Source organism: Myripristis murdjan, chromosome 8 (genome assembly GCF_902150065.1).
Source record: "Myripristis murdjan chromosome 8, fMyrMur1.1, whole genome shotgun sequence".
NCBI classification, from domain to species: Eukaryota; Metazoa; Chordata; class Actinopteri; order Holocentriformes; family Holocentridae; genus Myripristis; species Myripristis murdjan.
In genome coordinates, this window is record NC_043987.1 from 20,826,851 (window position 1) to 20,878,764 (window position 51,914).

A 51,914-nucleotide genomic window follows, 5' to 3' on the forward strand; every position below is an offset into this window, starting at 1 on the left:
AAAAGCACAGTGGTGTCTCCAAAGATTGTGTAGCAGGCTATCTTGACAGAAAATGGTGAACAAGTGGCTCAAAATTTAATAAAAAGTCTGGCTTTTGAGTCATCGATGCAGTTCCTCTTGATGTATTGAACAATAGTTCTGCTGACCCTCAGTTATTATCATTGATGATTAAGGACAGAAGATCAAGTGTTGATGTGAACTGCACATTTTAAGTATACTTACTGTGTTCATGTTCTTAATGTGAATTTTTTTTGTTGTTTTTATTATGTCTTCTGTTCTTGTTAGCAACACTAAAACAAGGCCCATTCATTTAGAGTATAGGCTGAACTTTCTATTAGTATAATGTATAGCCTGCTGTGGTTCACTTTAGGAACAGTAAATGGGGTGAGTGCACTTTCCCAGTTCATATAATAGAAAAATACAGTTTAATTTCACTGGGTAATGGAATATAGTAAACACACGGAAACAATCCAGATAGTTATGATTTATTTTTTCTTTGAAACCCAAGGAAGGAAACAAACCATGAGGACAACATGCATTCAATACTCTGCTCTGCTGTATGAACAAGAAAAATACACTCTATAGAGATTTTTCTATGGGCAATTGTTCTTTAAATAAAGCATTGCACTCATGGAGTCTTACCAGTTTTAGTTCGTTCTCATGTTTGGCAATTGTCCCACACCACAATGCAAACAGAAAGCAGAATATATTTTGAATTTAAAAAAATTGCCTAAAAAATCAGCTTTAGAGCTCTCCTTTCCTGAATTATTTTGTAAAGTAACTGAGCGTGCAAATTTAAAACTGAGCAGCTGAGTACATATTCAGTATACAGTCAGCACTTGTAAGAACAGTTGTTTTTCTGATGCTCTGTTTCAGTATTTCATAATTCTTGTCTCATCATCAGATGTTTCATTATTTTTAGAAGAAGTATTTCAAAAATAGCTCATCTTTGTAACTTGTAGCCCTTGGCGCTGATAAAGAGGAATGTCCTTTTAAAGATTCACACCCTGTCCCCTGAGGGAGTGTGTGCACAACACTGCTGTGACCCTATGTACAGCCTGAGATTAAAATTACTCTGGACAGTGAGACTTCATTAACCTCTTGGAGACAGTTGGTCTAGAGTTTGTTGCATGTGTTATAATGGAGTGGAAATTGCCAATGCAAGATCGTAACCCCTTTAAGTTTTAATGAAGATAAACACTGAGTAGAGAGGTGAAGCTAAGGCTGCTGTTGCTGTTTAAGATTCCTTGTAATTGATCGTTCTCTATACGAGTTTGGTTTCACTCTCTTTTCAATGGAGCGTCTGAGCGGGAAATGTGATGTGCCTTTCTCAAGACACGCATATTAATTGCAAGGTGTTTTGTATCCCATATTTTACACCCATCTCTTTCTCTCTCACACACACACATACACACACACACACACCATAAACTGTCACACTCTCCTGGCATTATGACAGTTCAGCTAAAACCAAAATACTGGCTGAAACCAGGTAATGAGTTAAGGAAACTGTCAGGAGAGAAGCTGTGGAGTAGGGATGGAGAGGTTCCAGAAAGGGTAAAAGATAAATGACCAAGGTAGGTAGGTGGCAGCTCCAAGATGTGAAATGGGGGCAAGAAATGTGCTGAAAAAGGAGAACAATTTTTATGCAATAGGCATACATAGTGTCTGGTCTGGGAACATGTTGTGCAAAGCTACTAGATGAAAGTAGCAAGAAATAAAATGACACAAGTTCCCTTCATTGCCACACTATTAGGCTGGTGGAATCCGTTAAAAATATGTTACAAAACTTCCAGTGAATGTATGCTGGTGGCTCAGTTAGCTGAGCCGCATACTATTAACTGCAACATCTTGGGTTCAAATCGGGCCTGGGACCATTATCACATGTCATTGCTTATTTTTCTCTCCAAATAAAGGCAAAAATGCCAAAAAAAAAATCATCTCACCCTCGATCCATCTTATAAACAAGACATACAGGGATGATCACATTGTTTGCTACTCAGCTTTCATGGATCATTTCCATTATTATTCATATTTCGAAGTGTTTGTATATGTGAGAGTGTATGCATGCAGTCATTTCTACCAAGCAGATGTGAGTGTGTGTGTGCATGCCCATGAGCGATGTCTAAAGGAAAACAGAGGGTAGAGATTCAGGAAAAATAAAGAGGCTCTGGCGAGGTTTCATTTACTCTTCTTCATTAGTGCCTATGCAATAGCAGCTGTCCTAATTAAGGTCCAAATCCTCGAGAGCCATTGGCAGACCAAATGTACTTGTAATAATCAGTCATTGCACTGCTCAGTGAGGCATGTGTCATAGCATTCATTAGTACACAATAGCACGTTAAAGGCCTGCACTGCAATCTGTGAATTACTTAAAATGCCTGCAAGTTACCAGGGCAGCGGAGGTAAAGATATGTTGGAATTAGTGATTTAATTGGAACCAATTCAGCTATGCTATGCAAAGGTGTGAATCGTGGGAACCATTTATCAAAAATACTTTTAACTTTGTTTCTAACTCTTCATAGATAACACTGAAGCTGAGGATACCTACTCTGCTACATCATGGCCTCATTTTGTACCTCCTCTGCACCTTCAACCCTCCACCACAACCCAGAGATCAACTCCTCCGAATACCCAAATCAGCTGTTGCTAAATAGTAGCACATTGCTACCTGACAAACCTTCAGGCTTGGGAATGTCCTGTTTCACCATGACCTTTGGCGCCATCTCCAACCTCACTGGTCTGGGCATCCTGGCCAAATCCCGTGTTAGATTTCGCCGCCAAGCCAAAGCGCCATTTCTGCTTTTGGCAGGCACATTGCTACTGGCTGACCTTGGAGGTCACGTGATCCCAGGTGCCTTTGCCATGTATATGCACATGGATCATAGTCAGAGGCACAAGAAAACAATGCAGGCCATACAGCCTGCCAAACAATTCTGCCAGATCTTTGGGGCAAGCATGGTGTTCTTTGGCTTGTGCCCTCTGTTGCTCGGCTGTGCCATGGCAGTGGAGCGCTGTATGGGCATCACCCAGCCTCTGCTCCACGCTGCCATAATCACAGTGACTCATGTCCGGCGAGTTGTGCTGCTTCTGTCCTCTCTCGCACTTGTTCTAGCAATGTTGCCTTTGTTCACCATTGGTTCTTACACCCTCCAGTTTCCTGGCACCTGGTGTTTCTTGCCCATCCATGGCCCACGGTCTGCTGCTGACACCAACCTGGCTTTGGCCTTTTCATGCCTGGGCCTCACAGCACTCACACTCTCCCTGCTGTGTAACATCCTTAGTGGCCTGGTATTGCTGCAGGCCAGGGTGAGCTCCAAGAGCGTTAAACAAAAGTCTGCAGCTCGTTGCAAAACTCATGCATCCTCTTCATCCTCGTCCTCCTCTTTTTGCTCACTGGAGGTGGAGATGATGGCACAGCTGGCAGTGATTACTGTGGTGTCCTGTGTGTGCTGGAGTCCCTTTCTTGTGAGTACTGCTCCATTTAAAAACTGTCCTATGCCTCACGCACACTCACTGTTGTAGCCTTTTAAAAAAAAATTTGTAGTCTCTAATAGTTTGTCAGTGGTGTAGATGGTGAAGGACTACACTCTTAAGTAACCCTGTGTCTCTCTTATGTACCCAGATCCACATCCTGGTGTCAGTGATGCAGATCCACCAGAGCTCCGGTGCATCAGAACATCAGCCAGAGAGGTTAATTCTACTGGGTCTGCGAATGGCCTCCTGGAATCAGATCCTGGATCCCTGGGTTTACATCTTACTAAGGAGGGCAGTGCTGTACAGAGTTTGTTGTGCCCTCCACGCTGAGAGATCCATTACCACAGGAAACAGCTCCTACACAGACTTACGCAGGCATCCCCTCAGTCTGCACTAATGATTTTTAGTATTTGTGTAAAAAAAAGAAAGAAAGAAAGAAAGAAAGAAAGAAAGAAAGAAAGAAAGAAAGAAAGAAAGAAAGAAAAAGAAATCCCTTTTGCTAGTGTGTTGTGAATAAAACCGAAGTCTATAATTCAGCCGTGCAGTGCAGTCCAAAAGCTGGCGAGACTAAAGGATGAATGGAGCTCACGTTTACCTAATTTCAAAATATTTGTTTTGTAGTGGCCCATGTAACGGTAGGCTACTATCGCCACCGGCACCTGAATATTCTAATGGTTGAGATAAGCTGTGCAGCAATTGAACGGGATGAACGTCGTCCAATCACATTTGAGGAAATAGTAACGAGCGTCCAGTTTATCCAATGGCTGAGCTCGGAAAAAGGCACCAACCCAGTGTGGGCGGTGCTCCGGCTGCTATGACACCATTCAATATGGAGTACAGAAAATAGCTTGATTCACTCTGCATTTTCCAGCTCTCATTCAGTTTTCCGACAATTCCGCTGGTCGTTGAGAAATTATCCGCGCTCTCCTTTGAAAACACGGCGACAGGACTCGCTCATGTAAGACTGACATTTTCTCAAACGTCGTTTGCGTGTAAAATGCTTTCTACTACATCAACCGCGTTGACAAGCGAACTGTAAAACTATTGTAACACTTGGAAACTGTTTCCCCCACTGGTGTAACACAAGCTACATTGTGGCCACCAAACGCTCTCGGTATCCGGAAGGGGATTTGAATACTACTGACCACACTCTCCTGTGAAATTAACCACAACTTTTGCAGACGGCGTTAGTAGGTGAAAGGTGACGCCGCTCCAGTTTGCTGTTGATTCATAGGTAAGTTGTTGTCTACAATGCATGCATTTAGATTATGCGCAGTAGCGATGCTGCTGACACATAATAAGACCTGCTGTGACATCTATCTATACACACTGCTCAAATGTGAGCTGGTGGACTCTGCTCCACTTTGACTGCATGTTTATGTTGTTAATGACAACTTTATCCAAGTTAAGGGGGCTCATATCATTATTTAAGCTGTTAAATACGCGAATTTGGCTGTGTAGTATATGTGCAGTATACTAGACAAACTAATGAGTGACTTAAACCCACGTTTGTCTCTGTTCATGGCTGTCCCAAAACTCATCTCTCACCACTTCCTCCATGACCAGAATGCGCAATGTGGCGAGTGCCTCAGTCTCTCTGGGTTCCCTGGGTCTGCTGCGTCTCTTCGGGGTGTCCTGGTCCTGGAGTCTGGCAGCAGGCCTCGGGGTCTATCTGGGCACAAGCAGTTGGAAATACTTCTACATTGCTGCACGCACTGCCAAGAGAGACCTCAAGTAAGGTTAATGTGTCCAAATAAAGCTCTGATGAGGCTTGTGGTTGTACCACTTACCAACTCTCTCCATCTCCCCCCCTTCTTTCCTTCTGCCCTAGTGGCCTTTATGTGCTGCTGAGAGTGAAGCTGGCCTTGTGGCGTCACATGCGATGTGGAAGCACCATTCCTTCCATCTTTGCCCAGACAGTAAAACTACACCCAAACAAACCAGCTCTGATCTATGAGGCAACAGGGGAAACGTGGACCTTCACCCAGCTAGACCAGCTGTGTAACTCGGTGGCCCAGTGGGCGAGAGGCCAGGGATGGGTCTCCGGCGATGTGGTGGCTATCTTCATGGAGAGCAGGCCACTACAGGTGGCCCTGTGGCTGGGCCTGGCCAAGGTGGGGGTGGAATCTGCACTGATTAACTTCAACCTTCGTCGTGATTCCCTCCTCCACTGTATTGGAGTATCAGGATCACGGGGCATTGTGTTCGGAGCTGAGCTGGCCGATGGTAAGACTGTGATAATCAAGTTGGGCAAGGCTGATTGGGGAGTTGATGTTTAGGTTATTCTATGTTTCTGGAGGCTTTCATTCCAATGCTGTGATACCTGATAATATTACACCTGTAATATTATACTTGATTGAATTATCATTGCAAGCAAAACAAGAAAATTAGTAACTTTATTAAGTTTTGCTTATACCAGCAGTCACATTTCTTGATGGAGGATGGATTTCATTTTGAAACAAGAAATAAAAGGAGATTTTGTTCTGATCAACAGCAGCATTCACTATTCAGGTGTTGCAAAATAACAAACAGAAAACACAAACAAACACAGCTTTTTTTCCGTAGTGCTTTTATAATGTGATATCTATTGCACCACTAGTTCTCATTTATCTAGCAGTCAAAATGACTAATTAAGCTTATTCTGCCCTCGCTCTTGCATTTGGTTGATTAACGCCATTATTCTTAATATTTCATTAACATTCTGTGTGCCGCATCACACACTCTGGCCATCCCTGGGGTTCTATGATGTCACAGTTAACCGTTCTGTCTGTGTGTAACATTGCACTGTGATATGTTAAGTTGCTCTGTGGCATCATGCTGTTGCTGTCTGTAGTTAATTACTATTTTCCTGCTGGTGACATTAAGTGACACTCTAGCTCTTCTGTGACTTCACTCATTCCAGTGCATTGTCTCCGTGGTGTCTGAGGTCACACGCTTCACATTGACCCTTATTACTGTATACCTATGGAATGTCTTCAGCAGGCAATATTGCTTCACAAAGACAATGACAAAATAATCAGTCTTGCCTTTTACAATAAGGATAATTTTATTGAAGTCTGAATTATTTATGTTTTTTAGATTTATTTCACACACATTCAATCACATGTTTGTATTAAATATTATTCAAACTGCAGCACTGGAACTAGATTGACTGATATGTCCCTTCTTGTCTCTCTCTCTCTTTTGTCCCTTTTGTTCACTGAATATCAGCCATGTTGGAGGTGAGTTCCAGCCTGGCTGAATCCATGGTACGGTTTTGCACAGGGGAGCTCAGTGCAGAACAGCTGGCCCGTCTGGGTGCCCAACCACTGGATCCCATTTTAGCCTCTGCCTCTAAACTCCCTCCTCCTCCTTGCCTTCTTCCCAAAGGCTTCAGTGGTGAGTGTCCCATTTGAACTGAACACGGCACTGAACAGTTATTCTCTTCAAGATGCTAAAGGGAAATATGCCCTTAACACGTTCACAATTATTCCTTTGTTCTGTGTTTGGCTGATAACTATTTTTGCTTTTCCTTATTGAGCTGACACTTTTTGTATTCCCAATGTGTGGAAAAGGAATGAGCATGCCTCACAGATAAACTAATATCTGTCATTCAGTAGTCCAGTTTCTGAACTGAAATCCACTTGCCATTTTTGTAAGTCACAAATTGATTACTTGGCTATGCGGAACTGATAAGATGTATGAGTCATTTTGTATTCAAGACAACTATTTTTCACCGCTCAAAAAAATGATGATAGATATGGCGGAGTGATTGAGGTGTATGCTGCCTGACTCACCAATGTCCAGTTATTGTTAGGTTCTTCTTGACCGGTGGCCAGTCTGCCTTAAGCAAATGAAGACATAGCTTGCTACACCACAAAAGCACAAACCTCACATTTAAAATTGCAAAATTAGAGAATTGCCTTGGCCAAGAGAGCAAAATTGTTTTTTTTCTTTGACACATCATTTGATGGACACAATAGATGGGTATGCATGACTCCAGCAATAAAGATGTCTTCAAAATCTGTTGATGAACATGTAGGAAAATCTAATTTAGGTAGCACAGGCCTTATTAGGGTAGCAAAACACTGTGAAGACATCAGTCCTAAAATCTTAAATTTCCAGATTGTGTTTTTTATGCTCTACTGTGTTCTCTTCCACAGACCGCTTGTTTTATATTTACACTTCTGGCACCACAGGACTGCCCAAAGCTGCCATTGTGGTACACAGTCGGTACGTTTTCTTGAGCTGTCGCTTTTTAAAAAGGCTCACTCTGAGAGCTGGAGTTGTCACAGTTGCTGTGCATTTAGTTTCAGGAAAGTGAGAAATTTTTTAAGCCCCTTGTGTCTCCCAAACAGTTACTACAGAATTGCTGCTTTTGGGTATTACGCCTTCCGCATGCGGCATGATGACATCATCTACGACTGCCTGCCCCTGTATCACTCAGCTGGTATGTTGAACTAGCTTTTGCTTCTTGATAACTCTTCATCTTTCCTGCTGAGTCGTTTTAGTCTTAAGTATGAGCTCTGTCCTCCTTGTCAGGTAACATCATGGGAGTTGGTCAGTGTCTGATCAATGGCCTCACCGTGGTAGTGAAGAAGAAATTTTCAGCTAGCCGTTTCTGGGAAGACTGCATCAAGTACAACTGCACTGTAAGGGCTCCAAAATCAGTAAAATATTTAGTTGATTTCAGTTGTCAGATTAATTATTATGAAACATAGACGGGTGACAAATGAAAGGGAAAAAAACAACACATAGTAGGTAATGAGCCACCACTTGCTGCCAGAAGAGCTTCAGGGCACTTTGACATTGATTCTGCAAGTCTCTGCGTCATTCTTATAAAAGATATTTCCTCATTTGGGCTGTTTTGATGATGGTGGTGGAGAGCGCTGTCTAACAAGTAGGTCCAAAATCTCCATAGGAGTTCAACTGGGTTGAGATCTGGTGACTGCCTCCTAATGTATGATTTACATCATTTACAAACCCATCAAACCATTCAGTGAGCCCTCATGCTCTGTGGATGGGGACATTATTGTCATCTTGGAAGAGACCGCTCCCCTAGGTTTCTCCACTCATTTGTTCTGTTTTTTCCTTTACTTTGTCACCTGTCTATACATTGTGAATTAGCAGCAGGCATAATAGCAGCACTGTTTTTCCCTATAGGTGGTGCAGTACATTGGGGAAATCTGCCGCTACTTACTCTCCCAGCCAGTGCGCCCATCCGAAAAGGGCCACCGGGTTCGTCTGGCACTCGGGAACGGGTTGCGCCCTAGCGTGTGGGAGGCCTTCACAGAGCGTTTTGGGGTGGCACAGATCGGCGAGTTCTATGGAGCCACTGAGTGTAACTGTAGTATTGCCAACATGGACGGCAAGGTCAGCAGTGTGGCACAGTGGCCAGTGTTGCATGTGTCTGCAATAATACAAAATTAATTGGATAAGAGTGTAGCTATTTCTGTCCTGACAGGTGGGAGCCTGTGGCTTCAACAGTCGCATTCTCCCCAATGTGTACCCTATCCGCCTGGTGAAGGTTGACGAGGAGACCATGGAGCTGGTTCGCAACAGCCAGGGTCTTTGTGTGCCTTGCCGCCCAGGTAATTATTAGGCAGATTAGTCACTGTGCTTGACATAGTCTCCAACCACTCGCCTTGTCTATGTCATTCTTGTGGTCTCCTGAAACTATGTCTGTTTGCTGCAGGGGAGCCAGGGCTTCTGGTGGGTCGGATCAACCAGCAGGATCCACTGCGGCGCTTTGACGGCTATGCAAGTCAGGATGCCACAAGGAAGAAGATAGCCCACAATGTCTTCAAGAAAAATGACTCTGCATACCTATCAGGTAAAATGTTTTGTCAAAATAAATATTGCATCCCATAATATCTCTCAACACAAGTTGTACTCCTTATCAGAACCATTCAAATATAAACACATTTTCTGTCGGTATTTGAAATATATCTAAAGCTAGTCTTTTAATACATCAATGTATCTTTCATATACTTTTCCTGTGACTTACTGTTGGAGTCAAGCTACATTTTTCAGCATTCATTAAGGGTAATGAAGCATGAAGAGGCATTTAACTCTGTCAGTGTTTTAACTCTCAGCCTACAGCCTGGGACCCAAGGCTGAAAATCTGTCTGTTTCTGTTGCCTCCTCAGGTGATGTGCTGGTGATGGATGAGCTGGGCTACATGTACTTTCGGGACCGTGGTGGTGACACATTCCGCTGGCGAGGGGAAAACGTTTCCACCACTGAGGTGGAGGGCACACTCAGTGGTCTTCTAGGTCAAACAGATGTGGCTGTTTATGGGGTGGCAGTTCCAGGTGACCAATTAGTTTGTATACTTAAAGAAATATTTTTCCAAACAGTGAAAATGTTGGTATTAGGTAGTTGCCCTCATAACATTTGAATCACAAGTAGCGTTTGAATATCCACATAACATGCAGCACGTTAGCTACTTTAGGTACATTTCAGCCCTCTGAAAAACAACTGTAGTGGCTGCCATTGGTCTGAACACGTAGTTCCAAAAAGGAAAAAATAAATGAACACAAAACTACTTCAAACATCTCCTGCAGCATAATCCAAGTGTTGTGAAACCAAATGGTGTAGCTGTAAGTCCAAATGTGCTAAATATTGTATAAATACAAAGCATGTAAGCCTAAATCTCTGTCTCATATCTCATAGGTGTGGAAGGAAAGGCAGGCATGGCTGCCATAGCAGACACTATGGGAAGTTTTGACTGCACTGCTTTCTTTCGTGAGGTTCAACGTGTCCTGCCTCCTTATGCACGACCTGTGTTTTTACGAATCTCCCCACATGTAGACACCACAGGTAAACTGGCATAGTCCTATAAAAAACATAAACCATCATCAGTGATTTCATGTCAAGAAAACAATTTATCCTATTCTCTCTCTCTCTCTCTCTGAATTTTCTTTTAGGTACATTTAAAATACAGAAGATCAGGCTGCAGAGGGAAGGATATGACCCACGTCTCACAACTGATCAGATCTACTTTTTAAATGCTAGAGCTGGGCGTTATGAGGCTGTGGATGAAGAGCTATACAACGCTATAGTGGAAGGAAGAATGTCTCTATGAGATGAAGGGTGCTGGCGGGGCAGTCAGGGTACCTCAGATAAGATGCTGATACAGATGCTGCAGAAAGAGGACACATTTTTCTGCTGGTGTGAACATCAGTCTTAGTTCTCTCTGCATCCCCTCCCTGGATTTTAACCCTTCAGGGATACTAGATGGAAGGGCTACTTATGTAGGCAGCCATAGCATTGTGGCAGGTAACATTTTAACACTGTATGAATAACACACCAGGACATAAGGCGTTGGAATTTGTTCCCTCATTCTCTAAATATTTCCCTCTTGTAGTTTAGACAAACGAACACCTCAAAAGCCTTTGGGCTTCAACATGTATAAAGTGAGCATCCTGAAGATCCTGCTTGAAATAGGAAAAATGTTACAATAAGAACTTTACTCTGCTGATTACACCAGCATGAAGACGTATCAAGAAAAACTTTGAGTCAGAGGGTATGCACCCTTTCTGAAATATGCTGCAACAATAATCATGTCTGTAGGTTTAAGCAATGCGTGTGAAGTCATGGACTTACTACTATGTTAGCATGAGGTTGTAAAGAGCTGAATGCAACCTGCAATACATGTGGCCACTAGATTCAACACTAACCAGAGTTTTTTAATACACTGTTACATACTGAAGGAAAGATGAAGCCCTTTTACTTACCATGTTTGAAGTAATGAATATTATGCAATGGCATGGGTTTGCAAGCACACGTTGTTGCGATATGTGCCTTATAAGAATTTTAACAACTCTGTTCCATAACATTTGTTTGACACTGACCCTGAAAAAAACCTCAGAACAATGTGAATATCACAGAAGTAAATCAGATTCATGTCACATAAAGCTCAGTCATACACGGTGATTGTTATTCTGTGTAACAAATGTCTCATCATTTCAGTATTATAGGTATAAATCATAGTGTACCTAGGCATTTCACATCTTCTGGCACACATGCTTGGTTGTAACTCATTAAATATTTTAAAACAAGTTTGTGTTTCATTAATGCAATTTGTAATACAACTGTAGAGTTTTGTGCGTTCTTTTTTTTTCTTGGCTACCTAGTACTGTAGCTTGCCTTCACTGATTTCTTCATCTCTCACAAAGACAGAAAGTACCTCTTCACAAACATAATTAAATAGCTGCATAGATATTAGTGTCCATCTATATTGTAGTTTTGTAAACACTGCTTGCCAGCATGTTTCCAGAGAGAATTAGCGCTCCACTGATAAGGATATCCTTGTGGGTAGGATTTTGAGTGGATGCTCTTTACAGGCAGTGCAGAAGTACGGAAAGGCTCTGGGTGTGATGACATCAGTGAAGGTGTAGAGGGGTGTTCTCTCCCCAGGTTCGAAGAAGGTCACCTTGCCTCTGTCCATGTCTAAGACCACTCGGATCACTTGTGGTTCCTTGGTCATGTTCAGTGGTGCCCATGGTGCGGTGCAGGCCTTATGCTCTCCGTTGCGAAACCTTATAGTCCAGAACCCCTCTGCTGGTGTCAGAATATGCTTGCCCTTCCTATTGATGGACTCACTGGCCACTCCCACCACCCAGTAGGTGTTATCCTTCACCTCCACATCCCAACTGTGGCGCCCAGAGCTGTAGCCCTCAGATCCTAGCATCTCAGCACTGATATCAAAGCGTTCTGGATTGTCTGGCACCTTGAAGATTTGGGTGCAGCTCTGTACAACAGTCAGGTCCTCTGACAGGAAGAAGCAGCTAGCTGCTGTGTTGGGATCCAGAGTCACGGGAGCTTGGGAAGCAAAAGAGGCACTAGTTAATGAGGTGGATGAGTAGAGCTGACTAATATGGCATGATCAAGATTGCTGCTAGAAGAACTCACTGTATTTAATTATACTCTTCATCTTCTCCCACACTTTATATCTAAGCGAGCCGAAGTGCTTGGCCACATCAATCAGAGCACCCGAAATCATTTGTGGGTCCCAGGGACATCGCCAGGTTCTGAAATGATAGTGGAATGGAATTAATTCTCTGGATTATATTAATTTCATTAAATTTCACTGAAGCTATGCTGTTATCCTGAATATAGGCCACTTGGGCATTAACCTTTACTATAGGGCACATACCTCTTGATTGTGTCTTTGTAGTTCTGAAAAACATTGAATAGAAAAGGTTTACATGGTTAACATGATGTGTAAATGTTTGAAGGCCTATTTCAATCCGTATGAAGCATTAGTCTATTACCTTTAGGAAAGGGATGTCTTGAGATCTCATCTCCTGCTCCACTAATCTAATTGTGTTGGTGAGAGATGTCATCTCATTGTCCATCTCCTCAATCTTCTCTTTAATCATCTGATTCTTCTGTTCCTCTTCAGCCTTTAAAGCTTTAAGTCTGGCAGCCTCTTCTTCTTCCAAGAAGTGGCGAAGGACGTCAAATTCCTCTTTGATCTGCCTCTCAGTATGTTCAACTTGGTTCTGAAAAGAGGATTGAAGGGTGATCACTCCCCTCTGTCCCTAGAGTGTTACAAGTGACATTTGGCGCTGATGTATCTGACAGTACCTTGACATGTGCTGCTGATTCCTCACACACCATTTTCACCTTCTTGTACAGCTGCAACTTCTCCTTCAAAGGCAGCAATGCACTCTTCAGTTCCTCCTAGAAGGTCAGTGACAAGGCATCAACATTTAAACACAGGGTCAACCTGGCAGGCAGCCAACCTGCCAGCACAGTGTGGGCTTTTCAGCTGCCACACACTTCCATGGCAGCCATCCCCTGCAAATGCAAAGCTGCACAATACAGTATTGAATTAAAGGGACAAATCTATAGAACTGGACTAATGACCTGGCACCATTAGCAAGGTTGAGTCCATGCAATTAAGAGTCTACAGGGGGCTGCAAGATTTGCATTACTAGATTAATTTCACATTTGCCTTGATGTACTAAAGCGTTTCTCATTTCTTAGGAGGAAGTCAAGCAGAGCGCATTGAACTTGTGGAATGAATACGGTGTAGTGCACTGGAGAAACCCCATGGGAGTCTAGTTTCAACCGTCTAAGGGACCCAAGTAGTGGCCAAAAATATAAATCTATTATTAGGATGTTAATGAACTGTGACCATCACCTTCACACATGGGCGTGTTTTAAAATATACGGGGCTTAGAGAACCACAAAGTTGTTTAATAAAAACTCATAAATAAGTCGTAAATTAAACAACGTCCTGTCCAGGTACAGTGATTAGGTATGGTGAATATATAAGCATGTATTTTGATCTTGTAAATGCTCCTATAGTGTATAAAGTTGTACTAAGTTGTACTGGTTGATGGGAACTAGCCATATGCAGTGCTATTTCCTATGGGCATTAAATGCCACAACCACGTTAAGGAAATATGATGGTTTGCATAATAAATTAACAAACAAGAAAACAACCTAATGAATGATGATTGTCAACTTCAGTTTAAGTTTAATTTTGTAGCTCCACCATAGACCGCAAGTATCCATAGTAAGGTAACTCCCTTTATGATTTGGAAAACCTAGGCCTAAAGTCACAACAGCAGACATAAAATGCAAACTACAACAAGACAGACAATTCTCTTAAGTTTTCAATAAATATTTCTCCAGCTGCTAGTAATAAGGGAAAGAGGAAGAAGCTTGAATCCCAGTGGAAACCAAAACTTTCCAGAGCAGCTGACGTAAGAGGTTGACTCTTGATGAATCATATCATCGGATGCATCCATAAAAATGAAAATGTTCTGCCAAAGTGAATAATCACTGTGAGGAGACTTCAACCATGCCTACCTTACAGTCATGAGCCCCTTCCCCAATGGGGTAGAGCTTGTGTCCTTTGTGTGAGGCTCCTTTCTCACATGCAGCACAGATAGGCTCCAGGTCTGTCAAGCAGAACAGTTTGAGTTTCTCTCCGTGCTCCTTACAAGCCTCTGGGTCATTCTTGCTTCTGTCGGCCTTGAAGGATTCACAGGCCTTCTCCACTGCAGTGTTCACTACTGTTTGCTCCATGGAGGAACGACGCCAGCAGAGAGGACAGCAATGTGAATCCCCACTGCCCTGTGTCTCCCAGCTGTCCTGAAGACAGGCTTTACAAAACCGGTGCCTGCAAGTAAGCACCACTGGCTGACTGAGAATATTTCCACAAATTGGACAAGAGAGGTCGTCTTCAAGATGAGCGCGCCTGCTGGCCATTCTTCATCAGAGGTCTTTGATGGCGAGGCGGGATCAGATATAGTCACAATGCCCCTCCCATGTGTGTGGAGGGCTACCTCATCTAAACATGAGTAATGCTTGGAAATAAGTGTCAATTGCTCAGCTCCCACAGGAATATCCCATGTTGCGCTGTGTTATGTTGAGCACGCACATTGCACTTTTCAAATAAACACTGCCCTCAGAATAAAACATGAGTCCCTGCTCAAGAGATTGTATCTGAGCAGACCGGAGCCGACAGCGGCTTGAATATCACACGGACGAGAGCAGAGAGGTGGGTGAGGGTGAAATATTTGCACTCAGGATGACCTTTTGTTAGTATTTATGATATGGATATATGAGAAGTGTGTTGAAGCAGCATATCACAGTGGAACTAAAGGATTAGTTAAAGATTTTCAGAAGAAACAAAATAATACTTAATGAAAGGATATAAATAGATATAATGATTTGTGTTGAGGTTGGTTTGATATGGAAACACTCCGGTGCTGACCACAGGTATATTTTTTTTCCACAGTTCAGTTTGGCTTTGGCTGAGAACTCTGTCCTGCCATTTTAAATATACGGACAAAAACTAGTATTCAAACTGCACAACTCTCACATTATTGTGAGAGAACTAAAGGACAAAAAATTTACCAGTGGTTCCTGACTAACACCGGACTTCCACTGAGATTTCTGAGATTTCTTTTTTCACTATAGGAACCTTTTTCATCCAAAGGCAGTCAATCTGCACTCTGTAGATTTTTTCAGAGCTATTAATAGCCACCTCATAGCAAGATGTGTGATCAGTAGTCTGGGCATACTGAAAGAAACTTAATTTGTAAACTTTAAAAGTGAATTAACAGTTAGGTGAACTTTGTGCTGTAATCCAATATTTTGTTGTGGGAGTAAGTGCAAAGATTAACACTGCACCAAAAATAGGTCAAGACGGGGGTGGGGGGGTGGGGGGGTCGAGAGATAGAGATAAAACCATAAGAGCTTACTGTCAAGGCCAGTACTGTTTCTACTATAGGCTGCAAATGCTATGGTCATAAGTCCTGAGTAAAGGAAGGAATGTTTTTCTGACCTTGCTTCTCACATGCCCTATGTTAATGTTCACAGTTTGTTTCCAATCTGGTAGGATAGTAAGGATCTTTAGGGCCTGCAGCCACGGCTATATTCAACAAGAGCTCCCAGGGACTCGTCCACAATGCAATTAAATATGCAATAATTCCTCATCATCTGTGAGAACCGGAGATCGACTAATGCATCTGTCTACAGCAGACTAGGCAATGATTACAAGCATTACTCACTGAGTGATCTGATGATAGGTCTTGCTCTATAGATAATAATGTGGAAGATTCTCTAGTCATTAAAGAACTTAAAGATATTTAATCCAAGAGTAGTGCAATATGAAGTTTTCAAGTGATAACTTCAGGTTTCATTGTATTTGCATCTCTGCATTCCCCATGCCTCTTTAAATATTGTGAAAGACAGATAAATGTCAATATAAAAAAAAATATAAATCAAGTAATAGCTTTAAACTGCCAACAGGGGCACCCAGTTGGTCCTGTCTGTTTTCCTGGCTCAGAAACAAGTGAGGAGACCAATAATAAACATTTGGCTATGACTACAATCTGTGCAGTTTAGTGGGTTAAAATTATGCTTTTGCATCACATCTCTGTTTGCTGTATTTTCTACTGCATCTGCTCCTCTGCTCTCCTTACACGCTCCCTTTCCAAATAAGTGATAGTCTCGTTGACATGCCCAAGCAGAGATTTGATTTGTATCCACGGAGTTGCTGGCACGACTCCACAGCTACCGGTGGTTGCAGCCAGCTGAAAAGAGTCAGCTCGGCACTCATGGACACTAACCCGTCCACACATACACACACTTTATGCTGTGTCAGTTTCACAGTTGCTGCGCATGAAGTCACTGGACAGATATAACACTCTCCAACTGATTAAACATATCTTGGTTTTTGCACTTTGTACACATGGAAATATCTGACATCAGTCTCATATGATATTCCACACTCCATCTAATCATGTTTTAATAATGCAGCTTGAACTTAATTAAAGTTGTTTACTTAGTTCTGATTGAACTCTTTGGTTTAAGCCGATTTAATAATAGTTTTCAATTTATAAAATGTTGTAACAGTATTTAATTTTAAAATGATTTCTGTTACTGTTAGTAGTTAGAAATCTGATGAACCAAAGTTTTTTTTTTTTTTTAACTGAAAATAGTATCGAAATGATTCAGTGAAAAAGAATAGGCCCAGACAAGCAGGTTTCTTTGCTCTGTGTTTTTGTGTACACATCTGTGTATGTGAGTGCACCCATTCATCTCGCTCACAAATACAGAGGCAAACACTGAGACAATGAGGAGATGGTGACAGACACAGTGCTATGTAGCCGCAAGGAGTCTCTGTGAAAGTGTTGTCACACAAGAGAGAGAGAGACAGAGAGAGAGGGAGGGAGGGAGGGAGAGAGAGAGAGAGAGAGAGACATAAACCTGCATAGGAACACTGCTCTGCACAAACAAAAACTTGCAGATGAAAATCAGATGATTAAACCATCAAGTCAAGCAAGCAGCACAATACAAGCAGATTATTATTGAGCTTACTTTACAATCCCTGAACGCCTCTTTGATGGGATACACTGTGTGAGTCATATGCAGGCCGGACCGACGGCACACAGAGCAGATTGGCTCCAAATCACTGACACAAAACAGAGAAAGTTTCTCTCCATGTTCTTCACAGGCTTCCTGTTGAAGTCTGTGGCTTTCCTCCCAGCAGAGGGGACACTCTTTGGTACCATGTTGTACCCAGAACTGCTCTAAGCAAGCGCCGCAGAAGCTACAACCACAAGAGATGCAGCCGAGCACCACTGCAGCCGGGAAGATTTCCCCACACAGAGCGCAGGGGGACTCCACCAGACGCTTACAATTGTTATCTTCCAAATTGTCCTCCATCTGTGAAAGCTAAAGCGAGACTGAGCAGTCTGTGCCAGGCAGTGAGACCTGTGCTCCTCATGTATGTACAGGATGTACCATTTGCTTTCAACCAGTTATAGGCATGCAACATGGGATGGGGGTGGCTCTGAGGCATAACCCAGAACAGCTCCTCTTGTTGCACCATAAATCACCTTAAAAAAAAAAAAATGCACTGACCCATGTTTTAAATTGAGCCTCAGAGCGTGCAAGTTAAAAACTGGAGAAGGCACAAAAAATCATAAAGTCACACCTGAAGAGATGAGTATTTGGTTGTACTTTAATAATTATGAACAAGCAGATCTACAGCACTCATTCACTGATATCTAAGTACACCAAGTGTTCTCTTTTAAACATTTTTTTTTTCTGTTGTAACAGGCATCTAGAAAACTCTTTGCAATGATCTCTCAGCCCCACCGAGCAAAAAGATTTATGTACAATTACTTAAATTCACAGCTACTATGTTTTCTTCATTATGCATGGTACATTTCATTTATGGCAATCCCACTTTAAGATGCCATGAACAGACAAGACTACATTAATTAACTATTTATTAAATATTCACAGGTCACATGTAGTCTTGATGACAAACCCTTACTGGCATTGTAGTATTTGTTGCTGTTCATTCCCTACAGTCAAGCAAGTCTGTACTTCGACCTCATGGTCTGTGCAGAAATCTAAAGGCAAAGTTAAGTGTGCACCATGTTAAAAAAAAAAAAAAAAAAAAAAAAAAAAAAAAAAAAAAGAGAGAGAAAGAGAAAGAAACACATGGCACTGACTTAACAGACTTTGGAGTTTGAATTAACCTTGATTAAGAACAAAACTTTGACTGGACAATTTAAAAGGTTATAGGGCTATGTCATGTGTAATATTACATTAGTGGTACTCTTGTATCCTCTTTTTCCTTTCCCCCTGTAATATTTTTCACCAAAATTCATATTAGAGTACTAGAGTACTCTAATATACTCAAAGTATGTTTTTAATCACAAAGTAGGTGTTTAATCACATGGTCCACTTTTATTGATTTTCACATAGGAATGACAAAATGCAGATACTATTCATTGAAAAATTACTTAACAAATTAAAAAAAAAACCAAAAAAAACAATGGAATCAACAGCTGGAATTGGATATGGTGAAGTCTGTGACTAACATGATTTTAAATAACCAACAATAAAGGAAATGGCATGAGGTGCAACAACATCAGTCTTCTATGCTTTCTGGAGTTGACATTCTCAGTTAAGCTTGTTAAATATGTCACATGTGAGATTTCTTTTCAAGCTGACATGAGATTAAGACAGCCCTGAACTATTCACACTGAGGTCTGTTCAATGGAGTACACCATTACAAAATAGTTGTGTGCTATACAACACCCAGTGGTGTGTCAGTTTAACTTGAAGCACTGTGAGGAGTTCATTTAGCTGGAAACCACCAGGTAGTGAGTGACAGCTGGCATTACAGAAACTTAGGATGTGGTAATATTGTCACCATGACCAGTCATGCTCTATCAACCTTTATGTACATCCTCCAATCCCTCACAGAAAGCAGTGTGTATATAGTTACAGTGTAATCAAGAATTTGTTTCCAGTTCCTTATTAATATTTGTATTTGTCCATTACATAACACTCTCCTTAACATCAGCCAAGAAATATACAAAAGATATCAATATTTTCATGATAATATATAACCAGTGCCTTTCTAATGGCCAGGTTTCACCATACTAATATAATACTTTTTGGCTTCAAAAGTATCTTGACAATCTTTTCCTCTAGTAAAACCTTCCTCTCAATTTATTTAATATGAATGCAGTGACCTCTGTCCTTAAGGGCCAGAGGTCACTATGGCACAATGAAATCACATCAGCTTCCTGTCCAGGTGGTCAGTGGCACGTCCGGAGCGTTGGTGTCGCACTTCAAGATGCTTGCTTTGGACACGGTCAAAGTGCTGGAGCAACTCGTTGTAATCCATTTGTGGGTGGGAGGCACGTTTGGAGGTGACTTGCTGTTTTGATTCCATGTACTTGGATTCATCGACAGTCCTCATGAGCTCTGGGTTTGGGACGCACCGCAGGCGGTGGGAGAGCAGCTGGAAGGCCTGGCTCTGCGGCAGCAGCATCAGCAGGCCGTACAGTGCTTTGATCAGATAGGGGTTGTTCTCCACATCTAGGAGCTGCAGACGCAGGTAGGTGAAAATGGGGCTTTCTATGAGCTGTACCAACTTGTCAACCTCCATCAGAAAATCTACTGTCACTTCCAGATCTCCAAACTTCTGGATGAGATCGTAGGCATGTCTGTAGTTCTGTGTGAGGAAACAGAGTGACACGGTAGCCACGGGGTTGTGGCACCAGGAACGATACAGGCAGCAAAACAAGGCACAGCTTTCCTGTGTGTGCAGGTCTTTGAGCTGGTTGCGCAGCTGGAAGAGCTCAGCAGAGGTGAGCAGGATGGTGTTAAGCGTCTGGACCATGGTGGAAGCAAACTTCAGATCCTCCTCCTTCAGCAAGATGTCAGCCATGGAGTGAAAGATGTTCTCTGCATGAAGCAGCAGACACAGCTGCCTGATGATGAAGGCGCCCCTGTTCTCCAGAAGCTTCCTCTCCAGGCTGAAGCGTTTCAGAAGGTTAATCATGAACTTGTAGAAGTAGGAGTTCATACTGGGAGTGGAGGGGGATGAGTCCACTGCCTTGGAGCCCGTGCTGGGCTGCTGCCCTGGTTTGGTCCCCTCTGGCACCTTGAGCTCCAGTTTGTTGTCGGTGTTGTCACAGGAGCCTGCTAGGTCTGTTTGACCAGCAGGGGATGACGCTATCTCAGCTAACACCTCCAGGTCCTTCAGTATCACCTCATCTGACTCGTCGGACAGAGTCTTCAGCAGCATGGGAAACAGGCTGTCAGTGTGGCGGAACATCTTGCGTGGCGTCTTAATATACAGGTGGTACAGCCATTTGAGCACGGCGATGCGGGTCATCATGCCAGTGGAGGAGTCGTGGAGGTGGCGGTCCAACACCTGAACAATGCCGTCCAGGTCCAACGTCACCTGGGGCCTGTCCGCGCTTGCAGGAGTAAGGAAGCTGATATTGCTGAAACCAACAGATTCCTGTGATGCATTCAGCATGTCGTTGCCATCTGACTCCGTTTTGGGCAAACTCTCATCCCTGGCCGGTGAACCTGTGCCACCTCCTTTCTCCTCTTCGTCCTCATCATCCTCAGGAGTGACCAACTTCATCAGACTGTGGTTGCAGGCACTGGCTGCTTCTTTGGTACTCTTCTTTCGGTCGTCGTAGGAGAGGCAGGGCAGCACCGCCGTGAGGATACCAGAGGAGTAAGGCAGCACCACTCTGCCCGCAAGCTGGATAAACTCCCTCATCCAGGTCATGGCTGTCAGCTGGATCAGGTCATTAGTGAGTTTTGTCTCGTCAGCAACCTGGCAGTGGATGACCAGGATGTTGGCCATCTCAGCAAACTTCACACTGGACGGCGTCTTTTTGATCTCCTTCAGAAACTCCCCCAGCACCACCTCACACGTCCTGCGGATCTCCTTGCTGTTGTCTCCCAGAATCTGGAAGAGTCCGTCCAGAATCTCAGGGAGGTAGTCCAACAAGTTGATGTCCGGCACCGACTCAAGAACCAGGATCCAGGAGATGATGAACTGCCGAGCGTACTGATTGTTGGAGTAGATTCTCTCTCTCAACAGGGGGACAAATGCCACCAGGTCAAACTTGTTGCTTTCTGTCACTATATCCTTCAGCAGCCTGTCCAGGAGTTCAGACCCACTTTTCACATTGGGGTCCGGATCAGCCGCAAGCTTGCTGAGACCATCAAAGAGGAGGTTGAAGTGGGGCAACACAGCTCCCCGGGCCACTTTCACTATGTTATACAGGGCCTCACATGCATAATAGCGCAAGCGGCTGTCAGAGTCATTGAAGCACGTGAGCACAGGCTCGATCAGCTCCTTCAGATACAGACCCGAGTCCTTACCAAGGGCAATGGAGCAAGCGGCCAGTCCAATGAGACCCCCCTTGCGGCTGTGCGGGTGCTGGGAGAGCGCAAACTCCGACGCAAGGATCTGGATAACATGCCTAATCTGAGTCGAGTTGTTCTGGGCCACAAACTCCCGCACTAGCTTTTCAATCTCCAAAGCGGCGACTTTCCTCTTCTCGTACAGTTTATCATTTAACGCTCGGACAATATTGGGTGTCAAAGGCGAGAAGTCCTTCTCCGTGTTCATATTCGCAGGTGTTTTGGTTCAAATGGAGCGCGACTCTTGAATTCTACGGCTAAAAAAGCGGAAGAAGGCCCTGTGATATTTACCATTTGTTAGAAAAAAAGACTTCGGCTTCATGTGATAACCAGAAGTGCTTTCATAATAAAATGCAGCTGACCGGTTACGTCCGCCGGAAGTCACGTAATGGTTGTTGCATTTATTTGGGTCCCCCTCTGCTCGTTGCACACACAGCAGCACCACTTAATCGACTACTTGTGCCCCTCGTGTTTATTCTAGTTAATTTTTTATGTTGTTTAGCCATTAACAATTCATGTCGTGGCCTGTCATTGGTAGTAAAGCGTTCATTTGTTTTGTTTACCTCGTCAAGGTGGGATGAAGTGAGCAGCAGCAGCAGCAGCGATGTTGGCAAACCCCTCTTTTCACACACAGCTCTCCTCCATCATGGAGATGTTGGCCAAGTCCGCGCTGAGCGAAGTGTGCAAACTGGTGGAGGAGGACTCGGCCGAGCTGCGGGCTGAGTTATCCCGGCTCATGGTGGCCAACGCGGCCCTGACAGAAAAACTGAGCAGTCTGCAGTGCGAGTTGAGTGTCAGAGTCGACGCCCCCACACTGTCTAAAAGTTGTCGCTCCGTGGGTGTGCAAACCGGAGGCTCAGGGGACGAGGCTGGCCACGGTAGTACTGTTAGCTTTATTCAACGCTGCCATTATCTCGGTAGCCATCAACGTGCCTGCTGCTTTTAATGGTATGATCATCCAGTCAGCTCATCTTCCCTGACTTTTCCTCAGTGATGGGGCCGCCGACCATTGAAGGGGTCTTTGGTAAGGACTGGTGTATGGATATGTGGAAAGACAGAAGCCCATGTAGTCTGGAGAGTGAGAGGCAGTCCGCACAGTGCTCTGATAAGGTGAGGGAGATCACTGCATAGGTATCAAATACTTGTTATCATGAAAGACCCGAAAACTTCAGAAGTGATAACAGCTGATACCCTGGTTGTAATGAGGGCAAAGTGCACAACACAAAAATAAACACGATAGCAATAGCAAGAGTATATCAGGTATGCATGCTCCAGTCTCCCAAAACAAAGTCCTCACATGTGCAAAAGGAGCACATTTAGTTTGTTGCTGACAGAACATAACTTTACAGTCACAAATATGTCTCTTTTTCTTTGACTTTCTTATTTTGAAATATTGACAAGCAGAGAACATACAACATACAACAAACACCCTCCCATCCCACCCACCTGAATACACACACACCTAAAGCAGCAGAGAAGAAAATTGAAAAATAAAAATATGTATGTATGCATGTACATATCCACACACATACATACACCTATATATACATGAATGCGGTCAGTTCTGCTGAAACATATACATCTATATGGAAAAGTACTGATATCCTTAAGGTCACAATGGAAGCCAATAATGCACAGAATAAAAAGCAGTGATAAATAGGGAAAGGGAGTGTATACATCCTCAGGTAACCTGACTAACAGCAGTATTAAATGGGCATCTTATTTGGGTTTTTCATCATCATGAATGAGAGTATATCCGTGTTATTTTAAATGGGGTATGATGTTTGAATACTTGAGAATCTCAAGTATTTGTGGGCATGTAAACACCATGGCTGTCATAACCCATGTGGCTTTATGTTTCCTCTCTCTCTCTCTTTCTAATTTGCAGTCATTGGGGACATTTTCTGATCAAATAACTGTAACTGAAATTAAAGAGGAGGATTGTGAAGAGGAAGTTGCAAACAGCTGCACACAGGAAACACTCAGACTGAATACAGAAGGTAAAAGATGGAAGTGTTACTGACATGAGGTAAAATGCACTGTACTCTTCTTAGTCTCAGGTGCTATTTCAGTGTTTTGGTTTCCTGTTTTTCCTCAACAGAGCACAAAGAATGCCTTGCTCTTGACACCGAGGGACTGTCCATTGAGTACTCTATTGACGACAGCAGCTGCAGTGTGTCTTGCTGCTCGGAGGAGGACCAGGTTGGGTCTGCAGGTACACTTGGAGAACCTTCCCTGCAGCTTATAACCATCAGGGACGCTGACGAATTGTTAAGCACACATGTCATTGCAGTTGACGAAGATGAAGATGAGGATGATGACGTACAATTCATTCAAGAAAGTCAAAAAGACACTGCCATGACCGCTGCAGGTGAACCCAGCCAAAACGAACAGCAAACATTACCGGCAGACTCTGAACACAACACTGTCCCAGCTAGAGATGAACATGGCAGCTTTAATGTATTTAATTTACAAAGTAACAGCAATACAAACAAAGACCAGTTCACTTGTGAAATATGTAGCAGGATGTTTCTTGACAAGGCCAGTGTAACACACCACATGAAAACACACAAACCAAACCTCAGCCAAATTTCAAAGCAGCATCTCCCTTACAAGAACAAAAGCAAAACTCACATGTGCGTGCCTCTCGCCCCTTCCCAGAGAAGCAATAACTTATGCAAGTTGTGCGGGAAGACCTTTGCAAATCCGTCAGCTCTGAGGGTACACAGTGTTGTCCACACGGGGGAGAAACCCCACAGGTGTATGTTATGTGGGAAAGGTTTTACCCAGAAGGGCAATCTGAAATGTCACCTCCGCATCCACACTGGCGAGAGGCCGTTCCACTGCATGAAATGTGGAAGGACCTTTACACAAAAGGTGAACCTCAATCACCATTTATTGTCTCACAGGAATAGGGAGGTCATCCAGAAGTAAGACACCTTAAAAATGGATGTCTGTGATCCACACATGGTGCAAGATCAATAACAATGCTTAACTGAACATGTCTATGTCTTCAAGTATTAGCATACAGGCAGTGACCATGTCATATTTCTATTGATTTTTTTTTTTTTTTTTTTAAGTGCTTACAGTTTTCCGTGCCACCAGTCTTGCCATTGTGTGGTGCAGAACAACCTTTTTTATGTCTGTTTTAGTATTTTCCAGTTAGAAAATTCAGAATGACAGTATTTCCACAATAAATGACAGATACTTTACCAAAAGTGTAAATTCCAGTTGGCATGGACTTGCAAAATTCTGCGGTAATTCACTACTTTATTTTATCAGTGCAGTATTTTCATATTAAAATGGGATCAAATGCATTACACCAAGTAAGTGCGAGGGCTTTGGGACAAAGATCTGGGTAAGAAGACAAAAATAGCAGGGATGATTCACTCAGTTGTGTCAGTGAGGTCTGTTCAGGTGATTGATGTTATCACAGATCGGATAAGTAGTGCAGATAATTGCTCTGTCTGGGTATGATGACAGTTCTCACAAAGGAGACGCATGGTCTCTTAAATAAAAAATTGTTACCATTTAAAAAAAAAAAAAAAAAAAAGGACTGCACACATTTCAAACAGACAGACATTTCTGTGGAAAAACAACTTATGATTTCTGAACTCAAGTTTTCTTTACAGTTCACACTAAAGGTACTTTAACACAGCTTGGTCACCATAGACAATACATTGTCTAGCTACAGTATTGACACAGGAATACAGATGTTACTTAGTCCAGAATGGATTCTGAAACACTTGACTCATTGAACATGTAATCATTTCATATCAGCATTTATGGATAACAGTCATGTTTTTCAAAGAGATAGACCAAATTTTGCAGTAGGCTAATAACCAAGAAATTGAGAATGACCAATAAATGATGTGTAATGGTAGTGTGGTGTGGCGAGTGAACCAATGCTAAAACTAGTTTTACTTCACATCAGATGTGAAGTGGTAGATTTAATTCAAAGTAGATTTATGCTACAAGTGTGCAAAAGAAGGCACCCTTATCCAACATAAACATATGCTGTGTAGACAAGCGTTGACTTGAAAATGAATGGTTTTTTTAATTCCGATTTTTTTTTTTTTTGCTTCCTCTACTACCTCCTCTCTATAATGACAATGACTGAAAACCTCCACAAAATTAGGCTGTTTTGGAGTTGCTGCAAACTTATATTGCACTTTCCTTCCTATCAGTTCAAAATTGACTTAAAAGGCCTCAAGAGCATAGTAAAATTTGGCAATGCCCTCCAATAAAGGTTCTTATGTAACCATCAAATCAAATTGACCAATCTGCACACTAGCAAGCAATGCTCAGACTGTATCCTTGTTTGTGCTGTTGCTGCATTTGTCACTGCAGCAGTGAAGCCAGAAATCAGCTCCAGATGGTGTTGGATGAATAACACATCATTGACAACAATTCTTACATTAGAAATTTGTACAGAACATATGTTTATCTCATAAATGGAAAACATGTCTGTCAATAAAACATGCTTTGATATGATATAGCTGGCCTTTATGTTCACTGTGAATAGTTGAAATCAACATTTCTCCTTCACTTTGAGTCTTTTATAGGCAAACCGGCACAATTTGAAGTACTCACTACAGAGAGCACTTCAGGGAAAAATTCCTCAGTCCTGGTTGTAGCTAGAAGTATCAACAACCAAGCAAAATTAAGTTTAACTGATCAATTAAAACACTGATGCTGATTAAAACCATACTTGTAGGCATAACTCTTCCCACAGTCCACACAGCTGTAGGGCTTTTCCCCTGTGTGTGTTCGCACATGTATGTTCAGAGAGCTTTTCTGAGAAAAGCTTTTGCCACACTCGGAACAACTGTATGGCTTCTCCCCCGAGTGTACGCGCTGGTGCAGTTTCAGATATGTTTTTTGAGCGAACCGCTTGCCGCACACAGTGCAGCTGAACGGTTTCTCTCCAGAGTGCCGCCTGATGTGGACTTTTAAACTGCTCAAATAGTTGAACACCTTCCCACAGAATAAGCACTCAAACCGTTTCGACGGCTTCACAGGTTTCAGCTGGACGGCTGGTTCTTTGGTTGTGTTCATGTGGACGTTGTTCATATAGTCTGGGTATTCGCCGGTAGTTGAGGCAGGATTTGCATTGTCAACCACAGTGCCTAGTGTTGCGTTTTCTATTAAGTTGTCCATAAGTGTTGGCTGTGTGCCTTGTTGTGTCTGAGTGCCATCTGTCATTGGAAAGTTATTTAAGTCTCCGGGGTGAAGCTGTAGCTCACTGACAGCTCGATGAAGTGCAGCGTCTTCCTGAAAAGTTCCAACACCTGTAAAATTAGAAGAAACACAGCCTAAATTTTAGAAACTGATGTGATCACGATATATTTATTCAAAGGCCAACTTCCTGTCTTTGTTACCTGGGAGCCTCATCTCTTGTCCAGTTGGCTGTTCGTCGTATGCCTCCTCTTTGACAAAGATGAGATCAGGCTCTCCATCCATCAGGTCTATTACCTAGAAAACAGAGAATATGATGGGCAACATGAGATTTGCACACAGGGAAACTCCAGTCTAACCCATCTTTACCTTCTAAATTATTAAAGCCAAAGTTCCTCCAGAGTTTTGATTTAAAGCATGGGAGTGCAGCAGGAATCTCGACTGTCAGCCATGAAATGAGGCAATTTTGTCTTGTGCCGTGACATAAATAACCCCAATGGAAGAAAAATAAAACTCGGTTTTTCACACACAAATGGTTTAGTCAATAGATAAGGAACGTGCTTTTGAACACTGCTGTGCCATTTTTGAGTTTAAATGGTCTTACAGGCAGGTGTGAGTCTCAAAGGCGGTGCAACACAATGCTTCCCTGGGAAGGTGCTGAGTCCAGGAGGAAGTCCCATGTTGCACGTGAGCAACACCTGGAAACACATTTTTTCTTTCTCAACTTCAGTGGTGCTTTATTGCAATGGCACTGTGTTCAATACATTTCCAAAGCACAAGGGAGTAATTCATTGATACAATTTAAACACTGACAAGAATAAAAGGAAAAGCAACCTAACAAAGTAAAACAATAGATGTAAAACTCACGATGATAGCAGCTGAAATATCGGTGATATTGTTCAAGTTTGATTAATTTCCCTTCACATAAAACAGCTGCACACTGTGTTTTCTCTACAAAGAAATGGGTTTTTTCTTTTAGAGGTGGACAGAACAACAAATTTAGGGTATATCTGTCAAAATATGTGGCCCTTATTTCTTTTTATTTATTTCTTTAAAAATGGGATGCTGTTTTGACTTTTGAACACAGCCTGGGCAGACATGTTGTGTTGGCTTGTCTATACAGCCAGGCTGTGTCCACTCAGTCTGTACATTGTTATGGTTTTTCTCAGTTTTCTGTCACTTGGAATTGTTAGATATTCTGCTTTTCTGTAATTTATGTTTAGGGTTGAATACAATTAAAATTTACTTTACAATTTTGGCATTTCTTTCCAATATGTGATGAAATTTTCTTTTTGTTTTGAGATAGTCTGGTTGGACCAGATTGGTTGATTGCTGTCCTCTGGGCAGAGCTTCAGGATCAGCTGACACGGAGGATAGTGGTCTGTGTGGTCCAATATGACTGTACAGCAGCCGAGTATGCCCCTTTTTAAGATAAATTCACATTTCTGGATATGATGAAAGTGAGGTTACTGTGTTAACCATGAGTGATGATGTTGTAGTTTGGAGGATGATCACACAATAACAGTATAGTCACATCCAACTTTCTAGAATAATAAATGTAGTTTCCATAATTTTGTTGGTTGCCTGTAATTTATTTCCCTTAAATGAAAAGACTACACTCAGTTAGCCATAACTACATTTCAGTGTGTGGAATGGTGCCACAATTACATAACGGGAGTGAAGCAATAGTCTGTTAGGCTGTTTATGTCATGTTATAAACTCACAACTCTCCATAATAATTCAGACATAAGTAACCTATTATCTCAGTTTCCAGAGATAATGTAGAAATTGGAGTTTTCTTAAAAACACAAACAAATGCACACTTGTTTCCTGTGGCACCACTATCTGATTTCACCAAAACAATTAACAGCCATGCTTCTGCACTATCACACCATGTTCATTGCAGCCATGGGCCTTTCTCTGCTGCAACTACAACATCATGCTTCAAGCACTGCTTTTGGGAGGCCTGTTGAAAAGGAGAGGACACATGCAGCCAATGGCGGATGCTAGGGGGTGGCATGGGGTGGCAGCTGCCACCCTAAAAAAGGCCGTGCTACCCCAGCTGATACCCCAGTATGGGGCAATCTAAAATGCTGCTGCTGTTAAGAAATGTACAATATCCAAACTTTGGTTTGAGTTCAAGTGAATGCAACATGGTGTGTGGAAACAGGTGGATAAATTAAAGAGGCATGAGGTGTAGTGCTGCACTTTGTCTCATAGCAGACATGCTCCTTATGACTGGGCTTTCTCTCTGTGTAGGCTTTGCATAAACAGATACATTATATCATTAGAATGGAACACAGAACACAGAACTGATACATTGTATATACAATGTATCAATACATGCAAAGCCTACAAAGAGGGAAAACCCAGCCAAGGAAACTCACTGCTGTGAGCCTGGGAAAAAAAAAAAAAAAAAAAAAAAAGAGTCCAGTACTGCATTTGCCAAACAGAGCAGAATTTATGGCAGTCAGTGGGGCTATGTGTTATAAAATGATCAGTGCATTTGATTCCAAATATTTACTGAGCTGGATTATTACACTTATTGTTACATGGCTCAATATTTATAATGAAGATATAATGACAAGCTGATATGAAATTGACGGTTGTGAAATTATGGCATTTTCAGAAAAATTTCACAAGCACTAAGGCTATGTGGTATTTCTCTTTCTTTCTGTCTGTCTGTCTGTCTGTCTGTCTATCTATCGATCTATTTCTACATAGATATAGATATATAGATATACACACACACACACACACACACACACACACACACACACACACACACACAGGCACTGCTGTAAACTTAATATATCAGTGTCACACACTTCAGACTAATGTATATATCTATATAAACATCTCTAGCTATAAACATCTATATCTATCTGTATCTATAAACATCTCGCTACCTATCTTTTTACCATATCTATATATAAACACATCAGAGACAGCTGCTGGTGAAGCAGAAGTCGCTGATGAAACAGAAGCAACTGATATGCACAACAAACCAGCTGCATGACTTAACCCATGGCAGTGCTGGCCAGTTCAGATGAGACCATGAAAATCCCTAACTGGCAAAAAAAAAAAAAAACAGCAGAAATACTGGTTTAATCTATCAGTTTCTAAATAGTTCTGTAATTGATTTTTGGTCAGTTTTTATTTTACATTAAGAGAGGCTGTTTGATAGTAATTATCAACAACAATGCATTAAGGGTAATTGACTGTACAATTACTGGAAATGTGTACACTGGATATTCTAGCATTTACATACATGCAAGGTTTGGGGGAAACACACACATTTAATTCAAGATGTTTCCAACTCTGTTCTCAGTTCTGTGAGAATCATCATATGAAATAGAGTATCACAGAACAGAGAATATTGCAAAATTGCATCTAAATTTCTTATTGCAGCTATTAACAGAGCAATTGCATTAGCAGAATGAAAATATAAAGATTCACACTGTTGTATTGCATCACATCACATCAGGACAGATTTGACTCGAACTGTACGAATCTGTCAGCTGCTTAAAATGTATTTTCATGCATTGTATCTTAAAATACGAGTATCGAGACACGTATTGAATCGGTCTTAGTGGATGAGATGCACACCTCTATTTAGAATAACTTAAAATAAGCTGCATAAAATAAGTCTTTTACTCTGTTACTTTGATGTTAATGGAAAACATTGTTTTTCTTTCCATATCAGTTGAGTAGAAAAAATGTAAACAATTGTTACATCTTTATTTGGTCATAAAATGTAGTTCTTGTTTATATTTCCACCATAAGGCATCTAATCAGTTAGGCAAAAAAGTCAAGGAAATATGATAGATCTTTCAACCAACATTTTGCAGTCACTACCAGAGCACGTAATTTTTTGTCAAAGTTATAACATTCAGAGTTATCAGTTAAAATTCTATGGTACTGATTAAGTGTATACGTATTTTAATTACTCCCTAAACTATAAAGTTGTGATGATTATTTATTACATATTAAAAACAATCCAAAAAATCATGGTAAATGACTTTAGATGGTAAATTTGTAAATGGTGAGATATATGTACAGGGTCATTTTTGGGAAAATAGAATATGAATTTAAAAAAAATTTCAACCACCAATTTGAAACAATTCTGTACAACCGCCCTCACTTGCTATTCTGATTACTACTGACCTGTGTAGATAGATAGATAGATAGATAGATAATGTTTTTTTTTCATTACATTTTATTGTTTTAATCAAAGTATAAAATATATTGATTCGGCAGGGCAAAGACACCCCACGAATAATAAATTAACTTGTAAATAAATATTAATGTGTAAATAAGCAGATATTTCTGTTATTACACTATACTGTTTGTTATAATAGCTTGTCATGTTTATTTTGTGTCCTAATATTATTTATTGCTTACTGACTTGCAGTGGTTTGGTAATATCATATAAATGTTAAGTTAGGCTAACAATGTGTGATTACTGTGTTTATTTAATTCCTGATAACAAATTATCAGGAATATTTATTATAGTTCTGCATTGGTTCTATCAAATTAGACGTCGTACGCAGTTTTATATTTATTCATTCCTCTAAAATCTCTGCATGGGTGTGCAGACACAGTATGAACCATCTTCATGGTCAAACCACTTGTGTCCTGAGAGCAGCTTCTCCAATCAGAAGAGAAACGCTCCACTCTGGCACAGTCATCACTCGAAGTGATTTTGTATGTGTATTTCCATTTATTCTGTCCTCTGCAGGGGTGAGCTTCTCTGAAAATAGTATAATGAACAGCATCATGTTTTTTCCTGCTTTCAATATCTCTGCATCCCTCATTTTTTTCTCAAATCTTCAGTTTGTTGTGTTCCCCCTAAAATAACAATAGTAAGGGTGGCTGGTGTCATTTGCTCTTTGTACTGGGCTTCGCTCGCTGTCATATTTCCTGCTGTACTGGTTAGTTTAAAAATGTCATCTCACTGGCATGTTATTTGTTGTTCTTTCCTGTCATTTCTGTGCCACTAGTTATCTCTCTCTCCTCTCTGCTCCTTATTTGTGTCACTGCAGCGCCCTTTATTAGTCCCTCTCTCTCATGCTGACCCATTAATGAATGCAGTGAAGAAGCCAGACCCTCGAACACTCCAAACCTGAGCAGAGTCTTGGTTTCCTTGGCAGTCTCTCAAAGCAGCAGCCTCCATTTTCCTGTGGGGGGGGAGTTTCTCATCTCGCCATAAGTTCATGCACCAGTCTTTCCCAAAGACGCCCTCGATGGCCGGGGCAGGCTGCTGCTGTTCTGGAACAAGAAACCAGTGATGAAATGATAAATAATCTGAGTGCTTCAGCTGGTGATTATCATATCATCAACACTGCTCAACATAAACAGAGCAACCGCTTAGGGTAACATCCAGTCAGAGCAGTATCAAAGCCGGGTATATTTTTTATAAAAGTAAAAACCAATAAAAAAGTTAAGAAGAAAAAGAAGAAGAAGAAGTGAAGCAGTGGTGTGGTTATAGATAGAACTGAATATACAATCTGGGGTGCCACACAAATAAGTATTTAGGCCACATGCCATTTTCCACTGCCAAAAACTGTTTGTTGTGCAGAAGCCATGGTGTTTGCTGGTGCTGTTGTCGGAGCATATAGTGCCCACTTCTCTACATCTTACCTAGGGCCCAATTATTAGATCAATTACTGTTTCACAGATGCATCATTTATGCTGTTTCTTCCCCTGATATAGCACTTCATGTGAACAGCTGACCATGCAGATCTGCACTCTTTTCTGTACATGTTTCAATTGTCAGCCTCTGACCTATAAGACCTCTCAACAAAGCTGCGCTATTCTCGACGCGATATCTATAGCTGCATTAGCCTCAATATTATTCTACTTGCTCCATCCTCTATTTATGTCATTTTCTCCACGGCTAACTTTCATTTTAGCTCAATTCATTTGCATCCGTTTGACAGTGTGATGTATGAGCTTAAAATGTATGCCAAACCTAGAAGATGGGTGTAATTAATGAGTTGCGGTGGGTCTCTAAGGAGAATGAACAGCTGTAGTGATGAGTGGACCCCCCTGTCTGGCAGCATAACAAACAAGGCATTGATTCTGCTATCGTAGCCCCTTGCCTCGACAAACCTGGTCCAAATTTGCCCAGACCCTGGCATCCAGTCTGCCGGCGGCTGACACTGTTGACATTGCCGGCATAGTGCTGTGCCTCCCTGGCGGCTCTCAGCTGGACCTCCAGTGAGTAACATTTCTTCTTCAGCGCCTCGTTCTCCGTCTTGTGTTGGGATATTTCGGTGTGGAGGACGGAGGAGCATTCGTCTGCGAGGTTGCTAATTTCCACCAAAGCCGCTTTTGTTAATTTTTCCAGAATAGCGGCTAGCTGCGTCCGAAAACTTCTGTTTGTGGTGTCGCACATCATGTTGACAGAGACAGCGAGGCTGAATATTTTGAAATTTTGGCAAGGTACGCGGCGCACCGACGTTACTTCAAGTCCAAGTGAGCGGATCGCGTTATTTTTTCCCACCCGCATTCAGGGAAGACCCGCCCCCACTGTGTCTCTGATTGGGTAGTGCTCGTTACCACTCGTTGCCTGCGTCAAATTTCTTGAGGTTGGGTTTCGGGTTGACCAATCACAGAGTAGGGGTGGGTCTTCCCGGAATACGGGTGGGAAAAAAATAAACGAGTGGACCTTTCGCTCTAGCTGCCGCAAGGAATTCTGGGGAGAACCCGACGTGCGACCTGTTAATGATTCCGTTTTTCTGATCTGATCTGATGGGGTCATATATTCCTCAGTGCTAATAAAACTCTAAAGTTGAGCTGATGAAAAATTACTTAAAAATGCATGTGAGATTTGCGCACATAATTAAGTTCTTTTGATAGATATGAACCATGTAATGTCACACCAATGTGCAAATCACTATTTTACACTTGCACCTTTCACTGAAAAATAAGCAGATTTGAAGCAGTCAGACATAACAATTTTTATGAGCATTTTGAATATTTCCTCCTGTTCCAGATGGTAAAAAGCTTTACTGAAATAACCTACAGAGTCTCCACCCCCGCGCCATCCAAGTCCTCAGGCTATATATATCTATATCTATCTATAGCTATAGCTATATATAGGATTAGGAGCACATGAAAATATAAAAACGCGACCTGACATTCATCATCTCATACTTCAGAGAAAAATATCAGAGTTTTATCTTTAAAGTCAGAGTTGTGTGGAGGAAAAAATCTGAATAGTCAATGCTATGTCTTTTCTCAGATTTCTGAGATTCATCTCAGTTTTCTATGTTCATGTGGCTCTCCTGTAATTATCCACAATATCAAAGCAAGTAATTTGCAGTTGACTGAGATGAAATAAGAGAAAATCATACTGACTTCTACTCATAATCATAATCATCATTTCTGCTCCAAAGTACCAAGTAGTCAATGGACAAGAGCTGACTTTAGTTTTCCTCTACTTGAATAAATTATAAGCTACTCACATTCTTTTCACTTTTATTCAAAATCTGGACCCAATGACAGCAGACCCCTGTAAGATATGACCATTCTCAACTAATTGTTGTTACATGCAGGGCTCTGAGCCGCTGAACACGGCTACATCTGTGAAGCTTTCAAACCTGATCGACATTTTGGTTCCAGTTCACGGATCACTGTAAACCTGTTTTGTTTGCACAACACACTGCAGGTAACTGATCAAAATGAGCTGAGTAAACCTCTGATGTTTGACTGAATAAATTAGAAAGCTAAATCATGAAAAAATGCTGAATTGCCCCCCATCATTCAAGTGTTGTATATTTATGACATTAGAGGATGGGTTATCAGTTTTTGACAGTGTGTAACAGGAATTGTGAGTATTGGAAGATGTTAATGCATGCAGCAGGATATTCACTTGATTGACAGCATAGCTCCAGAGCAGCAGATCCAGATGTTGCTTTTTTCATCCCAGTAGAGCACAGAAATAAAAGCATGTTACACACCTTTCTCTCTACTACTCAAATCTGAAACATAGATAGCTTTATTGTGCATAAAACAGTATTTCAGCGACTGAAGAAATTACATTTGGCCAACAACAATGTTTGACGTGGTTCCATGTCTGGCTGTCCCACTAAATATAGGTGCTCTAGATTCACTACCATACATGTGCACGCTAGGATCTATATGTACTGCCAGGTGTTTTTTTAGATTACAGTTCTTTGTGAATCCTTTTCCACATTCGACACAAACGAAAGGTTTCTCTCCGGTGTGTGTACGCTGATGCATATCGAGAGTGCATTTCTGAATAAAGCCCTTTCCACAAATAGGACAGCGGTATGGCTTCTCCCCAGTGTGTGTACGCTGGTGTGTGTACAGATGCCCTTTCTGTGCATATCGCTTTCCGCACAGCGTACACCTAAACGGCTTCTCTCCTGTGTGACTTCGCTGGTGTATTTCAAGCTGGCTGAAACATCTGAAGCTCTTGCCGCACTGCAAGCAGCCAAATCTCTTAGCAGCCGAGTTCCTCAAGCTGTGAATCTTCATATTTTTTGCCACACTTAAGCTTTGGGAGGCGACATTTCGACCCAAGCTCTTCCCCACTTCTAGGTTTGTGTGTGCAGGAGGAAGCTGTGCACCCGGGAACTCTGAGTGTGCAGGTGGATTCCACTGAGCTTCCTGCCTTCCTGGTCCAGCTATAGATGACTGAGTGTTGGAGGTCACAAAGCTCTCAGTAAACACGGGTTGTTTTTGGTCTAAGATGGATTTGGAACACTGAATCACATCTGAACTCCTCTTCTGGGCATCTGTGACTGCTTCACCTCCTGTGGACAGCATATAAAGCATTGTACACTCTAGAAATTATTTCTAAATAAAGTAGAAAGACAGCTGAAGGCAAAAACAACATAAAGTGTCTTGGTAAGTTATTGGGGCATCACAAGCCACCAGAGCAAAAAATACTGTACACACAGAGAGGGACATTATAGTAGGCTTGCAGTGCATAAACCCCTCATTACGAAGACAAATGCACATTTGAGCATTCAGCAGTGCTAAATCTATAGGCACTAGTCTACAGAGATATGAAAAAAAGTGATGTGGCCACATGAGTCATCCTACACTATCTTGTGGGCAAGTGGGCGAGTCCATGTGTGGTGAACACCAAGAGAACACAACAGGCCTGAATGCTGGACCCCATAGTGATGGGGTTGTGCTGTGGGGGGGCATTTTCCTGGCATGCTCTAGGTCAACTTGTCCCCTAAGAGGGAAGGCTCACTGGAAAATCAATACACAGTTATAATGACTGATCACCTTTATCTTATTATGGAAGTGGTCTCTTCCAGGATGACAATGCCCCCATCCACAGGGCACAAAGGGTCGCTGAATGATTTGATGAAGTTAAAAATAATGTAAATCATATGGCCTTCAGTCACCAGATCTCAAACTACTTTAAAACCTATGGGTGTTTTATAGACTTGTGGTTTCTATGGCGGCTGGTGGTCCAACATCTTACCAAGACACATCATGTTGGTTTTTCCTTTAATTTTTCACCATCTGTATGGATATATATGATGCGAAGAAGTAATCTGTTGAATAACACCCCTGTGCTCACTTGTTTTTTTGTTTAGGACACTTAATACAACCCAAACTTGAAGGCAACACTCACTCTTTTCACTTGTCCTGTCTCGCTCCGTCCCGTTGTCCCCATTGTCCGTTGTCTCCGGTGGCTCCTCCTTTACCACTATCAGTTCAGGCTGTTCCTTCACTGGGTTTGTGAGCTGCTGAGCGTGCAACATATAAATGTCAGCCATTACAGAGGAGCATGACAGAACAACATCACACATAATGAGCAGTGCAGAACTTACTTCGACCGCAGGATGCTCTTCACCTTGACACAAACTACTCATCTCAGTGGAGGCACTTATGCTTTCCCATGGACTTTCACTAGGATGCAATGAAGTCCATATTAGATGAAAATCAACCAGGTAGGGGAGATGACAGCAAAGGTCATGAAGGATGCAGTTTCCTATGGTGACAACTCAGACACAGCCACTCCCTACAGACTACACACAGGGGTCAGCAAGCCTACCGTTTTATTATAGGTCCAGTCCTGTTAGGGTCCAGTCTTCCACTACTATTTTCTGAGCCGTCCCTCAACCTGGCTGCTACTGAACGTCCCGCTGCGTCCTGCCTGCGCCCTTGTGCAATGTACAGCAAATTCTCCATCAGCTGCAGTTTCTCTGTGAGCGAAGCGATTTCGTTCCGTCCTCGAGTTATCTCTATTTTCAGCATCTTTGACTCGATCTCCACCAGTTTGCTTATTTCCAGTACAGCTGTTTTTGATAATGCATCCATGATGGAGACGAGCTGTGACTGAAAGGAGAAGACTGTCGACATCCTTCTCGATATAGACACGAGCCGACCTGAGCAGAAGAGTTGTTACAGTTCAGGAGAACTAATATGTACTGTCAAATATGTACTCTGCAATAAGCGATAGGCGCTAAGTATGCATGTCCACAAGATGAGCGTGTGTGTTTCTCCAAACAGCAAAGTTAAAAATGGCAACATTGTTTCCATCTACCGGGTGGGCGGATGCATCACAGGCATGATTTTTTTTATTTATTTAATTATTTATTTTATTTTATTTTATTTTATTTTATTTTTTATAGGCAATGAATTATATTTCTTTATTATTGACGTTACTCTCCGTCCGTGGTGTGTAAAACTCCCAAAGATCTACAAACCACTTGTGCATATTTTGGTGGCTTTTATCACCAGTCAAATAGCAAAGTTTTACTTCCTCTTACCACTTTGGAGAACTACGTTTACCGGAATGCAGCGCGGCTTAAACTGAGAATGTGATTGGCCAATGTAGTTTCGTTACAGGAAGTGAAAAACCGGATTAAATTTGCCGACAGAAAATATTGCTCATGCTTCTCTGCTGTTGAACTGGTCAGTTGGTAAAGAAATTTAGTTTCTCTCAGATTGATGCGTTAGTATTTCTTTGCCATATGCTGCCTAGTGTTGCTAATGTGAATGGTTGTTTAAGGTCTCAGTTACTAAGTCTGGCCTCTTCAATATATTTCGGTTTGTAGCTTATACATCTTTGTGTTTGCTCAGTTGATACTCGCTCACTTACAGTTCATTGCACCCTGCATGAAAGCAGGATCCCTGTAACTCCTGCCATTACCTCAAAGCCAAAATTAGCTGAAGTTAGTGGTAATTAGCAAATAGGTTCAGTAGTTAAAATGAAAGGATGTGCATTAACACTCAGCTGTTGTACTGTAGATAAATCAGACTGCTTGTATACTCTATTTGAACACAGGTTGCAGTTTTTTCAGTCACATCAGGATGACTTGCAAAACAGTTTTGTAATTCACTTCCTTGTATATTGCTCAAGTGTTTTTTTTTTTTTTTTTTTTTTCCTCCCCGGCCCATCCTCTCCTGTGCTCACACAGCAGTCCAATGGCTGGCAGAAGAATCGTGGTCTTCCCCTCATCAGCGGAGCTTGGCCCGGTGCTGGCTCACCTGGTGACGTCCCGGGCTGAGAAGGCCGTATCGTCCCGTGGCCGGTTCTCCCTGGGTCTTTCCGGAGGCAGCCTTGTGTCCATGCTGAGCAAGGAGCTGCTCGCCCTGCCGGACTTGGACTGCAGTAAATGGGTTGTGGGGTTCTGCGATGAGCGGCTGGTTCCCCCTGATGACCCTGAGAGCACCTATGGGCTGTACCAGGTATACATTCAAGAATATGTCTTTGCATCTATGAAATGAATGCCCCGTTTCCTTGTCATGCCACAGTTAAATGTAATTCTTCACTGCTTTTCCAGAATCAGTTGTTCTCCAAGATCAACATCCCTGTCACTCAGATTTTGACCATCAACTCATCTCTGCCTGTGAACGAGTGTGCTGAAGACTACACCCGCCAGCTGAAGGAGGTGCTGACATTTGTTAGAGCTGTCTTGCTGCACTATGACTAGCTCTGGCCCAGAGTCACTGGCTCATAGACTTCAGTACCGTTTCTGTGTATTGTGGTATCGATCTGCTGCTTTTGAACATGCAGGCCTTCCCGGACGATAGCATACCCGTGTTTGACTTGCTGCTGTTGGGAATGGGGCCTGATGGACACACCTGTTCTCTCTTCCCAGACCACCCTCTCTTGGAGGTGAGAACCTGTTCTCCAGATCTATGCAATTCCATCAGTATGTTGCTGCGTGTAAGGAAATGCAATTAAAGGAGGTGCTTCTTTATTGGAAAGTCAATTAACATATCATAATAATTTATTATAGCTTTTTAATGGCCTTGATGCTTAACTCTTTAATAAGTTCCAGTCTGCATGTCCCATTTAGCTTCTTCTGACCCCATGACTGCATGAATACACAGATAGACAGATGTACTTTATTGATCCCAAATTGGGAAAGCAGGTTGTCCAGACATTGCATAAGGAGAACAGTAAACTACACAAAAAAAATACAGTTTAAATGGTCATTCCAGTTACTTAAGTATTACTATAATGCCAACATTACACAGTTGTTAAAGGTGCAATCTCTACATATGATTATACAGGATTAACTGTGCAATCCTTACTGTCAGTGGAGCTTGTTGAACATGTATGCACATTAAAGGTGCAGTATGCAGAATTGCGAAGGGTTGACTTAAGTAACATTTTTTAGACTCAGTTTACAAAAAAAAAGAAATAAACATGTCATCATCAATAAGTCCAGATGATGATGTGAACCATGTACGCTTAACTACCAAATTATTTGTGCTTATTCCACATTTTTGTTAGTTGAGTCTAAAGGATCCTCACTTAGATCGACCCTTGGCCATTTTGTTAAGTGCACCTTTAAATGTAAGAATTTGCTTGTCATTCCAATTTTCTTGAGTAATTATGTCACTATTTGTGTAGATGAAAGAATCTCACCCAAAGCCAGAGAGCAGTGAGCTAAGACTCAAATGTGCAATGTCTTCTTCAGGTATCAAGTCTGGCATTGGTCTATACAGAATGACAATGTGGTAATTTTGACTTTTTTGAGGGTACAGATCTCGTCTGATAGCACACATGCACCAATTTGTTGTCTGTGAAGCAGATCCAGACCCTGTACCTGATGACATTACAAGTTCTCACTTCACCTTAACCTAAATTTAGTGGTGTTGCTGGTCTTTAAAGAAGACATCAAGCCTTGGATACATTGTGATGTTAAGTGAATTCTATGAATTAGTTTGTCATGAAGTATTGTAATTTACTTTTTAGCTATGCCTTATTTTCCCTCGTCCTGTCTCGTTATATATATCAGTCATTGATTCTTGGTTATATGTGTAGTTAGAGAGAGAGATATGGCAGTATGAATGGCAAAGTGATCATCACTCCTTTTATACAAAATGGCATATCATGTTGCTGCACTGCATCCTGGTCTATTGAGGTTACTGTTGATGGAAAAATTGATTTCTCTGTCACGGCTGAACATCATTTTTGAATGCTGAGAAGTTCTTCTTGCTCTTTGATTTTGAGGGGCTGACACCAAAACCTGAAGTTTACTGTTACTCTTTACTATGTTTTAGACAGCTGATTTTTTTTTTTTCTATTATGAAAATCCATTCTGTGCCAGAAATATCTTGATGTGATATCACGTCACTTAGTTAAGAAAAACACACCACCAAACACCAAAATATATGAAGAAATTTAAAGTACATTGATCACAAAGTGTGCAGAATATCCATGCATTCATTTTAAGGCTTCACAGTCCTTTAATCTGCCTCCACTTCTTCATATACATCTCCTATCCATAAGAGGATTTAATAGGTTAAATCAGTGGTTCTCAATTATTTGCAACCGCCAATAATTATCTCCTGACCCCGAGTCTGAGAACCACTGGATTAAATTTAATGCAGGATCGTAGATTTCTTTCAGATTCTTTTAGTGTATTTCATGAAAAAGGCCAGTGTGTATTTTATATTTTGCACATTTTCTGTATTACTGCAGAAATATCATCTTTAACCATATTTACTGTGTGTTGTCATCCTTTTTTTAAGAATCTTCTTAAATTAACCACTGGTCATTAGGGTGAAGTGTTCTAGTCATTCTGCAAATACTGTGAATGTTATTTTTCAGTTATAGAAGCAGTAGACATATGAAATGCATTATTCAGTTTGACTCTTGCAGGCCCATTAATTACAGTCTTGTGGTAAGCAGAGGTTTGCTGTGGTCTTTGCTGTGGCTCCTGATTCACTAGTTCATGAACAATACTTGTTATGTGTATACTTTTTGAGGATACTCCCTTGACTATGTATGGATCATTTATAGGTTCAGGCTTAGTAGGGTGCCACAGACACACCCCACAGTCTGCAGGGGCACTCTCTCAGTGACTGTGTTTACATTATGCATGCATTACATGTGATTAGGTTTTGCTTGTACCCCTAATTTAGGAAACCGAGAAGATTGTGGCCCCGATCAGTGACTCTCCCAAACCACCACCACAGCGTGTGACTATGACATTTCCAGTGGTGAACTCTGCCCGCTGTGTGGCTTTTGTATCAACAGGGGGAAGCAAAGCACCCGTGTTGAAGGTAACAGTATCAACATTACAAATACAGTCAAAGAAGCACATTTCAAGATAAGGCTCTGTGCTGAAACACATCACCATGCTGTAGCCCTACTAAAAGATGACAAAATGAGGTTTTAAGTGTCTTTGTAATTAGAGCACCACTGTTGCAGTTTCTCATGGTCTGTGACAGATACATTTCACATTCAGAGGTTTAAAGCCCTCACAAGTCTGTGGCATGAGAAATCAGCTTAGACGTTGGCCTATAAAATGATGAAACTTAGGCAATACATGCCTGAAATTGAAAACAAATATGTGCATACATTTTCTGAAAATCGATATAGGTTCTGCATCATATTGTATTACATTACTGAGCTATGTAGCATTGCTGTTGTTGCACTGGAACATTGTGACCTTTTTCTTGCAGGAAGTGCTAGAGGGTAGAGAAGGTCCAGCATTCCCGGCAGCCCGTGTCACTCCCACCGAGGGAGAGCTCTTCTGGCTCATTGATGACCCAGCAGCTGCCTCACTGACCATCCAGGTAGAGAGGCCAGGCTCAGGAGCTAAACTGTAGAGCTCTCCATCCACAGGAAACTTTGGAGGTCTGGTTCAAGACAATGGGAGAGATACATTCCTGTTTTTACCAGAAGCGTTAATACTTCACGTTGGCTCTTTGGGTATGGAAAAAAAAAAGGAGAATAGCGGGGGTAAATACTAAGGAGGCAAGTGTAATGTGTAGTGCTGGTGTTTCAGTGCAGGAGGGACTTATTGGAGGTGCATTGGATGTGTGTGTGTTTATGTGTGTCTGTCTGTCTGTAGCTGTCTAACAACACAACCTGTCTGCAAAGTTAAGGAAATGATGTCTTAATAAATATATAAAGGTCACATTTGTATCGAGTCCCCTTACTTGATGTGGATCACCTGTCAATTCATTAATGATGGGTCAAAAAATAATAAACATACACCTCTCAATTTCATACACACATACATATCATCAATATGTGGTACGCAGCAACTGCTGATGGTAAAAATCTTGGCTATTTTCTAGAATTTAACCTTTGTAATTACAATGACATGAAATTATCAATCATGCAAAATAAAATAAAATGTTAATTGAATATTTACATTCTTTTTTTCCGCCAATACAATAATTTCAGCAGTGTATCCCCTTTAAGATCTCAGAACATCTGATCCCACCCCTTTAACACTCAACTTCGCAGTGTTGTCACATCAGGGCTGCACTACATGGGTTTTGTCTGTCGGTGATGAGCTCGTACATACCAAAAGAGACAACTTGTGTGTCTTTTCTTTAGCAGCGTGTGTCTCCACGACCCACTGCGACTTTTATTTATTTTTTTTAATATACATAGCTATTTATTTTATCGCGTTTTGCAATGCACGGATCCTCCCTGTCCCTCCCCGCCGCCCTGCTCCTGACGCTGCTGTCCTGCTGCAGACCTTCCCAGGGATACTTCGCGGAGGAGCGCTGGAGCCCCGAGTCTCCACTGCTGGCTCCCCGAGTCCTCCTCGCCCTTATCTGCAGAAACACGGAGCACTCCTTGCCGTATTTCCTCGGCACTATCGAGCGTCTTAACTACCCCAAGGACCGGGTGGCACTGTGGTAAGTTATGACCTGGGAAAACCAGCTACACTTTGCCCGCTAGCTAGTTCAGTTAACTTAGCCGAAAAGTAACGGAAACTTACCGTTTGGTGGCTAACGTCAACTTTTAACGTAACGGCTTTCCTTTAAAAAAAAAAAAAAAAATTAGCCTTTTGTGAAACTTCAAGGGTTTAACGGCTTGTATGTGGTGAAATTAGAAAGGGGGTGGACCCGCAGTGACCAGGTAATGCTAACACAATATAGTTGCGACAGTTTTGGTTAAAATGACGATATATTCGCCAAGAAAGAAGACCCCTTACGAGTTAGCATAGCGTGGACCAAAGACTGGTAGTGTGCTCATATTTTCATTTACGTATTCCTGGTCAGAATAGCAGTGATGAGCACCTCTGGTCATTGTGCCTCCACCCGTGTACTCTTGGTCTGTATACGTGGAGAGGATGGGAGGTGATTGTTGTAGCCTGAAGGGGTGTTAATACAATACTTCCTGGCTGTGGGTAGGTCGTCGACAGACAAGCCCTGGAAGACAGGATAGATGTCTGTTCCATCCATCTATTCATCCATCCATCCATACATGCATCTATACATTCTGCCACTACATGTGTTACTCATCATAGCTCCACCCTATATCGCCTTGCATGTACTTCAGCTGTCTTAGATCTGGTTTGAGCTGACTTACTCTTTTGGCGTACTACAGGATGGATTCCCAAACCTTTTCATGTACAGGACCAACAAAGAGATGCACTGCCACCCACCAGCATTTAAGAAAGCTTTAGGGACCCATAGGAATCACGGTCACCAGTGTACGTGGAAATGGAGTGAAAACCTTAATCAGAAAATATATATATGCATTCTCTTCCTGGCTGCGGGTGTTTAGTCTACAGACAAGTCCGCAAACACTTAATCCATGTCTGCTCCATCCATCCATCTATACATTATTCAATTACACGTGTTAATCATCATAGCCCCACCCTATGTCACTTTGCGTGTATCTCAGCTGTCTCAGATCTGGTTTGAGCTGACTGACTCTTTTGGTTTGCCACAGGATGGATTCCCAGACTTTTTTATGTCCAGAGTCAACATTTAAGAGAGCTTTATGCCAACAAACATTTAAAAAAAAAAAAAAAGCTTTATGAACCTCTAGGAAGCAGGGTCACCAGTATAGGTGGAAGTGGAGAGGGTGAAAACCTTAATCAGGAAATATATATACATTCTTACCTGGTGCTAACCTACAGTGATTCAGAACATTTAACTAATACTTCTTTTGCTCAGGCACGCCTGTGTCATTGTTGTTTAGGACAGACTACTTTCACCTGAGAAGACACCTGGAGCACTTGTTAGATGTGGGTCACATGGAGTAACAATAAAAGTTCATTTTCCCACAGTAATAAGAGATCTTAAGGAAACATAAATCTCCAGGAGCTTTATGTAGGGGCAGGGCAACCTCTAATATTCACTCTACATGCTAACACAGGTTATAAAAAAGTATAAACTCATTTTACAGAGCAACAGTTTAATCCCAGTCATAGTAGAACGTGGTTAATTGAGGTTATCAGCAGTCATGCTGTAGGCGGTTTTCTGAGCACTGCTGCTGTCTGTCATTCTTGACAGACTTTCAGTCCTGAGGCAATTATGGGGTGGGATGTGCAAATGGATGTTATAGACCATATAAACATGTCCAAGAGCATGAGCAGGCTGGAGTTGGGAGAATTAAAGGGGAGGGGTTTCTCACACATAATAAGCAAACAACATGCTCCAACAGCCCATCTGTGCTTATATTCTCAAAGCTCTGAGCAGTTTTCCTGACTCCGTGGCAGGTTCAGAGAGGTATGCTCTTCACTCATCAACCTGATGAACAGGTTTCAGTTCATCAATGGTCTTTTTTTATAATTGAAATTCAATTCAAAATTTAGTTGCTCCTGCTGTTGCTTGGGGAATGGGGAAAAATGTGTAAACATGTAACAGATGAATGCAGTTTTGTTTAGACATGTTTCATAAGCAGATTAAGCTGCATCTGGCAAAATGAAACAGCTGACTGATGCTATAAACACTACGTCCTGTAGCCTTATGTTAGGTGCAGTCACTTGCAGGCATGCCATAGCTTCAGCCACAGAACATGATTTAAGTTTGTCTAAAAGTAGGACTACATCTCTTCTCCAGCGGAGCAGTGATTGACCAGATGTGAGACATCACTGCTTGACAGCTGTTGACAGTGCAAGTAGGGAAACCAGAGAAGAGCTGTTTGAGCTGAACATGAGGCAGAAGGCTCAGTGTAATCCAGAGTTTTAGGATGTTGAAGGATGGACAGCAAGGGTGAGGGGAGAAAAGGTTTAGCAGGGGCCTGCAGTGTTCTCACAGATCCCTGTGATATCAGGCGAGCAAACTTGGCTTGGCTGTTTGCCATCTGTGGAAGATACAAACTGTGCTGCCTTTAGTGCAGATGTCTGTTTTAGAGTAAAAACTACAGTGCAACAGAATACCAAAGAAACGCAAAGGAAAGTACGCTGGAAAGAATGCTAAAGAAAGGAAAGCCAATGTATTGTAACATGATCCCCCGTCTTCTCAATACACAGGGCCGAGCCAATGGAATGACTCTCAGCTAAATGTGGCTTGATTTTGAACCTCTGCAGAATTGGACTGAATGTGCAAGCTGGCATATTTGCTCTCTCTCATCTTACACATAGCTTGAGCGAGCCCCACACAATTTTCTTTACTTAGCCTAACTATTGCAGATCTACCAGTTTCACTTCTATAATGCTGCCGCTCCTCCTTCCTTAATGCGGGAAATACTTTAAAGTAGAAGTGTGCAGATCCAGCACAAATGGGGCTCAACTGCAGATAAATGCAAAACTCACAACAAAATGGAAGTATTTGTGCACACTGTCTTGACTGACTGTAATGGTGACGCTATTGCCTGTGTAAATATACATATCTGTTATTTCTGCCTTTACAGAAGTCACTAGAAATGTTGCAGTAAACTTGTTTGAACCATTAATCTCATTGTGCTCATAGTCTACCACATTTTTTTGAAATAGGCTACTTGATATTGCACCCTAAAATGATTTGAAACAGGTTTTCATTTTTTTGTATTGTAGCCTATTCTTACTATCATTCAAGACTGCAGACAATGAGCTTACAGAAACTGAACACTAGACTATTGTTATTTGAGTATTTGAGTAGCGGTGTAGTCTTTCAACTCTTGTTCGAACTTGAATCCAGACTGGCACAAGTGTCACATTAAACTATTGATCATCTTATCCACAGAACAGTCTTAGCTTTTAGTTAATATCCTCCTCTTCTGATCCACAGTACAATAAAAAAAATAAATAAATTCTGACCGCTGAAGTTGTGTTTGTATATTCACAGGGTAGCAACTGATCACAACGAGGATAACACCACAGCCGTTTTGCGTGACTGGCTCGTCAAGGTGCAGAACATTTATCACTATGTGGAGTGGAGACCGCAAGAGGAACCCAGGTCAGTCACTTTCTAATGTTACGGTGGAAATTTTGCTTTGTCACTGCACCTATGAGGTTGACTCACTGCCTGATGTTTGTACCCAAATGTCTCTTGCAGAGTTTATGAGGATGAGGATGGCCCAAAGCACTGGACAAACCTCCGATATGCACATGTTATGAAGCTTCGGCAAGTAGCACTGGAGTCAGCCCGAGAGATGTGGGCTGACTACTTCATGGTGTGTCCACTGGACTATTTCTTAAAGGCGCAAAAGAGGAAACAATAGCAGTAAAAGCTTTTCCATTTTAAGAATCGAGCCAGTGCTTCCACCCAAGGGACTCTCTGTAGAATGAAAGCAAAAGTAGGATAAGTACAAGGGTTCATTTCAAAGCACTGGCAAGTGTCATTTAAGCTTCAGAAAGTGTGCTGAAAAATGACCCAGTTATTTTTCTGTCTCTTCTGGTTAAAGTGTGCCTGGTATAGTTCTTCCTCCAGATTCTTTCTTAAACTGCTACAAAGTTTGGCTCAGCATAAATTGTAGTTTAAAACACAGCTCTTCACTCATTTCTATTTGTATTCTGTAGCCTAACCCACATTGTCAAGTTTCAGCAGGGTATAATTTTGATCCAGAGTACTTCCAAAACTGAAATAATTTTGATCTAGAAATTATACCACTGTGTTTTGAAATACTGTCTGCCTTCTCCCTTGAAAACAGACTTTGGTCACTTACATGTAAATGAATAGTCACCTATGTTTTGACTTTGTACTTTTTTGGCCAATATAACCTCCATAAATTTAGCATTTGTTCTGAATACAGTCTAAATCAATTCATGGTGTCATACATACACAGTTTTCTGTTTACTAACAATTTACCCCTCCTTTTCTAGTTGGTGGACTGTGACAACCTCCTCACCAATCCTGATGTGCTCTGGAAGCTAATAAGAGAGAATAAGACAGTTATTGCTCCAATGCTTGAATCTCGTGCAGCATATTCCAACTTTTGGTGTGGTATGACCTCCCAGGTACCGTTTTGAGTGTGCACGCATAAGCGTTTGGATGTTCGTGTTTGTTATGAAAGAGCTTGGTGGCTTTAATGAATGCTTTCACGGCCTCACAGAGCTGAACTCCAAATTAACTTGGTTCTTTCAGGGTTACTATAAACGCACTCCTGCCTACATACCAATCAGGAAGCAGGTGCGTAAAGGTTGTTTTGCAGTGCCCATGGTCCACTCCACCTTCTTGATAGATCTCAGAAAAGAAGCATCCAGGCAGCTGGCCTTCCACCCCCCACACCAAGAGTATAGTTGGGCTTTTGATGACATCATTGTATTTGCCTTCTCTGCTCGCATGGCAGGTATTGTACAGTACCATGCAGAATCCACAATCTAGAGAACTGTACATTTGGCTTCTGACATTTTATCGTTGAAATTGTTGCTGCAAATTACATCTGCCTTTTGTTTTCTGCTTTGTGCAGATGTTCAAATGTTTGTATGTAACAAAGAGACCTACGGTTACATCCCTGTGCCACTACGATCCCACAATACTTTGAAAGATGAAGCGGACAGCTTCTTGCATTCCCTGTTGGAGGTTAATGGTGGGTATGGCATGTTTTCACACTGAGTGCTTGACAGTTGCGTCCAACTCTTTTTCACTGGCTTTGAGTTTTCATTCTGCTTTCCCCTGCTTTATCTAGTATTGGCTTTCAGCATGGGGTTCTATTTATCATTTATACCATTTCTGCATCCATCTTCCCTCTCAACGTGTAGTGCGAAATCCCCCAGTGGTGCCTTCCAAATACATACCTGTTCCTAGCAAACATCCAGACAAACTGGACTTTGATGAGGTGAGTAATGAGTGTTGTGAAGATGGCATCTGCAAAAATGGCCCTCTGCCTACTTCTGTGCTGAATGCTTCCCTCTCCTGTTAGAAATCTGGAATTACATTGACTGGCTTGTTTTTTGTTCACCATTTGTGCAGGTGTTCATGATAAACTTGCAGAGGCGTTCCGACCGCCGAGAACGCATGCTGAAGGCGCTGTATGAGCAGGAGATCGCTTGTAAGGTCATTGCAGCAGTGGATGGAAAGTAAGTATACCCTATTTAAAGAATCCCTCATCCTGTTTCATTACCCTTTATTCATATTCATTCTCTTTTGCTGTTTCAGAGCAATGAACATCAGCGAAATTCATAAAATGGGCATCCACATGCTCCCTGGCTACAGTGACCCTTATCACGGCCGCCCACTGACTAAAGGAGAGTTGGGTTGCTTTCTTTCCCACTATAACATCTGGAAAGAGGTTAGCCAAAGAAGCCATGCTTAGGCACTGAGCAAATAAGAACCAGAACAGAAAATCTTTGAACCAGATGGATGGGTCGGGTCAGTGACTAATTTGTGTCTGGTCCTAGGTCGTGGAGCGCGGTCTGCACACCTCCCTGGTGATTGAAGATGACCTGCGTTTTGAGGTCTTCTTTAAACGTCGCTTGATGAACTTGATGACTGAAGTGGAGAGTGAGGGATTGGACTGGGACCTCATGTGAGTGTGTACTATTGCCACAAAGGGGATTTTTCTTTCACTGTAAGGACCAGTTGACCCAGACTACAGAAAAAAAGATTATTTCCCACTTACCCCATGTGCAGTCTCTCCATCCAAAGAGAATCTGTGTGATGTTTGCGAGATTTCCAGTCTGCCACAACTGCACATCATCCAGTATTCCAGTACATTGGGGCTGGATGGATATTATTTTGTGAGCTTAAACTGTCAAAAATTTACATTTCCTGTCAAAGAACATCAGCAACCTGTATTTATCTGTCTCTAATTTGTAGTCACTAGTGGTGTATAGGTAGTTTTCCAGTATTCTTTGTCTGGAAATTGTTCACAACAAAACTCCTTGCCCCTGATGGCGTTGGAATGTGCCAGACTATCTGTATCATTGTTTTTGGACAGAGCTGTAGCTGTTGAGTTTTTCACATGTAAATTTTGGTTTAAGTTCCAGCAAAAAATACTTATGCAGTTTCATTGTATTGGGGTGCCGAGATATGAGGAAAGATTGTGGGGAAGTGGACAGATTGTTTTTCGGGTGAAGTGTTCCTATAGTTTTCCTAGGTATACAAATCCATAAACACTTCTTCCCTTTTTTCTTTCAGTTATATTGGTCGGAAGAGAATGCAGGTGGATCACCCTGAGAAAGCTGTACCTAATATACACAACTTAGTGGAGGCAGACTACTCTTATTGGACACTAGGCTACATGATATCATTACAAGGTGCCATGAAGCTTTTGAAAGCAGAGCCACTAAAGAGGATCTTGCCAGTGGATGAATTTCTTCCCATCATGTACAATAAACACCCAGTGTAAGTGTACATATTTGTACCTCAGCTGATAGAACTAGGAAATATTTGTTTTCAGGAGTTTTGCCATTTTTTTTCTTGACATTATTTCCGCTTTGTCCCTCAGCTCCGATTACATGGAACAGTTTGAGACTAGGGACCTGAAGGCATTTTCTGCAGAGCCTCTTCTTGTGTACCCAACCCACTACACGGGTGACCCAGGCTACATCAGCGACACTGAGACCTCCACTGTGTGGGACAATGAGAAGGTCCGTACAGACTGGGACAGGGCGCGCTCAGGCAAGACTCGTGAGCAGGCTGAGATCAGCACAGAGGCCCAGAACTCAGACGTCCTCCAGTCCCCTTTGGACAGTACAGCACGGGATGAGCTATGAGAGGGACTGGATGGGAGCTTTGAGAAGATTCACAGGAGCATAGGCACCCATAGTTTTTGAATTACCTGTTTAATTTCAGATTTTGTATCATCATGGCAATGTGATATGGGAGTTTGTGGGGGATTTAATTTATCCAGATGTGACAATTTAAAAAAGGGATCAGTTACAACTTACAACTGTATTTTATGTTGTGCTGTCCATTCTTAGTTTTAACTTCATAAAGGCACTAGACTTGCCATTTGGAATGGCATTTGCAGTACCCAACCTCTGTCTGTCATACAGAATGGAACCTGCATATTAGCAGGTACAATAATTGGACTGTTACATTTCATTGTCTTGACTTGACAGTCCACTGCGAATTTCAATCATGTTCTGTTCCAATAGTCTATTGACTATGAATTGATTGTGGCTTTATTTCACTGAACAAAATCAAGACTGAACAACACAGTTCAACAATTTCTAACAAATTACTTTGTCATTCTAAATGTTTTTAGTTTCTGTTGTGGAAAGACCAAGAGGAGAAAAATCTGCATGTCTTCATTTTACTTTGATATTCATTATTTTCTCTTTTTAAACCTGAACATGTCTTTTGCTTAACCGCCGACACTTGAGATGTTTGAAGAGCTGCTTTACCAAAGCAGCAAAGGGCACGAGTAATTACAGATCAGTTGCTGTCAACCCCTAATCATTGATTTACAGAGCTGCCTTATATAGCACTGCAGTTCGTGATTTTTTCCCTTTTCCCTTGCTGCCACTTTAGGTTAGTTCCCAGACTTAACGCCTCCAACCTGTCACTGATATGGTTATATGTGAAACCAACAACTGTAAATGCCTCACACTTTGTGGTTTGGGAGGAACATGATTATAAATGGCAATTACGTTCCCACAAGAGGTCCCTCTCGGCCGCATACAAACACTGTCAGTCTCTCGTTTCAGTCTTTTTAAGTTGGTAATATCTAAATTTGAGTGAGTTTAAAAAAAAAAAAGACCTCTGCAGAAGATACGATGTCAAGCTCAGATCCTGTGTTACAGTTTGAGCTCCTAAGAAGATGGACCTTCTAAAAAAAAATTCATTGGCATTGGCTGTTGATGCATTTATCAAGTGGGAGCTGTTGACCCTTGGATGGCTTGTGAAAAAAAAATTACTGGTGCATTGTGCCTTCAAGAAGAATAAAATATTTTGTTTTTAAGAAAAAATGTCAAGTTTTTAAGTATCTATTGTTATGCTGGCTACCATATTTCCTATCACAGACCACCTCAGATTGCTTTAAAGTACACAGAGCATCTCAGAGGCTTTCTGATGCCAACATGTCAACACATTACAAAACTGGGATGGCGTCAGCTACCAGATGCTTAATTCGCAAAAGACTTACCTGTGTCAACAGCCATGCAAGGTGTGGGGCAGGGGTCAGCAGAGGAGACTGCACATGGAAGTAGGCATTATCAGTTGTCTCCTCCTGGAGTAGTACAGTCTGCTTATCTTTCCTTCAACTTTTCTGTCTCGTATGTCTAATTATGTGGAGAAATAATGAAACGTGCCTATATATGGCTTGCCTTGACCACATTATCAAGTTATACGGTCGAAAATGTAGAAATAACGTTATCCAATCAATGACAAACTCATACATTGGCCAAGGTTTCAAAAATGAAGGTCAAAAAATTATTTGCCTCGGCTAGATTAAAAATTGGGTTATTTTTGGAGGTTTGCCATGGTAAATTGAGTGTATTATCTAAATACTTGTAAAATTGATAGTAAGTGGT

The 51,914-nt window shown here is 41.8% G+C and overlaps 9 protein-coding genes across 13 annotated transcripts; 5 read left to right on the plus strand and 4 right to left on the minus strand.

The window, feature by feature from the left end:
- Positions 1-2,562: 2,562 nt before the first annotated feature.
- Positions 2,563-3,874, plus strand: ptger1c (prostaglandin E receptor 1c (subtype EP1)). Its single transcript, XM_030057257.1, has 2 exons — positions 2,563-3,468; positions 3,626-3,874. Exons 1-2 carry the CDS (start codon positions 2,563-2,565, stop codon positions 3,872-3,874), a joined length of 1,155 nt encoding a protein of 384 aa, XP_029913117.1.
- A 399-nt stretch (positions 3,875-4,273) lies between these two features.
- On the plus strand, positions 4,274-11,519 carry slc27a1a (solute carrier family 27 member 1a). 2 transcript variants are annotated; one of them, XM_030057434.1, is made up of 14 exons: positions 4,274-4,435; positions 4,565-4,711; positions 5,044-5,211; positions 5,309-5,703; positions 6,688-6,855; positions 7,620-7,689; positions 7,815-7,906; positions 7,999-8,108; positions 8,620-8,829; positions 8,921-9,047; positions 9,152-9,289; positions 9,606-9,770; positions 10,132-10,278; positions 10,386-11,519. In XM_030057434.1, exons 3-14 carry the CDS (start codon positions 5,045-5,047, stop codon positions 10,541-10,543), a joined length of 1,947 nt encoding a protein of 648 aa, XP_029913294.1. In that variant the 5' UTR covers positions 4,274-4,435; positions 4,565-4,711; position 5,044; the 3' UTR covers positions 10,544-11,519. The 2 variants fall into 2 exon arrangements, with proteins under 2 accessions (XP_029913294.1, XP_029913295.1); XM_030057435.1 differs by having other exon boundaries at positions 4,659-4,711.
- A 34-nt stretch (positions 11,520-11,553) lies between these two features.
- Positions 11,554-14,685, minus strand: trim35-13 (tripartite motif containing 35-13). Its single transcript, XM_030057441.1, has 6 exons — positions 14,284-14,685; positions 13,051-13,146; positions 12,735-12,965; positions 12,617-12,639; positions 12,373-12,491; positions 11,554-12,282 (listed from the first exon to the last, which is right to left on the minus strand). The coding sequence occupies exons 1-6, from the start codon at positions 14,683-14,685 to the stop codon at positions 11,744-11,746; spliced, it is 1,410 nt and encodes a 469-aa protein (XP_029913301.1). The 3' UTR covers positions 11,554-11,743.
- A 3,243-nt stretch (positions 14,686-17,928) lies between these two features.
- Positions 17,929-22,075, minus strand: vac14 (vac14 homolog (S. cerevisiae)). The gene has a single exon (XM_030057431.1). It carries the CDS (start codon positions 21,890-21,892, stop codon positions 19,523-19,525), a length of 2,370 nt encoding a protein of 789 aa, XP_029913291.1. The 5' UTR covers positions 21,893-22,075; the 3' UTR covers positions 17,929-19,522.
- Positions 22,076-22,093: 18 nt separating this feature from the next.
- LOC115363321 (zinc finger protein 510-like) lies at positions 22,094-25,264 on the plus strand. Of its 2 annotated transcripts, XM_030057448.1 has the most exons (5): positions 22,094-22,562; positions 22,676-22,794; positions 23,573-23,684; positions 23,786-23,899; positions 23,978-25,264. In XM_030057448.1, exons 1-5 carry the CDS (start codon positions 22,289-22,291, stop codon positions 24,616-24,618), a joined length of 1,260 nt encoding a protein of 419 aa, XP_029913308.1. In that variant the 5' UTR covers positions 22,094-22,288; the 3' UTR covers positions 24,619-25,264. The 2 variants fall into 2 exon arrangements, with proteins under 2 accessions (XP_029913308.1, XP_029913307.1); XM_030057447.1 differs by having other exon boundaries at positions 23,786-25,264.
- On the minus strand, positions 25,233-33,379 carry LOC115363322 (zinc finger and SCAN domain-containing protein 2-like). The gene is made up of 4 exons (XM_030057449.1): positions 32,977-33,379; positions 31,988-32,133; positions 27,066-27,159; positions 25,233-26,975 (listed from the first exon to the last, which is right to left on the minus strand). The coding sequence occupies exons 1-4, from the start codon at positions 33,374-33,376 to the stop codon at positions 26,362-26,364; spliced, it is 1,254 nt and encodes a 417-aa protein (XP_029913309.1). The 5' UTR covers positions 33,377-33,379; the 3' UTR covers positions 25,233-26,361.
- A 1,034-nt stretch (positions 33,380-34,413) lies between these two features.
- On the minus strand, positions 34,414-37,400 carry LOC115363324 (zinc finger protein 502). Of its 2 annotated transcripts, none has more exons than XM_030057452.1 (4): positions 36,911-37,400; positions 36,687-36,765; positions 36,488-36,599; positions 34,414-35,648 (listed from the first exon to the last, which is right to left on the minus strand). In XM_030057452.1, exons 1-4 carry the CDS (start codon positions 37,216-37,218, stop codon positions 34,906-34,908), a joined length of 1,242 nt encoding a protein of 413 aa, XP_029913312.1. In that variant the 5' UTR covers positions 37,219-37,400; the 3' UTR covers positions 34,414-34,905. The 2 variants fall into 2 exon arrangements, with proteins under 2 accessions (XP_029913312.1, XP_029913311.1); XM_030057451.1 differs by having other exon boundaries at positions 34,416-35,648; positions 36,488-36,602.
- Positions 37,401-37,643: 243 nt separating this feature from the next.
- pgls (6-phosphogluconolactonase) lies at positions 37,644-42,242 on the plus strand. Of its 2 annotated transcripts, none has more exons than XM_030057466.1 (6): positions 37,644-37,773; positions 38,280-38,550; positions 38,646-38,753; positions 38,879-38,980; positions 41,242-41,382; positions 41,785-42,242. In XM_030057466.1, the coding sequence occupies exons 2-6, from the start codon at positions 38,287-38,289 to the stop codon at positions 41,929-41,931; spliced, it is 762 nt and encodes a 253-aa protein (XP_029913326.1). In that variant the 5' UTR covers positions 37,644-37,773; positions 38,280-38,286; the 3' UTR covers positions 41,932-42,242. The 2 variants fall into 2 exon arrangements, with proteins under 2 accessions (XP_029913326.1, XP_029913327.1); XM_030057467.1 differs by having other exon boundaries at positions 37,735-37,781.
- A 330-nt stretch (positions 42,243-42,572) lies between these two features.
- Positions 42,573-51,251, plus strand: colgalt1a (collagen beta(1-O)galactosyltransferase 1a). The gene is made up of 12 exons (XM_030057436.1): positions 42,573-42,978; positions 46,342-46,452; positions 46,552-46,669; positions 47,319-47,453; positions 47,581-47,785; positions 47,906-48,025; positions 48,198-48,274; positions 48,409-48,515; positions 48,595-48,727; positions 48,837-48,964; positions 49,576-49,782; positions 49,886-51,251. Exons 1-12 carry the CDS (start codon positions 42,752-42,754, stop codon positions 50,151-50,153), a joined length of 1,836 nt encoding a protein of 611 aa, XP_029913296.1. The 5' UTR covers positions 42,573-42,751; the 3' UTR covers positions 50,154-51,251.
- The last annotated feature ends 663 nt before the right edge of the window (positions 51,252-51,914 follow it).

What these genes read in the sequence shown, in the direction of transcription:
- ptger1c (XM_030057257.1), top strand. Translation starts at nt 2,563, where the DNA reads ATGGCCTCATTTTGTACCTCCTCTGCACCTTCAACCCTCCACCACAAC. An exon ending in TGTGCTGGAGTCCCTTTCTT is followed by an intron (nt 3,469 to 3,625) that starts GTGAGTACTGCT and finishes TTATGTACCCAG; the next exon opens with ATCCACATCCTGGTGTCAGT.
- slc27a1a (XM_030057434.1), top strand. Translation starts at nt 5,045, where the DNA reads ATGCGCAATGTGGCGAGTGCCTCAGTCTCTCTGGGTTCCCTGGGTCTG. An exon ending in TTATGGGGTGGCAGTTCCAG is followed by an intron (nt 9,771 to 10,131) that starts GTGACCAATTAG and finishes CATATCTCATAG; the next exon opens with GTGTGGAAGGAAAGGCAGGC. An exon ending in CCCACATGTAGACACCACAG is followed by an intron (nt 10,279 to 10,385) that starts GTAAACTGGCAT and finishes ATTTTCTTTTAG; the next exon opens with GTACATTTAAAATACAGAAG.
- trim35-13 (XM_030057441.1), bottom strand. Translation starts at nt 14,685, where the DNA reads ATGGCCAGCAGGCGCGCTCATCTTGAAGACGACCTCTCTTGTCCAATT. An exon ending in AAGGGGCTCATGACTGTAAG is followed by an intron (nt 13,147 to 14,283) that starts GTAGGCATGGTT and finishes CTGACCTTCTAG; the next exon opens with GAGGAACTGAAGAGTGCATT. An exon ending in AAGACATCCCTTTCCTAAAG is followed by an intron (nt 12,640 to 12,734) that starts GTAATAGACTAA and finishes AATGTTTTTCAG; the next exon opens with AACTACAAAGACACAATCAA.
- vac14 (XM_030057431.1), bottom strand. Translation starts at nt 21,892, where the DNA reads ATGAACACGGAGAAGGACTTCTCGCCTTTGACACCCAATATTGTCCGA.
- LOC115363321 (XM_030057447.1), top strand. Translation starts at nt 22,289, where the DNA reads ATGTTGGCAAACCCCTCTTTTCACACACAGCTCTCCTCCATCATGGAG. An exon ending in AGGGGACGAGGCTGGCCACG is followed by an intron (nt 22,563 to 22,675) that starts GTAGTACTGTTA and finishes ACTTTTCCTCAG; the next exon opens with TGATGGGGCCGCCGACCATT. An exon ending in CCGCACAGTGCTCTGATAAG is followed by an intron (nt 22,795 to 23,572) that starts GTGAGGGAGATC and finishes TCTAATTTGCAG; the next exon opens with TCATTGGGGACATTTTCTGA.
- LOC115363322 (XM_030057449.1), bottom strand. Translation starts at nt 33,376, where the DNA reads ATGCGGGTGGGAAAAAATAACGCGATCCGCTCACTTGGACTTGAAGTA. An exon ending in TCTGGGCAAATTTGGACCAG is followed by an intron (nt 32,134 to 32,976) that starts GTTTGTCGAGGC and finishes TTCTTGTTCCAG; the next exon opens with AACAGCAGCAGCCTGCCCCG. An exon ending in GAAACCAAGACTCTGCTCAG is followed by an intron (nt 27,160 to 31,987) that starts GTTTGGAGTGTT and finishes TCTGTTTTCTAG; the next exon opens with GTAATAGACCTGATGGATGG.
- LOC115363324 (XM_030057451.1), bottom strand. Translation starts at nt 37,218, where the DNA reads ATGTCGACAGTCTTCTCCTTTCAGTCACAGCTCGTCTCCATCATGGAT. An exon ending in ACTGGACCTATAATAAAACG is followed by an intron (nt 36,766 to 36,910) that starts GTAGGCTTGCTG and finishes ATTGCATCCTAG; the next exon opens with TGAAAGTCCATGGGAAAGCA. An exon ending in AGACAGGACAAGTGAAAAGA is followed by an intron (nt 35,649 to 36,487) that starts GTGAGTGTTGCC and finishes TGCTGTCCACAG; the next exon opens with GAGGTGAAGCAGTCACAGAT.
- pgls (XM_030057466.1), top strand. Translation starts at nt 38,287, where the DNA reads ATGGCTGGCAGAAGAATCGTGGTCTTCCCCTCATCAGCGGAGCTTGGC. An exon ending in CAGACCACCCTCTCTTGGAG is followed by an intron (nt 38,981 to 41,241) that starts GTGAGAACCTGT and finishes CCCCTAATTTAG; the next exon opens with GAAACCGAGAAGATTGTGGC. An exon ending in GCAAAGCACCCGTGTTGAAG is followed by an intron (nt 41,383 to 41,784) that starts GTAACAGTATCA and finishes TTTTTCTTGCAG; the next exon opens with GAAGTGCTAGAGGGTAGAGA.
- colgalt1a (XM_030057436.1), top strand. Translation starts at nt 42,752, where the DNA reads ATGCACGGATCCTCCCTGTCCCTCCCCGCCGCCCTGCTCCTGACGCTG. An exon ending in AGACCGCAAGAGGAACCCAG is followed by an intron (nt 46,453 to 46,551) that starts GTCAGTCACTTT and finishes TGTCTCTTGCAG; the next exon opens with AGTTTATGAGGATGAGGATG. An exon ending in ATGTACAATAAACACCCAGT is followed by an intron (nt 49,783 to 49,885) that starts GTAAGTGTACAT and finishes TTTGTCCCTCAG; the next exon opens with CTCCGATTACATGGAACAGT.